The sequence below is a fragment of the Haliotis rubra genome, unplaced genomic scaffold, assembly GCF_003918875.1.
Source record: "Haliotis rubra isolate DU_JTF1 unplaced genomic scaffold, ASM391887v1 Scf1718, whole genome shotgun sequence".
Classification (NCBI taxonomy): Eukaryota; Metazoa; Mollusca; class Gastropoda; order Lepetellida; family Haliotidae; genus Haliotis; species Haliotis rubra.
Window position 1 is genome coordinate 44803 of NW_025765690.1, and position 72089 is coordinate 116891.

General features: G+C 40.6%; 1 protein-coding gene and 1 non-coding gene across 2 annotated transcripts; one reads left to right on the forward strand and one right to left on the reverse strand.

Moving 5' to 3' along the window:
* Positions 1-13820: 13820 nt before the first annotated feature.
* On the reverse strand, positions 13821-19066 carry LOC124272679. Its single transcript, XM_046707863.1, is given in 6 exon segments — positions 13821-14217; positions 14546-14704; positions 15786-15857; positions 16845-17001; positions 18720-18815; positions 18817-19066. Coding segments are annotated over 6 exon segments (669 nt in total). The 5' UTR covers positions 18946-19066; the 3' UTR covers positions 13821-14161.
* Positions 19067-28241: 9175 nt separating this feature from the next.
* On the forward strand, positions 28242-28313 carry Trnam-cau. The gene has a single exon. It is a non-coding gene; the product is annotated as a tRNA-Met (tRNA).
* Positions 28314-72089: the final 43776 nt, after the last annotated feature.

The following is a 72089-nucleotide window of genomic DNA, read 5'->3' on the forward strand; positions in this document are numbered from 1 at the left end:
AATTAGTCACTATAACAACTTCATGAAAAACTGATATCAATGATCATTAACATGTTTGTTTATAAATTCAATACTACCAGTAATTATCCGATTTCAAAGCATACTGCAAATGACGCTGTGAATTGCAATTTCGTACTGATTAGATGGCGACATTTTCAATTAAGCCTATTTTGAACGGTCATTTTCAGCATTTAAGCTTTGTCTAAAATAATGGTGGATGGTATCAAGAAACAGGAAATTTCCTGCAGAATTGTAAACTGTGAAGTGTATTTGTGTGCCTGGGATATTTTGAATTTTATTTGACTTCAAAGTGAGGGTTAAAGGGGAAGAGTATACATTCTAGTCCGGGCGTAAGTAAAATGTGTGCCCGGATGTAACGTTAAACCGGTATTTACGCCACGTACCCGGCAGGCGTAGCCCTGTGAGGCGGATGCCGAGTATTTTTTCAAGCACACAAGGTTGGAAAAGTGAAAGTTGTGCGAGAATTGCACTCTTGTTGTCCTGGATCTGCGTACAGCTATAAAATTTCACAGAAATGTAGAATATTTAATTTCCCATCCGTTGGTATAAATATAAGTGCGACTACCTCGGCGGTTTGAGAAATAGACACTGCTAAATGGTGTCCAAAATTTTGTTACGCGTTAAAAACTCAAATTCTCCGTTTTTTATCGTGCACCGATAAAAGCACTCTGTTACGATTTTTTTAATTTGGCATCTTTACAGAAAGTGTGAGCGAAGAAAATACAGCCCGATACCTGAAGTGTATATGAAATGGGTTTATGTGCTAAAGTTTTGAAACTGGAATAACGTAAGCCAAAAAAAATTGTGCAGTAAATGTCACGAGCAGGCGCGGACCTAAGAGAAGACAGCTAATTTGCAGTGAACTATTTTCACGCCCGTTTTTTTCCGGCATGTTAACTTTTCTGTAATTCCTAGCAAATTCTTCAAAAAATAACACATATGCATAGTTAAAGGGCCACTCATGCAGAGCGATTATTGTTTCCCGCCAACAGTCTAATTATGAAACCTAGCTGCAAAAGGGTCAGCCCCTACTCCCTCGACTGTGACGGACACGGGGACTTGGCTACTGTCCACCTTGGAAGAAGTTCTACAACCTAATCAGTGGGACATTAGGAAGGGTGGATGCCCATCAGATGCCGTTATTTGAAAATATCCCCAGTAGTTCTTGTCTGATTGTAATAAAGTATCCCAGCAGTGTAGGCATTTTCAGATTTACAAATGTTTGGATGGTATAGCGACTGATCCAATTTGATACTATTTCTGTGTTTTTTTACTTCGATATTTAATCATGTAAAAATATGATGTCTATTACGTATGCTTTGATATCAAATACACACATTTGATATATTTGAATCCATAAACTAAACAACCCCACTTTGCCATTGCTAACAAAAATCTGAAATTGAACTTAGGTATATACTAAGGCTGTAACGATTCACTCGCATATTCGGTGAATCAAACCGTAGCCCTTCATGAATTCAATTCGTTATTCGGGGTCACCAGAACCAAATTTTAACGAATACTTACGAATTTTTTTAGGGAATATGTTTTACTTGAACCCTCATGTCCTTTTTCAAAGTGAGATATGGAGTTATGGAATATGTACTAGCCTTGCAGTAGCACAAGTCATGTTAGTTTGCCAAGGCCACACATGGTACTGTCAAGTATAACTATTACATACCAAATTTGAGTGTCATGAGATGACTGGTTATTGCTGTGACAAATTAACACTGCCAACATGGGCATTCCATATTGTACATCAATCACTTAAATACAATATTGTATTCGTGAATAATTATTCGTATTTGTTACCCAATATTCATGATATGTATCATATTCGCCTCATAGTGTATTCGTTGCAGCCCTAGTATATACAGTTTCTAAATAAGTACACAGCAAATGTTTATATATATTTCTTATGTAACAATGATGTTTGATCCGTTCGTCAAAACAGTGTCGGCCTATAAGGGTTTTTTCAGACAATCAAACTTGCATGCAATACAGCGATAACTACTCTTTTGCTGTAACCCTTGTTTGGTGGTAAATCTACACGTTATTTGTCATCATTCACTTGATGGTCAGTTAATGAATTTATAAAAGGTGTAATTAGTAATAACACCACTCAGATTACCCGACAAAGGTTCCCATTTGTCATTTCTTGTGTCTGAAGTAAATACTCATCATTATAAATTGAGGTCTGGCCCCGATTTCTCGAAAAAACTTAAGTTTTTACTCAAATTTCAAACTGAGTTTAACAATTTGAAACAGCTGATTTTTTTAATTGAACTGCATTTTTTAAATAAAAAAGCCCAAACAACTTCAGTAGCCTAACTACCCAATTCAAATTGTCAACTATGCGTGAGTGTAATGTCGATTTCAGTTCATTCTGGGAAATGCATTTACCTGCTTTTTCTCAAATTTGAAAAAACTCAGACTTAAGTTTGTTTCGAGAAATCGGGGCCTGATGTGGCAAATGTATTACATCTTATGTAATATGCGCATGGAAGTGCACCAAGAGGAATTATGAGCTGAGTTTCAAAACAAACATTGATCAAAGGATTAACCGATAACACGCTGATTGATTAATTGCTTTTATCCTGTACAGCGGATTTGTCAAAAGGTAGTGTTTATATATGTAGATTCACTAATCTATACTGAATACACCCTGTCGTAAGGTTTCTTTGTAAAAACAACATCCATCCTTCAAAGGATTACCGCAAAAAACCTTGATTGGTAGCTCATTATTGGCTAACTAATGGCGGACATCATTCAATTACTTGCCAGGTGTGCTATCTTGGGTGACCAATGGCATACACCAACCTGAAAAACCTGAAACGATAGATCACTTTTTCACATATTACACTGTTAAAAGACACTTGACATGGAACAGGATACTTTGTCAGCTGCAGATGAATGGCATCTCATTACTTTATGTGGATATTGATGGACACATTCCCCTAACAAGGTAATAGCTTGATATTGTTTCTATAACTTTAGTCTGTTTTAATTTTAATATTTGCATTTTGTTTTAATCTATTTGTTCTGGCATTCAACAGAATCATTTTTTTGCTGTGAAAGGTAATGAGACAGACAACATACACTAGATCGCACTGAGGGTGAGTGTGTGAAATATGATAAACGTCCAGGTATTATAGTCATGTTATAAATTCACTAAGTATAAGCAGATCGTGTGCATTTTATTAAGTTTCAAAATGCATACAAATATGATAATAAACTATTTAGGATTATAAAACAAAATATAAAGACGTACATTGACTTCGTTATTTCAGTTATCATAATAATTCATACGAAAAATAATTATTAATTATAACCACTACAAGCGATATATTAGGATTCAGATATTAGGAAAATATAAATATAGATTAAAGTTGCGGGCAACCTTGAGGGCTCCTTGGCTTGGATAATTTCTAAACATTTGGTACCTGATGTCGAAAGCAGTAACGGTTATAGTTTATGGTGTTTATTTTCGGGTGAGTGTAGATACAATTTCCAGCTAAAAGCACCTCTACTGCAGTGTATTTTAATGTTGTGTAGCGCTAGCTCTCGTCATTGTCAGTTGAAATTGACATCATCTCCCCTATCCGCACGTGGACCACGCTTTGCAGTGGTAGTCTCTTTATGGCAGATATCGTCCCTGCGCTTTCCTTCAGACTGTCGCATGTTTTGCAGGGGCAATCTGCCGTGTAAAGTAAATCTCGAGAAAGTTATGACACATTCCAGACATCACAAAGTCGGCGAGCGAGTGAGTGAGTGGATGTGTAGGATTTTGACGGCTGCCTCTAACCACGAAACGGTGATATTTTTAACATGTACCTTAGAATAAAAAATGATCAGCAAACCATATACATATACACTGACAATTTTCATAGCCCACAGTAGAGAACCAATCAAGATTAGCAACTGTAGCGAGGAAAATAGAATATCATTTGTCCCTCCGTTGTCTTTGAAGCTATGTTGCTGCAACTGGTACACACAACGTGCACTGGCGGCATAAATGCATATCCCAATTTTGGTCGAAATCGGAAGGTTGGTGTCCGAGTTACGGGCGTTTAAAGCTGCAAAACATGAGCTGTGAGGACTGGAAAACTTGACCCCTGGTCGGGTGGCGGGGTGATGTACCTTTTAAGAAGTTCCGGAGAAGAGATAGTTCGCTCTTTGACAGGCCGTAGCTCCGTTGTCCTTGGGTCTACGTTCAAAACAATTAGTGTTCTGGAATCGTCAGAACTTCAGCTATCAGACGCTCCGTTTCAAGTGTCCAAACGGTGCAATTTTAGCGACTTGAGCCGTCCAGGCGAAATGGTAGGCATTTTGATTGAGCATCTGCTCCCGAACTATATGGCCGACAAACGATCAAACTTTTGATATGCATGTAAGAACACGAAATGTTAAGCATCTTATGTTGATGCATACTGCCAAGTTTTACTGCCTTCTGTGCGGAATCTGAGCAGCATCTAGATATCCGTAACTAATCAAGATATCGCAACATAGCTTATGGGCATTGATAGTTGAGGTATATATTGTATATCTGCACATTTACAGCGTTCTGCAGTTGATACATTCAGAGTTATGGATTGCGAAAAATGCCTACCCTACAAAATCTGCACATTTCCGATAAACATCTTCAATCCAATATGGCCGCCGCATCACGTGACTTTTGACATGTGACCAAGAACAGAAAATGTTTAACAACCAAAGGCAAGTTCAGAACAAGCGTTTAAAGTGTTGTATGTGCTAAGTTTGGTTTGGCACAAAATGGCAAAGAAGCCCGTGAAAGTTTTTGAAGACAACTTTTGCCCAAAAGTAGCGTCCAATATGGCGGTTATCATATAAACATAGCCACATTTGACGATGCTACTGTGTAGGAACATGCATAGACACAAAGTATGCAACGTTTGAATGCCGTAGCTCTTGTAGTTTTAGTGCAGCACATTTTGGGAGGTATGCAGTCAGGATTTTGCTGAAAAACATCAACAAAAACTTCAATCCCAAATAGCGTCCAAACGGTGCATTTTAGCGACTTGAGCCGTCCAGGCGAAATTGTAGGCATTTTGATTGAGCATCTGCTCCGGAACTTTTGCAAACATTGGAGCATTAGTTTTGGAGATATTTGCATTTGCGTTTGAAATTTTGGAATTAATTTTGAATTATCTGCCCTTTGCTATTGGGCCTACAGCCTACAGATTTTAAAGCGTGATATGTACCCCTCGGTGGGCATCTGGGTGATTTTTGTCAAGGCATTCTGTCCAGCGGTGCTCTCTGTAGCTCTGGTACAAAATACGGCGGAAGAATAAATAATAATAATAATAATAATAATAATAATAAATGTGGAGGTTCTTCATGACAGAATTTTATTGTGTACTTTTGCACATATTTATTTATCTGATGATCCTTTGGTGATGCATGTGAAGACTCATGATGAAAGCAAGGAATTCCACAGCTATTTTAAGCGTGCCAAGGTTGTTGGACAGAATTTGAAATTTGAGGTTGACTTTGTTGAAGGCAATGTACTGCTGGACGGTACAGCGATGGGAGTAAACCAGGTGAAGTCCTTTACCAAGTCTGCCCAGAGTCGGTCTTTTGTGGAGAAGCTTTCTGAGAAGCCATTGCATCGTGTGTACATGCAGTGTGTTGAACAGAATAGCAATCCACCGACTCCTTAGCCTGGATGAAGTCGGCTGGTCTTAAATGTGAAACTGAGGGCTTCCTTTTGCTGCTCAGGACCAGTCACTTCCCACTTTCATGTCGCCTAAATGTGATTCTTAAAGAGAATATTAACATGAAATGTCGACTTTGCAATGAATTTACAGAGACTGTCAACACCTTGTCAGTGGATGCCCTTCCTTGTCACAAACAGCATATCTTAAGCGACATGATGGCATGGCTCGTTGCTTTTACTACCGTCTCCGACATGCCTGTGGCTTTGACTCCGAGGTCCATCCATGAGTGCGACCCTGAACATGTCCAGAGGCGTCATGGAAAATGATGCTTTCAAACTTCTGTGGAATAGGCCCATATACAGCCTCAGAAGAATTCCAGCTAACAAACCTGATCTTGTCCTTTTTGATAAAGCCAATGAATTTATTTATATCATTGAATTTTCTGTCCTTTTGACACCAATGTGATTGGCAAGATTAAGGAAAAGCATGATAAATATCGCGGACCTGCGCCTTTGAAATGTCTCGCTTGCATCCCAAGTACACTGTCGTCAGGCTCCCCATTGTTCTCGGTGCCCTTGGTTTGGTACCTCCTGATCTCTTGGCGCAGATCAAGAGAGTGCCCGGGTTCTCCACCGGGAGCACAGCTCTTCTGACACTCTGGGTAATGCAGAAGGCTGCAGTGTTGGGGAGCCTTCATATTCTCCGGAAAGTTCTTGGTGGGTTCGACTAGGCAGCGTTTCCTGGGAGAAGTCCCATTCGCTGTCTGGGCTGCGTGTAGAGGGGGCAAGGGCCCTGAGCTGATGATGAGCCTTACCAGCCTGACTGTGCCAGGATCACCCGAACCCTCTTTGCTGCATACTATCTTTAATCTGTAAAACATAAACATAATAATAAAAACACGAACGATTACAATAGGTCTCCTGCCTAAAGGCAAAGGAGCCCTAAATATCAGTTTCATCATGTATCTGTAATAGCTTAGAGAAAAGTCAAAAGAAGTAAAACTCATCTCACAGACATACTATTGAAAAAGGTATAAGTAACAATATCAAAGATGTTCAAGATAAATCCTAGCCTAAGGTTTCAAGGACTCAAACCTTTCAGTAAGACAAAGTAATGTCTAGACGATTTAATGAACTGCTTTGATAAAGTAAACATGTCATCACCTCCATTAAAATATATTGTGCAAACACTTTAAATTAGGGTCATTAAGCCATCTATTGTAACACCTCATAACCATCCAAGCAACATGTCAGCACAATTAGTGCCAGTTAAATTAGGAAGCTTCCGGGACATGTGTCAACACAGTAAGTGCCATATGAAATAGGATTAGCAGGATTAAGTAATCCCCCTGTCTGGTCATTTCATTTGTAGGACACACCCCATACCGTATATTCTGTATTTCATTGGTTAGTATAGGGAATACCCATTTTGTATCATTCAATGAATCATAATCTTTTTATTGTTTCAATTTTAGATAAATAGTCACCAACTCCATTTGTTCGTCAGTAGGGTTTAGACTCCCAACACAGGTTATCCCTAGCCCTCAGCCCAGAGGGTTGTACCTGTGGTCACCCCACGTTATTTTCGTTCTTGTTAATAAAATTGTAATTAGCTTCTTGTGACTTTGGACTCTTTGCTGAGCTAATTCCCCCCAAGCAGACCAGCATGCCAGTTAGATAAGGGGTTTCACCAGAACCCTCACTTGTACCCTAGACCCTTATCATAATACAGTCCTAACATTTTTTACCACTGGCAGATGGTTAAACTTAAAATGTTTTCATTTGTTATCAAAATAATGCCATTTAATACAACATTAGGATTTTGACTAGCAGTGAACCCAAGCTTACTACTCTCCCCAAGACTCCCCATGTTCTTAGTTACTCTTACCTTCAAACAATGCTGTATTTTTCTGTGTCTTTTTACCGTTGCCATTTTTTGACATGTACATTCACGTGACACATAAATAAACTATTTTGTCTGTCTGTGTGCTATTATATCAGGATTCTCACTAAATTCAAGGTCAAACTATTTCTTAAATCAAATTTTACCTCCATTTACGTGAACATTTTTATAAAGTCAACATTACTATGGAATCAAAATTTTACATCAAAATCATCATTTTTATCAAAGTTAATATTCTTTTAGAAATAACCAAATTATTCATCACAGTCTACATAATTTTACAACATCAAGATTATTGAGTAAATAAGATTTCATCTTTGTTGATCAGTCAATACATTTTCTATCAATTGCGCATGGTCGTGGCGCAGCAGAGGTAATGAACCAGTCATGAATTCTGGGATATCATCCGGGTACTCACGGGAGAAAAACAATACCAAAAGCAACAACCAGTCCAGGAAAATTGCTCTGAATCAGTGGCCCTTTAAACAATAATTTAAATTGATATTGTCTGCTGAAATGATGTCACCATGTCAAATCAGTGTAAGACGGACACTGTTCAGATCCAGATCTTCATTTCGACCAAATTTTCAACATTCACGAAATAAAAAATCACAATTAAATCCAATAGACCGATCCAGTCTGTCAATCAAAACTGGCGCATGCGTCAATTTTGGCCAATCAGCAGGCTGGGCGCGCTGTGTGGATTTGTCAGACTTATTTCCGGGGTCAAACGATGCATCCGAAGCAATGTGCTTCGAATTATGCCATTTACACTCGCTATACTTATTACATATTGCTGCGATTTGATGTGTACCTTAACAAAACCATTACGGTCAAGACAACAAAACTGGAGGTGGATCAAGAAACGCGATAGGCCTAACGATCAGTTAAAATGTCTGCACCATCGTTCAGGAAACCTACGTCTGCCTGCTGATGAGAATTTGCACGCAATTTCCACACTTTTGCACATGTGCAAAATCATTACCAATTGATGACAACAAATAGCACTTTAAGACTTTGCAAGTGTTATAAACCACGGACAATTCTTGTAACTACAAAATTGTTTTTGCTTGCGTTTTTAGTCACTACTAGGCATTGAGTTGGTGCGCCATAAAGCTCAAAAGAGACGAAGCGAGAAAGCCGTGACACAATGTAAACAAATCTTCATTTCAGTTAGGGTCAGCGAAATAGCAAAACATGTTACATGAAAGAACAATGTGGCGGATATTGTCCCCTTTCGCTCTTAGATATTCTTCAATTTGTCACACATTTTAGGATGTTTTAAGTTTCATAAGCACAATCTGAAGGCCTACAGTATCTTGTTAACAGAGCAAAATATTCGGGGAGTAATATTTTTTTATTCAAAGCGAAATATTGTCAGTGTCAGCAGTTGCCTATCATGCAATATCCAAGTATCAAAATTAGTTCATATGAGTGCCTATAAAACCATGCTTTAAATATTTCAGATTTTTATAAAGAGTTGCATGGGACTTTGAACTGAATTACCTTCCTCCAGGTTGATCGAATCCCGAAAACTATGTGAGAAGAATAGTGACTTTCTGGAGTATTGGACGGAGTGAAATAAAGTGTATATCTTAATTATTAGAACATTATTTGAAGTTTTGTTACCACATAAATTATTCACATATAATGGTACACTTTAGGAGTAATATTACAACTGTAATTTTGATTAATTCACTGGAAATGATATCAAGGTATGCTTTAAGAATCTTGCTTTTTTTAGTAAATGTGGAAGGGTAATAAAATTAATAATAATCTAATCAATAATAAATAATTATTTAATTGATTGACATATCAGATGTTTTTAGATTTTAAGGCAGAAGTAGGCTAACAAACACCATACATATCATGGCAGGACAATCACTTGGTATTAACTTAGTTTCTTGGCTCCTGCTTTTAGATGTTGTTTTTTTAAATACTACATTTACTAATAAAATAATTATGAAAGTGATTGCTAGTATCATAACTCATTAAAGTTATTTCAACACACAGAAAATTTGAAAAGCAAAGGCTACGTTTTGGTCAAACCCTGGTCAGGCATTATCTAGTCCTGGAACAGAATAACTTACAAAAATCTCAGGTGACTTTTCATGCTTGAATAAAGATTGAAACATATATTTAACCCATATTTGATGTAATTCTTCTGATAAATCATAAGTTTTTTAGGAGGTTACTACTATTTGAAGACTGAGCCAAAGCTAGTGTTTATTAAGATGGTGTATTTGGACAAATTGTTCAAGGTTTGTTGATGGGTATTTGCAAAATGAGCTTCATATTAAATTGCACACTGGTTTGTAGGAGGTGAGCAGCTTCAGGACATTTTCATGTCTGTTTTCCTAAACCTTTGTTATGACTTTTACCAAATTTTGAATCAACTTTACTTTAATTTTTATGACACCAGTAAGTATCTCAGAAAAGGAAATAGATCAACATCAGTGTTATGTCCTCTAGGGATATGGCCTCAGATCTAATAAAACAAAGATTATCATTGTTTAATTAAGAAGCAATAATTGTATTGACAGAAGGCTTTGAACATAGGATATATTCTTTGCACCTGATTTACTCTAGTAGTTAGCAGTTTAACATCTCTGATGAAAAAACAATAGATCTACATTTGTATTTTGTGTAACATTCTATTTCAATGCTAGTTAATTGTTCGAATAACTGTGGATTCTCTGTTCCAAAATTTTGCATCACATTTTTCCTATTTCTGGAAGATGGGTCAGCTAGTGTATAGGTGCAGACTGTATCTTGGATCTTCTTTGTGTTCTGGTGCTGTGACATACCTGTACATAAACGCTGGCAGTTCATGAAGTCCAGTATTGTGGAAGTTTGTATGTAAATTCGGATTCCACAACAAAGTACATATAGAAAATTGTACATTCAAATAAGGTGCATGAAGTAGTAGACGGGAAATATTTTCTGCTTTTTATTTAATAATAAATAATAATAATAGTGCATTTATATAGAGCTAATTCCAAACATAAGGATGCTCAAAGCGCACAAACATGGTTTGATATTAGGGAAAGTCAGGGAAAGCTTGGCGAATTTACCATTCTCTTAATTCATTAAAAGATAGAAACCCATGTTTTCAGATTATTGAACTAAATTTGAACAACGCAAACGGACAAGTAAAGGCGCCACGCGCAGTGTTGATAATCTATTTATAGTTACCGAAACGATCTGCAACATGACCATGTGGTTGTGTTCACGAGTTTTAAAATTATAAACCCAAACAACAAAATTCAGTTATCCTTTCCTGCTAATATCTGTGACGCCGGTGAATTGCCAGATAGATTAATTGATTCGAAAGAAATTACGCTTCCTACAGCCTCAGCAGCTAGTCGAGACGCTTTTTCGTCGGGAATGCAACTCATTTTCACTCATCAGTTGTAATCTGCCAGCTAAAATATATTAAAAATCACATACGCATAACTTGCCTCTTTAAATAACATTCACAAACGACGGATACCAAAGTATCACAAGCAGAATTCATCAACAACGTTCGCAATCACGTAACGTTTCGCCGGCGGTGACGCCATTGTGATTTGCCAGTGGCTGTCCCCCCTAACGTCAAAAACGAAGTGGGCGGGGCTTATCGGCCGAAACTGGATCGGTCTATTGATTGCACACATCAAGTAATACACTGACATTGCGATGTAAGCCTTTCTTACTGCATGATGGCAACACAAAGTGATGGGAATATTGAAATCGGGAAACATTACCTGAGCATAACCTCTAGAACGTTGAGGTCACTGCGTTTATCGTGTACAAAGTACGACAGTATGGCAGATTCCATGCAATACCCAGCCAAATCCCTCACATTTTGCCCACGATTACAACATAAGGTTCTGGCACTTACCTTCTCGGTTGCTGTCGAACAAAATATAAAACTACAGGACCACATAAAGTAAATCCGAATTCAGACACAGCGCTGAACATTGTCGGCGACATTTTTAAACATGCAAACCTGTAGACATCACAATAGCTCTTTCGAAGTAATTCTGCTTCAAGTATTTTTCTATATGTTGTGACATTTCTATTTCTATTTACCATAATGGTTTTAAATGAAAATGAAAATATAAACACGTCTTTCACTATACATGTAGATACAAGACTAACTCTTTCATTCGTCTGTATGCAAATTTTGTCGACGTGTCCGCCATCTCACAGTAGGAGTGATTTAAGCGAACGACTTGACAGGAGACGTAATATATGCTTTTGGGTGCCAGGAAGTAAAAGAAAAACTATTCATGGGGGCATGATTGTTTAAACATTTTCTGACATACCTTTTCTAAATATTAAAGTGAATAATGGCCTCTAATAACGTAGATTTACTGCACCGGAAAAAATCCAGCAGTGTGTTTACTTTCGATTTTGAGTTGTTGATTCGTTTTCCTTTCTTGAAAAACATCAATTCTGATCTTACAGTTTATGTTTTACGTCAAACTATATATGAGAACGCAGTATATTAACTACAGATTTCAGGTATAACATTTCATTCATATATCACAAACCGTTTTTCCATTCATAAGTGTTTTCAGACAAGATATATTTATAGGAAAACGTTGCAGTGTAACCAACGGATCGCCAGTGGAGAGTTAACCACGCCCCTAAAAGAAAGGGAGATAACTCTCAAAAGGTCCGACAACATCGCTGTCAAAACCGTCAAAATGGCAGTCATGATTTCGTTTAGAGACATTCCCGATGATATTGGCCCGAAATATTTGCCTTATGAACCTACTTTGTGGCAAAAACAACATGGAGTGGCTTTTAGTTCGGCCTCATACCTTCATTCCGTTACTTTCCATTCATGTTGTGATAATATCGTGTCGATTTGCGGGAGGATTTATAGAAGTCAACGGAAAACCGAAGCTCCTCATGTTATCAACTTGTCCCTTGACAAAATTCACAAATCGTTCACTGCGCCCATTGTAGCTGCAAATGTGGGTGAGTAGTACCGCGAAATAACCCGGTACTTTTCAATTTATGGCATAAATCTGTTGGGGTTTTATAAGCGGCATATAAAGATATCAAATCAATTACACGTCTGTGTGCTGGCCATTTCAGTTGTTGACAATGAAACCCATGTTATCCCATATAATTACGTTAAATTTATATCATCGTGAAAGAAACAGATTCTGTAATAAATGTAAGAGGTAAATGTAATATCTGTTGTTAGGCATTGCGGGAATAAAACCATGTAAATGTATTTTCCTCTCAATTATATTATATATTATATATTCCTGCTGTCAATCACAGTTCTGTAAAAAATGTATTCACCCTGTTCTCTTCAGTGCAAGTGGAAAGTGTTCCCATGTACTGGCACTTGTCCTGATACTGGAAGGCTGGAAGATCAGGCTATCAAGCCATTCCTTCACAGCCCTCTTCCACTAGCCTGCCTCAGCAGTGGGATAAACCAAGGGGACCAAAGATTGAATCTGAAGCAGTGTCACAGATAATTATTGCCAGGCCTGGAAATCTCAATAGGAAAAGGAGACCTGTGATGGCCACATTCAATGACAACAGGTGATGTTATTATATACTTTAAGTTTTATTTCAGATTCTGAACTTGTTTTATGAAAATGATGTATCATAATTCAAGCATTACCTATATGACATTTTTACTCCATGATCATCAGATATTTCCAAGGTAGAAAATACTCATCACAGTTTAGAAAGCAATATCAGATGACTATTGAGCAGTTGTTTGCATAAATGTTACAGTTCAGTTAAGTGAACAAGGAACAAGAGCACGTACAAAATATTCATTGACATTGCAAGTTCTTAATATACACAAATACAATATTTGTGACTAATACTTTTTGTACTTGCAGGAAAGTTCAAATACAGGAGTCTACATGTCTCTGCTGCACAGTATGAAGAGATTCCCTATTTCATACCTGACAGATACATGTACCAACACCAGTCAGAGAGTTGACACACCCATAGGTCCTCAGGTTGTTGGATCAACTCTTGGACATCAAGTAATTAATCCTTATCTTGAATTAAATATGGCATAAAATTGGTCAAGAAACAGCACACAAACCAAATTTGACTTACTGAGGAAAACAAACTTAAATGCAATTTTTTACCAACAATTTTGAATTTTTATATCCTTCCAATGGCATTTTCGACCACCACTCTGTGTGTTGCAATTTTCACTGTTTCTGCCACATCAGACACACACATCTGACATATACATCTGACCTATACCTGGTGCAAAAGGGGGAATGTTGAGGCGTAATCCAGTGGCCCTTATTTCCTTTTCAATATTAAAGCCCTTGTCTGCCATCAGACCATCTCCTACTCTAAGTTTCCCACACTTAACCATTTCTCTGAGGAGGGACAGATAACCACTTTTTTCAGTTAATTCTTTGTCTGATATCGCCCCAGAAAACAGCATTGATATGAATGTAATTGAACCTCTTGGGTCCACACCAATGAGACCTTTCAGGGTAGTACTTGATTTGTAATCTGAATATGCTTGACTTTGTCTTGTCAGTGAAGAGGGTCTCTGAATTTTTATTTCTGTTCCATCAATGATACTGAAAGTGTTTGGGAATTCCTGGCGAAATTTTGAAGGCAAATGTTGCTTCAAAACATCACGGTGAGGCCAAATTGACAGATCCAAACCTGTAATATAAGTAATTTATCCAATTTGAAAAAGCAGTACTGCAATCTTGGGGTGATATCAGAAACAATTTTGAGAGATGTTTAAAATCAAAATTCTGTCTAAGTTTAATCAGAACAAGCAAAAGCTGGTCTTCAAGACCCATACACTTCAAACTGCTAACTGTTCTGGTAAATTGAAAAGGTTCATCATCAGCATTGCCAGGGACAACAAAATTTAAATATTTTCTGAAACTGTTCGTAGGGAAATCCTGCGTAATACTTGTAATCTTTTTTCTCTATATTTTTACAAAAAGAATACACATCATGCTTAACATTTTTAGCACTAATTTTGGTGTTGATCTGCTGGGCACGCATAAGCTCCTCCTTTTCTAGGATCAGTTTGGCCATATCCTCTTTGAGTTGCTTGTTCTCTGCAGCTAGAGCCAGCATATCCAGTGGCAGAAGACCTGTAAAAGCAATTACAACTGTTTCAAGCAATAATACATTTTATGATCTGGCTAGTTTAGGGCACCAAACTCATTATTAGGCCTGAAACAGACTTACCTATTATCAATCTGACTTGTTGTAATGTTTAAAAAATGCTTTGCACACAAAAGAATAAGTTAAGAATGAACACATAGCACCCACAACATACTTGTATCAATTTGAGATTTAAGAAGAAAAACAGCCTTATTACCTCCCTTGTATAAAACTAAGTGTGAATAAACTGGCTTCTTCTCTTTACAGGCATCCTTAATTAGACCAATAGTGGTTCCAAAGATGGAGGACAGGTCTTGGAGATGTCACATTTCAAAGATGACAACTTGCGAACTGGATTCAATTGCAACTTTAAAACATCAGTGGAAAGATTTAGAACTTTCAGTTGATAAGTCCCATAATTTAGAAAAAAATACAAGATCTCAAAGCAAGTCTGATTTGTGGTACAAAGCAAGGAAAGGGCAAATTACTGCTTCAAACTTTGGTCTGCTTATGACTCGCAAAAAACAAATCAATGACACATTTATCAGAAACACCTTTGACAAAGAGAAATTTTCCTCCAATCCAACAACTTATGGGAATTCTAATGAGAAAATAGCTAAACAAATGTACATGAAAAAAACTCAAAATCATCTTCATGACATTGGCTTTGTTTGTTGTAAACCCATCTATTCCATTTATAGGAGCCACCCCTGATGCTATAGTGTGTGACACTTCTGTTTCTGGTATTGTGGAAATTAAGTGTCCTTATGCTGTAAGGGACTTGACCATTAATGAAGCCTCCTGTATGACTGGTTTCTTTTTGAAAAAAGAAGGAAAATATTACAACTTGAAGAGAGGTGATAGGCATTGGTATCAGGTACAGGGCCAACTACTTGTAACTGGGGCACCATTTTGTGACTTTGTAACCTACACCAGACAAGACTTTAACATTGAACGGATATATCCAGATAGGAATACCTTAAGGACTCTGCTTGAAACTCTGTCACAAACATATGTCAATCACTTCAAATCATACTTTGCAGGGAAACAAACTTCATAAAAAATTACCCATGGTGTCACTTTGTTGGACAAGAATATCAGATTCCTGCTGCATGGTTGTAGGCTCTGGATGTTCCATATCTGTATCATGATTACGTCTGAAAAAGAAGATGAAGACCAAATTATCTTATACCTGAACCTCAAATGTATTACAGCCTTTAAATGGTTACCATCTTTGTCTATTTCCTATAACTTCTTGATTACCTATCAGGACTATTTATGCCTGGATTAACTTTTCTAATATATGTGTTTATTGCTATTACAATTGAGCGATAAATAACTTTTGGCTTCACTTGTTAAGTGCCCACGGTTGACATCATATGACTGTTGTTCTTTCACATATAATATTGGTATCTGCTTCCTAGTTTTATTCGTCTCCCAGCTGAAGAGGGAGTAAGAATATATTCTGAAACACTGTGCCCGTCAGAGAAATGACAAGTATGAATGGACTTGTATGTGGATATTGGACCATCTGATTCATATGATACATTATCTCTATATTTGAGAAGTTATCTTTTCTGTATGAAATATTAGCAATCTCTGGATAGAGGACTAATGGCTGTGTCTGGCCATGCCATGTAAAAAAAAAACATCTATAAATATGTAAATTAATGTTGTATTTAAACATATTTAAAAGAACCACTGTCGTGGCTGATCTGAGTGGTTACAGCAAATGTCCATGTTGATGTATTAATATTTATGATGGATTGTAATGAATACTTTGGATCCTTCAGAGTTATTATTGTGTCTTATCACTCAATATTATGGGACCTGGGTGAAACACAGTTTTGTCTGGAGCAATTAGATTTTTATGTCAATATGCACCTGTTACAGGTGATATCAGTCCCTTCATCAGGCTTATATGAATAGAACTTGAGTATGATTGTCATCTTGTGATGCATGTGATACTTCTGTCTTTTCGTAACTACAAAGGATCTAAATGTGTGACATTACCTTTACTAGCTTTCTGTGATACTCTCAGAATAAACAAGGATTTGTTTGATTATTATGTTTCAATGTTTTTGTTGTGTTTTGTGAGCAGTAAGTATAAAGGCAACAATGTTTTACCTGTGTGTTTCAAGAAGAACTTCCTTTTTCTGTCGCCCATAAATGGCAAGCGTGGTTTGGGTCGTGGTCTTACTGTCTTTGGATTTTCATTTTGTTCATGAGGTAGTGCAGACGCAGGGTCCGGAAATGTCTTGGAGGGTTTTCCATCAACAAAGTGCTGAAAATAAGCTCGCATTTATTAGTCGATAGAAACGCCGAAAAACAACATGGACGTATCTGAATCGTATGCTCAAACACAGACATCATCTGTCCTTGACATACCACGCGGTGAAACGTTAGTAACTTAATCAGTGAAAATCGGTGTAAACTGGTTATATAACAACTAAAAAGCATAACTTGTTTGAGTGGCATTTTAGAAGTTGAGACGTACAATATATAACAAGTTTTATGGATAACAACTTCTTTATTTTCGTGAGTGCGACGTTTCGATACAGATTCTTGTACCGTTGTCAAGCAAGAGTGATGCATGAAGTGTAGGAGCTGCATATATATACTGTATATAACAATGAAACAACATAATAGACAAAGGAAACAACATAATTGCCATGATTGGCTAAGCAGTAAGCTGATGAAGCCAGTAAGTACATAAAGGATAGTGAATGGAAGCCAGAGATGTAGTTACAATGAGATGTTTATACAATGGATGCGATGTTTATACAATGGGCTGGGCTTGGTGGAGGAGTGGATCATAAGCAGATGGAATGAAGTATCCTTGGTCACGGTTGATGGTAGGCTTGTGGCGTTTGATGTGAATGGCTTCTGTGAGCTTGCGTTTAGTGAAGTCCGTTTGGTTGTTGGCGAGAATGGTGATGTCGGACCACTCTATTTGATGATTGGGGTTGGCTTTGATGTGGTGTTGGCTTTGACGTGGTGAGAGATAGCTGATTTGGTGTCGGAATTAGCAACACTGTAGAACGCAACCACTACCCACCTGAAATAGTCAACAGAACCATCGAAGCAACGCTTTCACCTCCTGCCAAAAGATCTAAACCAGAATCAGCCCCCATCAAGATATCCATTCCCTACATTGGTAAACCATCACACCAAATCAGCCGACTCCTGAAACAACAGGCAGGAATAGACACTACCTTCTCAGCGTCCTCCAGCCTCAACAACCTCCTCCATGCCAACGGAAGGAAACAACCCACCGTCAACAACAACAACCCGAAATGTGTTATTTACAAAATAGACTGTGATTGTGGACAATGCTACATAGGTGAAACATCCCGACCCATCAACACCCGAGTCAAAGAACATCGCACCTCTGTTGCTAATTCCGACACCAAATCAGCTACCACATCAAAGCCAACCCCAATCATCAAATAGAGTGGTCCGACATCACCATTCTCGCCAACAACCAAACGGACTTCACTAAACGCAAGCTCACAGAAGCCATTCACATCAAAAGCCACAAGCCTACCATCAACCGTGACCAAGGATACTTCATTCCATCTGCTTATGATCCACTCCTCCACCAAGCCCAGCCCATTGTATAAACATCGCATCCATTGTATAAACATCTCATTGTAACTACATCTCTGGCTTCCATTCACTATCCTTTATGTACTTACTGGCTTCATCAGCTTACTGCTTAGCCAATCATGGCAATTATGTTGTTTCCTTTGTCTATTATGTTGTTTCATTGTTATATACAGTATATATATGCAGCTCCTACACTTCATGCATCACTCTTGCTTGACAACGGTACAAGAATCTGTATCGAAACGTCGCACTCACGAAAATAAAGAAGTTGTTATCCATAAAACTTGTTATATATTGAACTAAAAAGTACTGAAAGTTTACCAAGTCAAAGATTTCTAAATTTACATTAATTTCAACACTGGTTAAGATGTTATTCAATTTTAGTTTCCATACCTTTGTACATACGAAGAAATGTTTTCCTCGGCTGTGGTCACGAAGTATGTCCATGTTCAGTTGATACTTGGGGCGACCACACAAACGTATCCAGGTCTATCCATCGTTGACACTTTTGAAAATTTCTGGCAGGCTTGGGAAATGGAATAAAGGTGATACCACCAGCAAGTCGTTCCGGGTACCGCGTGTCCGAGTTGCAGGTACCCCAGCTACACCTTTTCACCATGATCAAAACGATGACTGTAAACGTCGATTTATTTTTGAAAAGTCCGCCAGACCGCTGATGTCGGACAAAATGGTGGTCAGCTGTCAGCTGACGGCAACGCGATGCGGATTGAATAATTGGACGTTTCTCATTGGTCATATCATTTGTTTGATTGACAGGTGGCGATACGTAAATTACAGGCCAAACGGCATCATACAAATTTTAATGAATTTGTCATCGACGATTTCGCTGGCTTCATTTCCGCTAGATATTTCACTTTCAACATGGTAATGGTGAATGAACGAGCTTCCATAAGATTTTTTCGTTTTGTTTATTACTGAATATTTACAACCTAACGAGACACACGAATGACCCGATGCGCAATGCACAAACAATGGCAGCAGTGGAAATTCCGTAAAATTCACATATTCTACGTTTTTGACTAGCTATTTCTTACATATCATGAAGCCAATGCCATGAAATATTTACATTGACAAACGGGAAATGATTGAACTTTTGCAGTGTGGATTTTGAACATTGTGAGTAACTCTGATGCTGTTTTACGTACATTTTAGACGAATGTATGCAGTTTTCATAACGTCTCCCTCAAATAAACTCCGCACTGTGACAACACATGTGTTATTTCTACTGGCTAACAAACAGGTATCGCCGCCTAACAGTTACCGCCAATACATCAGTATCACGTGTGCGCAGTGCCGGTCAATTACAATTCAGGGGCGGTGTTCTAAAAAAGTCTCAGATTTTCTTAAGTTTTGAAAAATGGACTTAGCTAAGTCAGAACTTAAGTTCGTATTCATAAAGTGACTTAGTCAAAACTTAGCTTAGTCGGAGGTTAAGTCGATCAGAAACTTAAGTTCATAGCCGATGTGCATGGGTATTATTGCTGATGGGAAAATACCAGCAACGGAAAACTTCCGGTGGAACTCTTTACAAGAAAATAAAAGTGACGTCAAGCGGGAATTCCCTTCTGTCGTCGTACCGCAGATGACAACACAACGATCAAAATGCATTCAACCAAAGTGCATTCAATGTGGATCAGAACGTCGAGTTAGGCTTGGTCCGAGAACAATTATTGGGGTTTATTAATAAGTACCTCATAAGACTTCCGCCCGTATCCCCCTAAATTTTAAGGATGAGGAAGAATTTCTTTGAGAGGCATTTTCAGAAGTTGGATATGCCTTTCAGTATGTTCAGATACAGTTGAAGAAACGTGTTAAAACTCATCCTTATCAGATTAGGAATACATATATTCAGGTGATATGATTTGACTAGAATGAAAATTAAAGGGGGATACGGACAGAAGTCTTAAAATATGGTACTTGGTTCCTGCCTGGCGCTCGGCATTAATGGGTACATCAAGGACTGGTCGGCTTGGAGTCAGTATAATGTGTCTGAGTGTCTGTTATCTCAGTGGGTTAGCACTACTGTACGAGTTGCGTCCCCTGATCTGACGAGACGTGTTCCTGTGGGCTTTGAAATTCTGAAGTCAAATCCGCAAATATATCAGCAATCCTACGTGCCAGGTACAAGTTGCTACTGCTATTTGTAATCACTTTTGACAGTCCCAACCAATATTGTGGTGAAGTTTTGCTCAAAAATATATATTTGAAAATTTTGAGTGTGACAAGTCGAAAATGGGAGACAACGCATTGATGGACTCATCTGAATATGTACAGGCAGTGCTGATGCCTAACACCAGTGAAAGCAATAAGAGTGCCTTTTGTAAACCGTCAGCAGCTAAAAACAGAAAATAAATGATGACGCTTTTGAAACAGCTTCTGAAAATAAGGACACTCAGGACAGTAACACTGCAGTTTCTAGCTTTGAGCTTATGAACGTTATTAAAACCATGCATAATAGTTTCACGGATCTTTGTCAAGAGCTCAAGGACAGCAAAAAGAGAGTGACCGAAAAAATGACTGACATTCTGAGGCAAGAAACGTTGAGGATAAGAAATGACTTTGAGGTGCAGATAAAGATGCTAACAGAGAAATTAAATCGGCTGGAAATCACATCAGAAGGTAAATCAAATCAGCTGGCTTCAGTTGAGCATCGGGTGGAGAAGCTGGAGGCCGGAGCTATCCCTGAAAGTGAAGTACAGCGAAGTGTCATTGTTCGGAATCTGCCTATAGACCGATCCAGTCTGTCAATCAAAACTGGCGCATGCGTCAATTTTGGCCAATCAGCAGGCTGGGCGCGCTGTGTGGATTTGTCAGACTTATTTCCGGGGTCAAACGATGCATCCGAAGCAATGTGCTTCGAATTATGCCATTTACACTCGCTATACTTATTACATATTGCTGCGATTTGATGTGTACCTTAACAAAACCATTACGGTCAAGACAACAAAACTGGAGGTGGATCAAGAAACGCGATAGGCCTAACGATCAGTTAAAATGTCTGCACCATCGTTCAGGAAACCTACGTCTGCCTGCTGATGAGAATTTGCACGAATTTCCACACTTTTGCACATGTGCAAAATCATTACCAATTGATGACAACAAATAGCACTTTAAGACTTTGCAAGTGTCATAAACATGGACAATTCTTGTAACTACAAAATTGTTTTTGCTTAACGTTTTAGTCACTACTAGGCATTGAGTTGGTACGCCATAAAGCTCAAATGAGACAGGCGAGAAAGCCGTGACACAATGTAAACAACTCTTCATGTCGGTTAGGGTCAACCGAAATAGCAGAACTTGTTACATGAAAGAACAATGTGGCGGATATTGTCCCCTTCGTTCTTAGATATTTTTTCAATTTGTCACACATTTTAGGATGTTTTAAGTTTCATAAGCACAATCTGAAGGCCTACAGTATCTTGTTAACAGAGCAAAATATTCGAGGAGTAATATTTTTTATTCAAATGGAAATATTGTCAGTGTCAGCAGTTGCCTTTCATGCAATATCCAAGTATCAAAATTAGTTCATATGAGTGCCTATAAAACCATGCTTTAAATATTTCAGATTTTTTATAAAGAGTTGCATGGGACTTTGAACTGAATTACCTTCCTCCATGTTGATCGAATACGAAAACTGTGAGAAGAATAGTGACTTTCTGGAGTAAGTGAACGGAGTGAAATAAAGTGTATATCTTAATTATGAGAACATTATTTGAAGTTTTGTTACCACATAAATTATTCACATATAATGGTACATTTTAGGAGTAATATTACAACTGTAATTTTGATTAATTCACAGGAAATGATAGCAAGGTATGTTTTAAGAATCTTGCTTTTTTAGTAAACGTGGAAGGGTAATAAAATTAATAATAATCTAATCAATAATAAATAATTATTTAATTGATTGACATATCAGATTTTTTAGATTTTAAGGCAGAACTAGGCAAACAAACACCATACATATCATGGCAGGACAATCACTTGGTATTAACCTAGTTTCTTGGCTCCTGCTTTTATATGTTTTTTTAAATACTACATTTACTAATAAGATAATTCTGAAAGTGATTGCTAGTATCATAACTCATTAAAGCTATTTCAACATCCAGAAAATTTGAAAAAGCAAAGGCTACGTTTTGGTCAAACCCTGGTCAGGCATTATCCAGTCCTGGAACAGAAAAACTTACAAAAATCTCAGGTGACTTTTCATGTAACGGATTGAAACATATATTTAACCCATATTTGATGTAATTCTTCTGATAAATCATACGTTTTTCAGGAGGTTACTAATATTTGAAGACTGAGCCAAAGCTAGTGTTTATTAAGATGGTGTATTTGGACAAATTGTTCAAGGTTTGTTGAGCTTCATATTAAATTGCACACTGGTTTGTAGGAGGTGAACGCTTCAGGATATTTTCATGTCTGTTTTCCTAAACCTTTGTTATGACTTTTACCAAATTTTGAATCAACTTTACTATAATTTTTATGACACCAGTAAGTATCTCAGAAAAGGAAATACATCAAAATTAGTGTTATGTCCTCTAGGGATATGGTCTCAGATCTAATAAAACAAAGATTGTCATTGTGTAATTAAGAAGCAATAATGTCAATATGTAATTGTATTGACAGAATGCTTTGAACCTAGGATATATTCTTTGCACCTTATTTACACTAGTAGTTAGCAGTTAAGCATCTCTGATGAAAAAACAATAGATCTACATTTGTATTTTGTGTAACATTCTATTTCAATGCTAGTTAATTGTTCGGATAACTGTGGATTCTCTGTTCCAAAATTTTGCATCACCAGTCTAAGTAAACTTAGGCTCAGTATTATTCGTTACACTGCTATACTGATGCTATACCAGTATAGCAGTGTAACGAATAATACTGAGTCTAAGTTTACTTAGACTGTTGCATCACATTCTTCCTATTTCTGGAAGATGGGTCAGCTAGTGTATAGGTGCAGACTGTATCTTGGATCTTCTTTGTGTTCTGGTGCTGTGACATACCTGTACATAAACGCTGGCAGTTCATGAAGTCCAGTATTGTGGAAGTTTGTATGTAAATTAGGATTCCACAACAAAGTACATATAGAAAAATTAAATGGAAATGATGATTAAAAAAATGATTTCCTTATATTCAGTGTCAATTTATCATTGTGTACAGATTTTGAAGAGAGAAATTTTACTGAGAGTTGCTGCAGATCAGCTGTTTTATATTTGCTTCTGGGTATGTCCAGATACGTCCTTGGAAACATATTGTTTACAAGCCCAATTACCTTTCCAGATTTCCAAATAAGATCAAATAGGTTATGCTGTGATTGATTTGTTTACATTAATTGTACAGACAAATAAGGTGCATGAAGTAGTAGACGGGAAATATTTTCTGCTTTTTATTTACCATTCTTTTAATTCATTAAAAGATAGAAGCCCATGTTTTCAGATTATTGAACTAAATTTGAACAACTCAAACGGACAAGTAAAGGCGCCACGCGCAGTGTTGATAATCTATTTATAGTTACCGAAACGATCTGCAACATGACCATGTGGTTGTGTTCACGAGTTTTAAAAAAATATAAACTCAAACAACAAAATCCAGTTATCCTTCCCCTGCTAATATCTGTGACGGAGGTGAATTGCCAGATAGATTAATTGAGTCGAAAGAAATTACGCTTCCTACAGTCTCAGCAGCTATAGTCGAGACGCTTTTTCATCGGGCATGTAACTAATTTTCACTCGCCAGCTGTAATCTGCCAGCTAAAATATATTAAAAATCACATACGTATAACTTGCCTCTTTAAATAACATTCACAAACGACGGATACCAAAGTATCACAAGCAGAATTCATCAACAACGTTCGCAATCACGTAACGTTTCGCCGGCGGTGACGCCATTGTGATTTGCCAGTGGTTGTCCCCCCTAACGTCAAAAACGAAATGGGCGGGGCTTATCGGCCGGGACTGGATCGGTCTATTGGTAGACGAGAAGCAGATGACCCCAAGGTGCTCTGTAATAGAGTAAATCAGATAATAAGGGACGGACTAAAACTGAAAGACGTTCAGGTTGTGAGTGCGACTCGTAAGACTCGTACTGACACGAAGCCAGGTGTGGTTGTTTGTGTGCTGAACAACTACGAAGAGAGAAAAAAACTCTTAAAGCATAAAAAGAATCTGAAGAATACCAAAGATTTATTCCATGGAAACCGGTTGGTTGCTAACAAAAACAAAGCCTAGGATCCTTTGCGGCTTGGACTCTGGAATGTAGGTGGCTGGGCACAAGAAGATCTGGATAATAGTCAGTTCCGTGAACATGTAGTTGGCCATTTAAATTATGATGTGTTCGGTGTTTGTGAGACATTTCTACAGGGCTCTGCAAGTATTGCACTAGATGGGTATACCTGGTTTGGAAATAACAGGTTAAAAATCAGTAAACGTGCTAGGAGAGGCTCTGGTGGAGTTGGGTTTTAATAAGAAATTCTCTACTACAGTCATTTAGAGTGGAAGTATTGGATCGTGAAGACGACGGCATCATGTGGCTAAAGTTGATTCCATTCAATGATAACAGTTTTAATATTGTGCTGTGTGTTTGCTATTTACCACCCCTGGGATGAACCCGGGCAAATGATGCGGAATTATTCTTTAATACGCTACTCGAAAAGTTGTACCTATTCCAGAATGACGGAATATTGTGTATCTGTGGTGATTTTAATGCCAGGATAAGTAATCACCTGGACTATGTTCAGGGTGTGGATGGAGTACCAGAGAGAGAGGTAATTGATCACAAAGATAATTCCTATGGTCAGCTGTTCCTGGATTTCCTAGTGGAAGCTAATTTGTGTGTATTGAACGGTAAACTGGGCAGTCAGGATTACACATGCATCAGGAACGGATCATCGGTGGTAGATTGTCGTGACTGCGCATGAGCATTTGCAGTTTTTTAAAGATTTTAATGTGATAAAAATGTCGGATATCATTTATGGATCCAACGTCCCCGTAAGTATTCCCGATCATTCTGTTCTTATGTGGGAAATGTTGCTTCCTCCCAGCAAGGATAAATGTGACGTTATCTCGAGTAACAAGTCTGACCGGTACAACGCCAATAAGATTTCCAACCAGTTTCTGCAGGAAAATGAACTATTGGGAAGGATAAACTCTGTAATTAGAAATATTGAAACAAAACTTGCCACAGCAAGAAACATCAATCATGCTTACAGGGATTTTTTAAATTTCATGTACTCAGAACTGGACAAGGTTGCCAAACCTAAAGCGTTTACTCGATCTAGCTCCAAGTCCAAGTATAAACCATACTGGTGCGAGGAGCTGCAGCTTCAATGGGATAAGGCATGCGAGTGTGAGAAGAACTTTTTATCTTGTAAATGTACCAGAAGGCGTAAATACCTCAGGGAATTGTATGTTGTGGAGAGAAAATGTTTTGACAAACTATTACGAAAACATAAGCATGCACATCAGTTATCTGAACAACAGAAACTACTAGATAAGTGTAATGACAATGATTCCCGGAGTTTCTGGAGAAAGATCGGTAAACTTGGTATCGCCAACGGCAGGACCACTGTGATTCCCTGGGAGGTTGAGCAAAATGGCAATCTGTGTACGGATAAAACAGTTGTTCTGGACAAATGGAAACAAGACTATTCCTCTCTTTTTGCCGACTCACCATCGCCGAATCACGATGACATTCACTATCAAAACATCCGGGATGAAATCAACAATGGTCATGTGACATGTGATGTAACGTATGACACAACTGTTCTCAATTCGCCGAGCACTTTCCAAGAAGTCGAGTGCGCGGTGGCCTGCGCTAAATGTGGAATGTCTGCTGGTAGTGACCTGCTCCCAGCTGAGTCTCTTAAAATAATACGAGCATACAACTTCTTTTTACCTTGATGACCTATTGTTTTGAAAATGGTGTGTGTCCCGAACTCTGGCAAAACAGCATCATCTATCCAATCAAGAAAACGGACGGTGATGCACGTGATCCTCTGGGATATAGAGGCATTTCGCTGTTATGTGTGCCTTGCAAAATTTATTCAGACATTTTAAATATGTGCCTTAGCAAGTGGCTAGAAGCTAATGGTTTATTGGCTGAAGTCCAAAATGGATTCCGTTCTTCGCGCAGTACACATGAACATTTATATAGCCTCTTCTCCATTGTTAATAACAGAAAGTTATCTAAACAATCTACGTTTGTTTGTTTTATTGATGCCATGAAAGCTTTTGATAAGGTTAATCGTAATTGTTTATGGTATAAATTGTTGAAATTGGGTATTAATGGTAAGTTTCTCCATGCAGTCCAGTCGTGGTACGAGGGCACTTTGTCACGAGTTCGTATTAATGATAGCTTCACTGAAGTGTTTGATGTAAACTCGGGTGTGTTTTGTCGCGGACACCTTTTTCATTTATATTAATGATCTAGCCAGTGAAATAGACAGTTTACATTGTGGTATAAATATTGATGGAGATGTGTAGAGTTCATTGTTTTATGCTGACAACGTTGCTTTGACAGCACCTGATGAGCAGTCCTTACAGCGTATGCTAGACTGTGTTGCTGGATGGTGTTCACGTCGGAGGATCTTGGTTAATTTCAATAAGACTAAAGTTGTACATTACCGTCCTTGTTCTGTTAAACGCTCAGAGCTTGTATTTTCATTGGGTGGTGAGGTCATTACCTACTGTTGTGCTTACAAGTACTTGGGACTGTGGCTGCATGAGAATCTTGATTTAAATGTTACTGCTAAGGAAATAGCTAAGTCTGCTAATAGAGCTTTGGGTGTGATTTTTTTTAAGTTTAAGGCAGTTGGCGGTATGGATTATAAAGTTTATAATAAGTTATATGATAATCTTGTTCAGCCCATTCTTTCATATGGAGCCGCTACTTGGGGAACACGGCAGTATAGCTGTATCAATGCAGTTCAACATCGTGCAGCCAGATTCTTCTTAGCCGTCGCTAGAAAAAACTCCAAATTTAGCAGTTCGTGGCGAAATGGGCTTGGTTTCTCAGTATACCAAACCAAAAATTGAGGTTCTTCGTCTTTGGCGTAAACTTCAGTTACTTGAATTTAGCAGAATACCCAGCGTTATTAGCAGATGGTCATTTAATTGGAGGAGATCTTGGTATAGTGGAGCTCATAAATTATTAATTAGTTTCCATTTACCTATAAATGATCTGTTTAGTATTTCACATGAGGAGTTTGTTGCGGCTAAAGAACACCTTAAGGCACTAGACAGTTCTGATTGGTTTTCTGGGCTCTGGAATGATAAAGAGCAGGACAACGGAAATACATTACGTACTTATCGTCTTTTTAAAGAATTTTTACAAGTTGAACATTATGTTGAAACAATTCTACCTAGGTCACATCATAGTATCTTGAGCAAATCCCGTTGTGGCACTTTGCCATTAGAGGTAGAATTAGGTAGGTATTCTCGTCCGAAGTCTCCCCTTCATGAAAGGGTGTGTACTCGCTGTAGTGGCAATGCCGTTGAAGATGAATTACATTTTCTGGTTAACTTTGATTATTATTCAGACCTCAGATATAATCTTTGGAAGGAAATAACCAGTGTCCATCCTACATTCTCATCTATGTCAGCAGTAGATAAAATGGTATTCTTACTTACTGTTGTAGAGGGGTTGGAATAGACGAATATACGCCATTTGATTTTATGACATCATCATCGAACACCTGGCTGACCTCATTTCACAGGGGTGTCAATGACCTTGTACTGAGTTGACCTTAGATTAAACAACTTTTCCAAGAGGTATTTTAGATCAGGAGCATAGCAACCCAAAAAGAATGACATCAGGGTATTCATGTACATCAATTTTGGTTGTCATTGGTTGATGTGGTGTATAAAAGTCCTAACAAAAGGTAGGTGAAGGGAGAGCAGAGTGGCACAGTGGAAGCGCACTGGGCTCATAACCCAGAGGACCGTGGATCGAAACCACGCTCTGCTAACAACATGTTTTTAGAATTACGGCTAGCATACATCTATATAAAGGACAGAAACGGTGATTAAGCTTCATTTATCACGGGACCCGTGATAGTGACACTTCATCTGAAACCTCTGTGTGAGAGTCAGTATTTGTTCTGAACAAGACAATGAACAGAAGATACTGGAGACCCTATTTGGACGACCCTAAGAAATGGACCAAATATTATTATTTGCAGGCTAAAGGCTATCCCAATCCCTTTACTAACGTGGATGATTATGTGATCTATTATGAGAAACAAGGCGTCAAGATGGACCTACCCCATTCTACAGACAACTTTGCTCTCACGTCTCCAACCCAACAAGTCGTTCAACAGGCCAAAGCTCGTATTCAGATGCAGGAGAACGGGAAAACTGAAGCCAAAATAATGACTTCCTCCCAGAGTCGCACAAAGAAACGGAAGACGTGTTTTTAGATAAAAGCAGCTAATAGACAGGTTCTTTGCCATTTAGACTCGGACCACCATGCAGCCAGCAACGTGTCCCGTGTGCTATATGACTTTTTCCAGGACAGACAATATGTTGAGACATAGAAGACAGAAACATCAACAACCCTCTCCTCCTCCACCTCCACCACCACCACCACCTATGATGCAACCAGTGCAACCACATGTGGGTGCTTTGGAAGAATGTAGACTGATACACCCTTTCACCATGATTGTCTCAGGGCCCACCTCCTGTGGGAAAACGTACTTAGTGAAACAGATTCTAGAACGCATGAACATTAAACCTTATCCTGAACGTATTATTTGGCTCTACAAACGATGGCAGCCCTTGTATAATGCCATTCAAACCCATGTTTATCCCTATGTGGAATTTCATCAAGGCATTCCTTCTGATGTCGAAAAGGATGCGTTTCTGGACCCCCATGTGGTGAACGTGGTTATCCTCGATGACTTAATGTCTACTGCCAGCATGGACCCACGCATTACAGATCTGTTTACGGAAGGAAGTCATCATCGTAATCTCTCAGTGATCGCCTTGAACCAGAATTTGTTTTTCAGTAAGGATCCCACACAACGAAGAAACTGCCATTATCTGCTTCTGTTCAACAACCCTATCGATCAACAACCCATCATGACTTTGGCGAGGCAAATGTATCCAGATAACACAGACCATTTCATGGAGCCGTTTCAAAGAGCTATCCAGAAACCATATGGTTACTTGTTGGTTGATCTAAAACCCCAAACACCTCCCCATTTGCGACTTTGCCCCAATGCATTCAGCTTAAAATGAGACATCCAAGCTAGGACCATTCAGTCCGAGTTAGACTTTCGGCGTGAGCAGACGTGTGAAGAAAACCTCCCAACCATGCCATCTTGTGATGACTGTGGACTCATGTTTCAAGACATGCATGATTTGCAAAAACACAGAAGAAACTGGTGTCCCGTTCAGTGTGTCCACCGGGAATACCCCAAGTGAAAAGGAAGTGGGAGGAAGGCGACAACTTCTCTCCTGTGAAGGCACCACGTACACTGTCAGATTGTGACTATTGTGGTCAAGTGTTTAGCAATAACCACAACTTACAAAGACATTTACACGATAAACAATGTCCTGAAATGGAAAATGATGATGATGAATCATTAAACGATGTCACACAAAACAACAGGGAAAAAAAGATGGCTGATCTCGAAGAGCAAGGTATAAGACAAATGTATTCACGTACACGTGAGCTGAATAAAGACTTTTTGGATGAGAAACGACAGATGTACATGAAAAGAGGTTTAAACGAAGACACGATTCAAGCCAAACTGAACAAATACATATGGAGCACGTTTAAAGAGACGTATGCCTGGTTTATTACTTATCTGTACCATATGCAGTATGGTCCACCACACAAGGAATACTGAAACAAGTAGGAGACACAAATAATCTGTATCATGATGTGTTTTCCAATCTGTACCAATATAAGTCTTGGGTCGAAGGCTTGACCGAAGATGATAATGCAGACATAACATCTGATGAAGAGAGTGAAGGCTATGACGATTAGGAGCGGTGATAAGACAACAGATGTAAAGTAAACATCTGGGGCTCCTATCCCGTAGTTGTACTTTCGTTTGAAACGGAGCTAATAAAAAAATGAAATCAGCTTATCTTGTTTTTTTGTGATGTATACCTCGTTAGTAGCCACATTAACTTAGTGCGCCTAGTGGCAGCAAGATGAACCCCGGGGAGTTGAGAATGGTAATATGGCTGTGATTGACATCCAAGGAAAAAGTTACCAGCCCTTTGAGCATGCATGCGGTATGGACTATAGTGCTATATAAATAATACCAATATAAAAATAATATACACCTGTGAGTTGTCATTTATGATTACTCTTTCATGCTAACACTATACAATTACACCCCATTCCTGATGGAATTTTAGAAAGTTGAAAGTTGCATTCCTAAATATGATGTACAAAAAGCCCATGACCAGAACGCACATTTCAAAGCTGACACACCCTAGCTAGCGTTCATTCTAACGAGCATTTTTATTTATGGGTGTTTTACGCTCGCGAGAAATGTCGTCAGGCTATAACTGTCGACAGAAACCTCCCTCCCTCTGCCAAGGCAATTAATGGCGTGATGTCATGGAGTGATGCTATGATGTGTTTCCCACGGGGCTCGCGGTCATTGACCCCTCGGTCAGGGTGAGTCACACCGGAGTGAGTTGGCTGTATGCTGATTGGTCCAACATAGTGGCGTGATGTCATTCTCTTTCGGTTGCTATGCTCCTGGTCTAAAAATAGTGGCATGATGTCATGGTGTGATGTGACGCCGGATCCCACGGTCATTGACACCCCTGTGAAATGAGGTCAGCCAGGTGTTCGATGATGATGTCATAAAATCAAAATGGCGGATATTCGTCTATTCCAACCCCTCTACAACAACTTACAAATAACCAGTTCGTAAAGCCCCTTGCCGCACTCGTCCATACTATGTTTAGGCGCCGGAATATTTCTGTAGAATAGGTAACTCTACAATGTACTTATAATAATAAGGTCAACTTGTTTTTATTTATGTAATTTATGCATTTTAGTTAAGTGTGTGTGTGTGTGTGTGTGTGTGTGTGTGTGTGTGTGTCGTGGGTGTGTGGTGTGTGTGTGTGCACGTGCGTGCGTGTGGGTGTGTGAAGGTGTATGCATTTTGTGTTTGTGCATACAGTTCGGCCTGCGTGGGTGTATGTGTGGGTGTGATTTTATTACTAATGTTTTATACAACTGTGACATTTGTGTCTCAGGCCTTATGGCCGGATGCTGCTTTTAAATTTTCGCAATAATGTACCGTCCTTTTTAATGTTCTGCAGCATGTGACACATTAATAAACTATATTTCTTCTTCTTCTTCACTATAAAACCAGTTTAAGTCTGGGCTAGTACAAGCAGCCGCGCATACACATACACACGCATGCACGTCATATGAGTGAAATATTTTCAAGCACGACGTAAAACCCAATTTCACCTCACCTCACCTCAGGGATCTGTGAACATATTTGTCTTTCAGTTGTCAACATAAGTTTAAAATGAAAGGATGTATTTTGTTAGGAAGACTATAGAGACTTAACAACAAAAATCCTCCGTCCTCTACATCACAATCTTCACGTGGTCTGTAAATAATTGAGTCTTGACCCGACATTCCAGTGATCAACAGCATGAGCATCGATCTGCACAATTAGGAATTGATGACTGGTGTCAACCAAGTCAGTGAGCCTGACCACCCGATCCCATTAGTCACCTCTTCCGACAAGCATTAATGCCTTTTGTGGCAAACATTTATTGGAACAACAACATTTTACATGGAATGATGTTGTTGAGTTATACTGAAACAGGCATTAAATTAGTGCTGCCAGGTTGATAGGGTTTGTCTATATCACAGTAAGATAATTGTTATTTTCACTTGTATTAAATCTGTGCAAGTGATAATGTTTATTATGTCAACAATTTCAAGTGTTTTTTTTAACCAAGGGAAAATCCAAAGAGACATAGATCTATATTTCAAATTTTTAAACAACTTATCCTATCTCACGACTTGCACCTCTCTCTCTTCATTCGACCATGAGTAGAAACGAATTAAACTTTGCTCCAGGCCTACGTTGTCCCTGTCCCCGTACTGTGCATGCCTTCCTGCCTTTGCCATGATCACTAGTTCCGTGACAGCACGTGGCATGCACAGTCCTCACCCACGTGATCACCTTACATACTCATTCTCGATCTTGGAGCCATAAGAGGACAAAACCGGAACGATGGTAATCTAAGTAGAGGGGTAGGTAGGGTGGGACTTTATCGCGTGAGATAGGATAATCATATAAATATACAATTTATAGTTAAAATTTCCAAATTTTGAAACTTATCCTATCTCACAACTTGCACTTATCCCACGGTAGGAAGGTGGGTCATAGATTACCCGAAGTTCAAGCGATAACAGCCAAGCGTTATGCCGAAACAACCGTAGGAAGCAACTACAAGGCAGGCCAATAACTACCAAAGTTACTACATGCGAGAGTTAGTTTGAACCTATTGACTTACTAAGCACAAGTGCTCCCAGGGACAGGGATTCCCAAGCAATGTGGTGTTCAGTCACTACTTTCATGAAAGTGAAAGGACTCAGCTTAGCGAGTGTAATCAGTCGCATCGCCACGATTTCCAAAGTACCCCTGTAAAAAGAAAAAGTATCGGGCCAGCCCCTGCTTCGAAACAACACCCACGGACACCGTCCCGTGGAGGGTGAAAGGGTAATTGAATCGAAAAAACTCACAATTTTAACGTTCAGTACCACAACATCATCTTATGACTTCCACTACTTACCACAGTAAGATCACATAGATGTGTATAGGTACTTAGGAGCATGAACGCTACGAAGTGTAACACTTCGGGAATGACTCACTTCACTGACGTAATTACTCCGTGGAGCAGAGGACAGTAAGTGAGGTGGCGACTCTCCAGAGTCTCAAATTAAATTGAGAGGAGAAATCGAAGTCCAAGAAGAATCGAAGACACAAATCAGAAACAAGAAAAAATTGTGTCCAGAGACACGGATGCCCCCGCTGACATTCATAAGACATATAAAGATCAATAATTGAACAAAATTCACGAACAAGTTCAATAAACATCTATGCAACTATGACATGCACACCTTTCGAGTCTCAATGAAACACATGTATAAGCTTAATCAATTCTGTTGAGCAGTTTTTGTGGAGAAGTTGATAGACTTCATCCCCTACAACACTATATTCAGAGAGAAATTCAACAAAATTTATGCAAGTTTAAACTGCATTAAAATTGGAAAAATAAATAAAATACAAAATCAAAATATGAGATGCACGACTTTAGAGTCCCTATAAAGAACATGTGTAATCCAAATGAATTCCATAGAGTAGTTTTTGAGGAGAAGTGGATAACACACAACCCCTGTTGTATGGGACAAACTGGATGAATAGAACCAAATTCAACTAAGTTCAAACATCTGTAGAAGTGACAAAATTAAGAAATTGGATGAACAAGGTATGAGATGCACAACTTAAGAGTTCAAATGAAACACACGTAGAAGCTCAATCAATTCTGTTGAGCAGCTTTTGTGGAGAAGTGGATAGACTTCACCCCCTATAACACTATATTCAGAGAGAAATTCAACAAAATTGATCTAAGTTCAAACGGCATTAAAATTGGAAAAATGAATAAAATACAAAATCAAAATATGAGATGCACGCCTTTAGTGTCCCTATAAAGAACGTGTGTAATCTAAAAGAATTCCATAAAGTAGTTTTTCAGGAGAAGTGGATAACGTACACCCCCTGTTGGATGGAACGAACACTGGCTGAATAGAACAAAATTCAACTAAGTTCAAACATCTGTAAAAGTGACAAAAGTAAGAAATGGCATAAAAAATTATGAAATGCACACCTTTAGAGTCCCTACAAAAGACATGTAGAAGTTCATTCAATTCTGTTGAGCAGTTTTTGTGGAGAAGTGGATAGACTTCATCTCGTATTACACTATCATCATAGAGAAATTCAGCAAAATGTACCTAAGTTCAAATGTCTCTAAACTTACCAAAAAAACACAATAAAATAAGAAAACAAAATATGAGATGCACACCATTAGAGTCCCAAGAAAGCCCATGTATAAGTTCATTGAATTCCACAGAGCGGTTATGGTGGAGAAGTGGATAGAATACATTCCCTGTTTCGTACGTACGGACGGACGGACGGACGGACGGACACCGAGGGTAACCCTATATGCCCCTGCCATATTTATGGCGGGGGCATAAAAAAATTCAGAATTTTATTTAGATTGTACACAAAGCAGAAACGATCGCAACTGGTGATCATCTGCACTGAAGCTGATGGTTGTCCCGAGTGCCAAACAGGTCTACATCTGGTCGTGATAACAGGTAGATCTTTGATTGGAAGATCAGAGGCAGTTGTTTCCACTCCGTGAGTGACAGGGTATCGGCAATGACATTCCACATCCTGGCAATGTGTCGGGCTCTGGCCACTGTGTGTAGTGATGATGATAAATTCGAAACATCAACTGAAGCAGAGCTGCTGATCCTGTCGACCCCTGATGGTTTATGTACAAAATTACCATCGAAATGTCTGATTGAATCAGCATATGAGTGAACCTAAGTTCAACTGCCCAATGCCGTACGGCGAGAATGACAGTGCTGAATTCCAATTCGTTGTGATGAAGGGCCCTTTCTCCTGTTGACCACTGCTAGGCCACTTGATGGAGAAAGTGAGCGCCCCAGCTTGAAAAATGTTTCAACAAACAGGTGTTGAGTCGGAATGAAGGGCACCATAGAGACTCCAACACAAACAGTCCACTTGTTTAGCCACCAACTGAATGTAGTTGTGCGGAAAGACGAATCAACTCCCTTGGGTTGTCGTCCCGAATGTATGGGCACAGAAACATCTAAAGAGGGTGAAGCTGCAGCTGGCCCCTGTAAGTCAGTTCTTGTGCCAATGTCAACCACCAAGTAACTTCTGCCACTGGCGAAAATTTGTGGGTTGGACCAGCACTAGTGGTGCGTTGCACTGAATCTTGTCCCACCTCTTCTGGGGCACAAACATCATGACCTGTCGTGTTGAATATTGTCCCAATAAAAAGAAATCATTGAGTCGGTGTTACCTCCGATTTCTCCGAATTTAGCATCCATCCTAATTGCGTGAGCAACTTGATGATGAACTGTCTGTGGAGAGGAAGAACGACTAGATCCTGCTGGGCTTGAACAAAGTCGTCGATACAGTTCTCAAATGTCACGCCCGACAATGCAGGTAGCTTGTTATCGGATTGGGTATCTGAGTAAAAAGCCACGGAGCCGCACATATGCCCATACAGCAGGACCCTCCATTGGTATCAATGACGCCCCTTGAAAGTAAATCGAAGATACTTCCGATAGTCTGGATGTATCCGGATGTGAAGGTAGGCATCTCGCAGGTCAAGGGAAATGAGAGGTCTAACCACTCTTGCCTCTGACAAAAAGATATCTCCTGATATAAGAACGTTCAATAAGTCAAGCAACTATGTCAGTTCTAACGGAGTGCTGAATGAAGTATGTTCGGCGCATGAAGATTGCCAGTCAATCTACAGGAATGTTCACATTGTAAACGAATTAAAGAAATTCGTACGATCACTGACCTCAGGAATGTTTCGGTTGGCCGAACAAAATGATGGTTCGCCAGATGGAGTGATAAAGTAGATCGCTGCATGGTGACATTCCATGCATAACTGCAGTGACCTCTGAACTCAGAGCTTGAGCTAGTCAAACCGTTCACGGGTGTTTCTGTCTGTCACCCTCGATAAGCAGTCTCTCTCGACTGGCTGTCGAAATCCCGACACAATCACTCTTACCGGGAATGGCGCGTTCATTGTTACTAGCATTTAAAAGCTGGACTTGGTATCCGATTCGTGGGACCAAGATAAGTCTGCAAGGGCACTTCATAGTCACTCTATCATCAAAATTCCGGTAAACAAACAGTAGCCCACCATTTGCAAACGTTACACACGAGTGACAAAAAACTGGACAACACAGTCTTCGGTTAACCGGGCGAGTCTCAACCCATAAATTCAGGGCTGAGCTATGCTGGCTATTTGACAAAACATCACTGCTGGTACCATGCGCAAAAAACTTCACGCATCTGTTATCTGTCCAGAAACTTGCTTATCATGTAAAACAAGAAGACAAAGTCATCAATATCCCCCGCAATGGCAAAATACTCTTCATGATTATGTCTAAGAGTTATGATTATGTCAAATATTTAGGTGTGTGTAAAGAAAAGTGGAAGGAGAGTATTGAAAGTTTTTTAAAGTTCTGCTCCAGAAAGGAGCACTATCACCAATTTCAGTCTATGTCAAACTTGTTGCCAAGGAAATGCCAAAAATATTTTATTCAAGATTCCAAAACTACCAAAAGGCACCAGTATACCACCAGATCTATCTATGTGCCAAGTATGGTGAAGAAACATTGAACGGCTTCAAAGTTCAGCTCCGGAAAAGAGCACTATCACCAATTTCAGTCTATGTCAAACTTGTTGCCAAGGAAATGCCAAAAATATTTTATTCAAGATTCCCAAACTACCAAAAGGCACCAGTACACCACCAGATCTATCAATGGGCCAAGTTTGGTGAAGAAATAGTGAACGGTTTTAGAGTTCTGCTCTGGAAAAGTGCACTACCACTAATTTCTGTTTTAGTCAAACTTGTTGCCACGGAAAAGCCAAAAATATTTTATTCAGAATTCCAAAACTACCAAAAGGCACAAGAACACCACCAGATCTATCTATGTGCCAATTTTGGTGAATAAATAGTGAACGGTTTTAGAGTTCTGCTCTGGAAAAGTGCACTACCACTAATTTCTGTTTTAGTCAAACTTGTTGCCACGGAAAAGCCAAAAATATTTTATTCAGAATTCCAAAACTACCAAAAGGCACCAGTACACCACCAGATCTATCTATGTGCCAAGTATGGTGAAGAAATAGTGAACGGTTTTAGAGTTCTGCTCCGGAAAAGAGCACTACAACCAATTTCAGTCTAAGTCAAACTTGTTGCCATGGAAAAGCCAAAACTATTTTATTCAAAATTCCAAAACTACCAAAGGCACCAGTACACCACCAGATCTATCAATGTGCCAAGTTTGGTGAAGAAATAGTGAACGGTTTTAGAGTTCTGCTCTGGAAAAGTGCACTACCACTAATTTCTGTTTTAGTCAAACTTGTTGCCACGAAAAAGCCAAAAATATTTTATTCAGATTTCCAAAACTACCAAAAGGCACCAGTACACCACCAGATCTATCTATGTACCAAGTTTGGTGAAGAAATAGTGAACAGTTTTAGAGTTCTGCTCCGGAAAAGACAAATGTGCACGCACGGACGGACTCGCACGCACGCACGCGATGGAGTCCTTTTAATACCCCCGCAAATCGTTTTGGCGGGGAGGTATTAAAAGGACTCCGTGCGTGCAAAGGGAGCTGAAGATGACGAACCATCTGCAACAATTGCAACCAGCGATACACAAACACGCTGTTACCAGTAGTCTGTAGTAACAAGAGTCAGTGCAGCTTCGTAAAGTATTCATGGCTAGCAAGCTTATCTAGTTATGCCCTATCGGGTGGTTGTAGAACTGATATCTACACCGAAGGGTAGATTCATTGAACCGAATCATTCATCAAAGGAGAAGATCAGATGGTAGATTAAATCTGGAATGAAATGAGCCCCGGTCACAGAGGACTCTTGAGAACTGGGATCGTAAGACCGTCAAGTGCCGAGCGTGATATGTCTAGATGACTGGGAACTAGTCAAATGGGCCGAGAAGTACGAAGTCAAATGGGCCGTGACAAAAAGTCAAAAGGGCCTTATTCCTAGTCAAATGGGCCAAACTGAAAAAAAAAGTTTGGAAAGGTTATACATTATTTATTGACACATATAGCATGGGAACATAATACCCCCATAACATCAATAAAATGGTAATGGCATGGTAATAGCCAAGCATGTGCTCAAGTTTTCATTTAATGGCAATACATATAGTTAAGAATTTACTTAATTAACACAAGTTCACATAATAAGTGAGTGAGTGAGTGAGTTTAGTTTTACGCCGCACTCAGCAATATCCCAGCTATATGACGGCGGTCTGTAAATAATCGAGTCTGGACCAGACATTCCAGTGATCAACAGCATGAGTATCGATCTGCGCAATTGGGAACCGATGACATGTGTCAACCAAGTCAGCGAAACTGACCACCCGATCCCGTTAGTCGCCTTTTACGACAAGCATAGTCGACTTTTATGGCAAGCACATGGGTTGCTGAAGACCTATTCTACCCCGGATCTTCACAGGTCAGTTCACATAATAAACAAAAATAATTTACACAAGTACATTCGTTCATAATTTATACAAGTTCACATACACTCTGGAACGGTTCGCTCGCAGGAAGGCGACTTTTTCGGGCGTGTATAAACATTTGCCGTTTTTCGTTTTCGCCTTCATGCGAAAAGGGTGGACATTTGCAACAATGGGTTCCTCTGTTTATAATCCCAGAAGAGGGCAACAACCACAATACGCTCAAGTTCATATGTATTCATTAAATCATTATTTGAAATATGTACAAAGTATCATCTAACATGCTAATCATCGTATCATTTTATACTATATTTCACTTATAATATGTAAAAAGTCTCATCTAACATGTTAATCATCTTATCATTTATACTATATTTCACTTAAAGTTCACTCAAGATGCTAGTTCAATTTAAGAACATACGATGCACTGTCATCTGGTTGGAATCCAACTTAATGGTTCCAGGTTATCATTGGGAGATTGCCCTCTATCCACGTTGAGGCGACATAGTCTGCCAGACTATGACGTCGACACTGAATCGAGATACTTTACAATAAAAACGCTAGACTCCCATGTGGACTAAAAACTTACAACAACAGAAACAAACATCACTTACAGATTAGTCATGACACTGAGTCAATACACTTCACAATGAAAACATTTGAGTCTCATGTTCAAATTCCATTAAAAATAACAACAACAACAAACTAAACACTATTTACACTATTTTACTATGTAATTTAAGATTTTAAAACAATTTCAGACCTTTTTTCGGCCTTTTTGACTTTTCATTTCGGCCCATTTGACCTTTAACCTCGGCCCTTTTGTCCTTCGGCCCTTTTAACTACAACCCTAGATGACTACGCTACTGACATCACATGTAAATCAATTCGGTATGGTGAAGCATATAGCTACTACCTCTGTACAACCATCCAAAAAAGGGGTACAAGGTGGGATAAGTTCTGTGACTAAAAACATTAAGCACCTCACAAGCCATAAGGTAAACCGGATAAACAAATCAAATTGTCGAGCTTAGAGCTTGCCACTTCGTAATGAGGAATTCAGCGCCTCATAGATGCCCTGAAAACTATGATCGTGTTGAAAACTAACAAAGTTCGACAAATTTGGCCCTATCTAGATGCAAGTTCACGAACCTCATTGAGGAAGTGGAAAACCAGTGTTGACAAGTCCCGATCCTTCATGTTAAATGTAATCAATAGAACATCTGGTATCTTGCTCTAGGTAGCTGTAGGTGGTCGGCGAACCATGCGATCATGAGTGTCAAATCATCCTAGACACATTTGGCATAGGCTCTGATAGGATGGTAAGATGCGCCGTGGTGAATCGCCGAATAAGCTCAATTGCTGGCAAGGTCCGAGGAACGGATTATTGATGAATGCTGACAGTTCGATGAATGCTGACAATTCAGTGATCTTGAACGGCCAGGCGAACTGGTTCTTCGATAGGAAGAGGTTCAGCCTGGTGAAACGGTACGAGTCGGGCTGGTAAATCAGTTCAGGGTGGTGAGCCGGAATGTTGGTGTGATCTGAATCAGTCCGTGATCTGGATCGGCGTTGTTCTGGATCGGTTCGGTAATCCAAAACGTTTAAATGATCTCAGCTGATGGAGAGATCTAGAACGCTCAGATGAACCGGTGAGGCGAGGTGAAATGTTCCGGCCGAGGTGAATCGTTTCGGTGAAGAAAGACGTAATGGCGATAAGAAACAGTCTTAATACTATGGCGAACTGAGTCGATTTCATAATCCACATACGCCATGGTGAAACGGGTTCGGTCTGGTGAATCCATTCGGTATGGCGAACCAATTCGGAGTGGTGAATCGGTTCGGCGTTTTGACGATGTAGATCATCTGTGTGAGTCAGCTGGCAACACAGAGCGGTTTGATGAGGCAGAACAACGAGTAGACATCTGATGATGCGCCAATAAAATCATCACTGTCCGACATAGGAATCTCCGGACGACGAGCAGTTAATACCGGTTGTTAAAATCGGGGGTTTGTCGGGTGATCAACTGTTGAAATGTAATGAGCTCTGTCTGCCAGCCAACGTGAGCAAGCATGTCTACATGCTCTAAAAACATCCTTGATAAGGGAGCAAATTCCCGACAACATTTGCCCCAGGAACATGACGATTGGGGATCCAAGGAAGTAAATATTGTTACAGAGTGCGCAAAAATATGCTGCTTAGGGTCAACAGCACGAAGCATGGTGTCTAAACCCGGCGCTGGAGAGGAATCAAGCGCAGGATTCCAAGACTCGGCAATAACCTGTGACTGAGGCAAAGTAGAAGTGGCATGGCATGAAGGTGAACGCCGATCCACTGAACCATAACGCAGACTAGCAGGTGAAACCACCCACACAGAACAATGTTGATGTTGACTACGAGAATCACTCTGACGAAAACATACCGTACGGTTAGGTGAACCGGATCGAAAATGGTGAACCACTTCGACTAGGTGAGACTGAACAACTACGTGAATCAAAACACTGTGGTGAATTGATCCGACTATGAGATGGTGAGTCGAACTGAAACATATGTTGAGGTGAATTGAGTCGGGAATGTGAACCGGTTCGTCCTGGTGAATCCATTCGAATACGTGAATCAGTTCGGTCTGGTGAGCTGGCTTGGCTGAGTGAACTAGTTCGACCTTTCGCAATGACACGGCTAGGTGAATGGTTCCGTTCTAGTGAACTAACACTGGCATTGGACCCAATTCTGATTGGTGAAATGAATCGAGGTGGTGAATCGGTTCTGACTGGTAAATTGGAAGGACGACGAGAGCTCGAGCGTGAACGAGATCTAGAACGACACTTCCCAGCAGTAGAAGAACGAATCGAACCTCCGAACCAGATGGTAATTCAACTTGTGTGGGTGAATTGTTTCGTTGGATGAAACTATACGAAGAGGAGAACGGTTATGTTCCAACCACGCTGATCCACGCTTTGATGATGAATGCTTGGATTTAGAAGTCATAAGTCATTACCACCCTTGCATGCCCATGAGAACTTGAGCTAGGTGAGGAAAGCATCCCAAAAGCCTTTACACATTCTCAGACAAATAGGAATCAGACGAAGCGTCCATAAAATCTTTGTTAGGAGAGACGGGAGATTTAGAACAGCGAGCAGGTAGGGTGGGGCGATGTAAACATTGTGTTTTAGCGGGAGATGGACCAGATCCTGCAGAAGCATTCCTGGCCCTATCTGCCAAACGTCTGGCACAAGCACGTTTGTAAGATTTAAAAGCCTCGTTAGACAGTCCTGAACACTTAGGACAACGTTTGTCCAAAGTCACAACAACCCACATAATTAACACATGATGTGTGTGGGTCCTAAGCTGAAAAAAACTTTATTACACTGAGCGCAAAACTTTGTTTCTGGCCTGAACAGGCTTAACTATGTTGAGCAATTATCAGATGAAAAAAATTCACGTCCATTCTGTCGAGCAACAAGAAAGAGAATGAGGATGTAAGGTGATCACATGGGTGAGGACTGTGCATGCCACGTGCTGTCACGGACTAGTGATCATGGCAAAGGCAGGAAGGTATGCACAGCACGGGGACAGGGACAACGTAGGCCTGGAGCAAAGTTTAATTCGTTTCCACTCATGGTCGAATGAAGAGAGAGAGGTGCAAGTCGTGAGATAGGATAAGTTGTTTAAAAATGTGAAATATAGATCTATATGTATCCTATGTCTCTTTGGATTTTCCCTTGGTTAAAAGAACCACTTGAAATTGTTGACATAATAAACATTATCACTTGCACAGATTTAATACAAGTGAAAATAACAATTATCTTACTGTGATATAGACAAACCCTATCAACCTGGCAGCACTAATTTAATGCCTGTTTCAGTATAACTTAACAACATCATTCCATGTAAAATGTTGTTGTTCCAATAAATGTTTGCCACAAAAGGCATTTATGCTTGTCGTAAGAGGTGACTAACGGGATCGGGTGGTCAGGCTCGCTGACTTGGTTGACACCAGTCATCAATTCCTAATTGTGCAGATCGATGCTCATGCTGTTGATCACTGGAATGTCTGGTCCAGACTCGATTATTTACAGACCATGTGAAGATTGTGATGTAGAGGACGGAGGATTTTTGTTGTTAAGTCTCTATAGTCTTCCTAACAAAATACATCCTTTCATTTTAAACTTATGTTGACAACTGAAAGACAAATATGTTCACAGATCCCTGAGGTGAGGTGAGGTGAAATTGGGTTTTACGTCGTGCTCATATGACGACGTGCATGCGTGTGTATGTGTATGCGCGGCTGCTTGCACTAGCCCAGACTTAAGCTGGTTTTATAGTGCTAGCCCACTGAGATACCAGACACTCAGACACATTATACTGACTCCGAACCGACCAGTCCATGTTGTACCCATTAATGCTGAGCGCCAGGCAGGAACCAACAAGTACCATATTTTAACGTCTTTTGGTATGACGCGGTCGGGGATAGAACCCGTGACCTTCCGCTCTCTGGGCGGACGCTCTAACCATTACAACACAGAGGCGATCCACAGATCCTTGAACATGTGGTCATGCTAGGTCATTTGTAAAGGCTATGGTCATTTACACATCAACCAAATAATTTATTACCTGCTGCTATAAGATTTCTTAAAGAAAAGCAACCTATTTATTGAATGTTATATATTTCACAATGATTAAACTGAATTGATCATTTGTTACCTTCAATTTGTGACTGCTTTTGCTCAATGATTTTCAAAACCTTGGCAAGAAATTAATTTATGGTGTTGACGATTATTTGTTATAAAATGTAATAAATATTATGACAAGGGGTTCTACAAAGAATATGAGTTTAATAGAATGAAGTTTTTTTCAGAGTATCACTGACAGCCTAAATGCTGGGGGCTCAGTGAAAAGGACCAACGAAGAAATCGAAAAGAAGTGGAAAAATATGAAAACCAGCAGAAAGAAGAGTTACTCAACCTTCCACAACAACTACTGGTATGTATCGAACACTTATTACATATTTTTCATCACAATATCATCCAATTAAAATGTAACGTATAGATTATTATAGAACCTATTTGATTAATAGAATTTGTTTTTCAGGCGGCGGTCCTCCACCAACACCACTCAGTCCTGTTACTGACAATGTGATTGACGTAATTGGGAGAGAAAATGAAATCCTAACAGGGATTAATCAGACCATGGACTCCACAATGCTGCAAATCTTGAAAATGCAAACAGACCAACAAAGGTGTGTGACATAGGATATTAAATGTGTCAATACAGATATGTAAAAGTAATATTTTCTGATTAAGAAAAGCCAAAATGAAATGAATCAATTGGGATTAAGGATATCAAAAAAGTATACACAAATGTATAATGTAATGAAGTAACAATTAACACTGTAACAAATATCAATATTCACTATTATAATTTCATTATTGATTCGGGATGGGATTGGGTGGTTAGCGTGAACAGCTACGGATCAAGAGGTAAGTGGATCAAATCCTGGTTATAGTTGTATCGCACATATAATGCCACATCTCTAATGATAAAATTAAAAGAATTCACAGCTCCTTTTTGTCTCTTTATTTGATAGTTTAAATATTATTCGGAGTATTCTGATATTCAAAAGCATGTAAAACAATAATTAGACCCAAAAAAATCACAAAATTTATATTTGATAAAAGTGTCTAAAACATTTTTTTAATTTATAACAGTGTCTTAAAGAATGTCCGTTATTATAATCTATTTCATTGTTTCCAGTTCCATTTGTCAAATAATTTACACTTCAATCAAAATCATAACATTCAGGAGTTTGTTGGACTGAATAGAGAGAAAAAAACATATTTCACTTCATTATTTTATTAATTCTGTATTTCAATTTCACATTCTTTATCCATTGCAGATTTTGTGAACATGTTTGTGAACCAGCACAGGTATTTCATATTCCAATTTCATCACCTCAGCTTTATCAACAGGTCCCACCACAACCTCAGCTGCCTCAGCTGGCTCAGCCACTTCATCCACTTCATGCTCTGATGAGAGAAAAACTGAAGTTAGAGGTTGAATGTCTTCAGTTAAAGAAGCGCTACATCAAGCAGAAACTTAATAATGGAAGGGTTATTCACAATTGGCTTTGATTAAACTTTGAAACTGAACAGATTGTATGTTTTCATTTTAAATGAACTTATTTGTTGCTCAATTTAGAAGAAAGATTTAAGAATGTCATGCAGTCTGTGAATTTAGGATCAGCATGTTCATGCCTACAAGTTCCTTCAAATGATCTTGTAATTTCATTTCAGTGGAAATTTACAAGGATTCGCTATTGTATATATTTGAAATGAAATCATTTGGTCATTTCTTGAGAAAAAGGGGGATGATATTCTGGAAAACAGCCCATTTTGCATATCATCATGATATATTGCAGTAATGAAACGTTTTGTATATGTTTGATTAACTGGAAGAAAGACACTAACTAAGACATTTTTGAAATACTCACAAGGAAAGTTTCTGCAGGCAGAACTAGTTGTCCATTTTGTGGGGGAGGGCTGACCCTGTGGTTGCCATCAAGATTAGAAAGAGCAATATTCCTGGTTTTGCAAATATTATGCAATACAGCACATGCAATGATGACCTAAATGGAAACCCAGTTTTATAAAGTTATATATATGAATTTCTTGCTCATAAAATTTTCAGATCTTCAATTCACAATTAATGATGGTATCATTCTTCTTACAAATCATCCATGGTCATTACTTACATATATCTTTTAAAAATATAGTTGCTAATAAAGGCAACGATGAAAGTCTCCTTGGCTTTAGCTGACCAAATCTCTTCTATCTATTGTATCTGAGATATGTGCTGACAAATCATCGTCCAAAACGGAGCCAGAGCACGCTTTTTAGTTTTGACAGGGGATATCGAGCGGATCTCCCAAATACAGCCGGGGTCGCAGGGGTCATGTACCTTTTAAGAAGTTCCGGAGAAGAAATAGTTCCCTCTTTAAAAGGCTGTATCTCAGTTGTTCTTGGGTCTACGGTCAAACAATTAGTGTTCTGGAATCACCAAGACATCATCTACCATACTGGCACTTTTTGTGCAGAATTTGCACATTTTGGGAGCAAACTACTCAGAAAACTGCTGAAAAACATGGCCAAAAACTGAAAACAAAAATAACTGCCAAACGGTACGTATTAATGACTTGACCAATCCCGGCAAAATTGTTTGGAATTCGATTGTGCATCTGTACAAGAAATTTGGAAGTGTTGGAACAATTAGTTCTTGAGATATTTGCTGTCAAACGTTGAAATTTTAGAATTAATTTTGAATTATCTCCCCTTTGCTATTGAGCCAAGAGCCTAGAGATTTTTAAGGGGAATATCTACACCTCAGTGCGCATCTGTGTGATTTTTTTTGTAAGCGATTCGGGCATTGGTTTAGGAGTTATGTTTGGTACAAAAATCGGCGGAATAATACATAATAATAATAATAGTAACTAGGATTGCCTCCTGGGCAATACTGGCGGTCTTCAGATTTCCCCATAAAGTCCCCGCGGCTACCTTTACTTGTACCGTTTCTTTGGACGCCAGCTGGAGCGTCCATTTCAACTCTCGGAGTTACGGGTGTTTGAAGTGTATGTAAGGGCATATTTACGCAGTTATACATAATGGGGTTGTGTTTTTTTTCCTATCATCTGCGAAGCGTCGTGCGTTTGGGTAACGCTTGTGTATTTCACTTTTAGTGCCTATCCGGTAAAACACAGTTGAAAAGAAATTTGAGTTCTAATGACGCTGTAGAATTGAGGGCAGCATTGTTTGTGATGGCAAATCACATCAAGTCACGCACGCACATCCCCCTCCCCCCTCCCTCTGGAACGCGCACATGGCCGTGGCCACTGACTCGGCAGAAAATGTTACGTAATAAAGCGCAAGTGAGCTGAATTTGACCTGGCATCCAGTTGGGCTTGGGTTTGGGTGGGTTGGGGGTTGTGGGTGTCCTATAATCTGTGAAGCGGTGTGCGTTTGGGTAACGCTGGTGTATTTCACATTTATTGCCTATCCAGTAAAACACAGTTGAAAAGAAATTCGAGTTCTAATGACGGTGTAGAATTGAGGGCAGCATTGTTTGTGGTGGCAAACCACATCAAGTCACGCACGCACATCCCCCATCCCTCTCCCTCCCTCTGGAACATGCACATGGCCGTGGCCACTGACTCGGAAGAAAATGTTACGTAATAAAGCGCAAGTGAGCTGAATTTAATCTGGCTGCCAGGGGGTTGGGTGGGGAGGATAGGGTGAGGGAGGGTTCCTGTCATCCGCGAGGCGGTGTGTGTTTGAGCGAACGCTCGTGTACTTCTGTGAACTTGAGTTGATTCTTGCTGAATGTTCACGGAATTCGCCCAAACACACACCGCTTCGCGGATATATTTGCGGTGCAAATAATTACGACTGAGTCCATTCGCGCCGTCATTTCCATTAATGAGCTAGCATGGTCTGCTCAGAGAGAACTTGTTGGAAAGTTGTATCCCATAACCCCTACATGCCACTACCCCTACAGCCAAGTACCCCTACAATTAGTTAAAACAACACACGGCATTTACCTGTCTGGCATAATGAACTGACCCAAAGAGAGATTAGTGCATAGAGTATACAGATGAGATCAAGGGAGGGATTAAACTGTTCTTTAGTGTTTTGTGTCAAGGAAATTTGGGATTAGCTAAAAGTTGTTTTAGTGTCATGATGAAAGATAAACCTCTAGTGAGTAGAACAATTTTACAAATTGGATAATGTGTAGACTGTTAAATGTTGAAATTAAGTTGTTTTAGTGCCATGACACAGTGGAGGGAAATGAGAAGGTGAGACGAGAAAGTAAATTGAGATAGTTCGGTATAGTATATAGCTGTTGACATCAAACTAACATGGCATCAACATGGTTGTTCTGTGTAATGTTGAGTTTGTTATGTCACGAAGAGGTAGCCCCCAAGTCCTATTTGACGAATATCTTCACACTAAGAATGTCGGAAGACAGTCTTGTGTACACTGGAAGTGTGTTCACACATGCAGAGGAAGAGTCACAACTGTTGGCAATGTTGTAAGGAATACGACAGAACATAATCACCCACCAGAGGATAGTCAGAAGGTCCGGTTTGTCAGCAACCTGAGGAAGAGAGCAAGGGAGGAGTGCGATGTGCAGCTGTCATTGCCTGTAGTGTATTGGCTAGTGTATTAGTACTTTTGCAGCTGGTTAGCTCGGAGTATTATGTTACGTCCGTGTTGTAGTTGCTTTTCTGTGGTGTAGTTCAAACTGGGTGTGTACCAGTTATCATCGGCACAGTACTTATCACTTGGCTAGTGTTTTATTACGTTTCTAGCTTGTTAGCTGGGAGTATTTAATTACGTTCACCTTGTAGTGTTTCGCTCGCTTAGTAGTTCATTCTAGCGGTGTTGCACTCGTGGGCTATTGTTTATTGTTTACTGTTCAACTGTACTTAGTTATATTGGCCAGTGTTTTATTACGTTTCTAGCTTGTGAGCAGGGAGTATGTAGTTAATTGAATCACAACTCATTTAATTGTTGTGAGTGTTGGATTGAGTTGAATTTTCTACTCACTAACATAATTTTTATCTACCTCCCGAGGCTGAGGAGCGGGTAAAGTTATTTAGGTTCAGCTTGTTGGTACCTTGCTTGTTTCACGTAGTATTAGTTTGGAGTGTGATTATTTAGCCATAGAAATTATATTGTATTGCTATGACAGAAATCGTTCAAACTGCAACGTGTAGCAGTTATTATTGTCTTTCACATTGTGATAGCGAAGGAATTGTGAGTGCATCTTTATAGATCGCATTCAGATTGACTGATGCATTAATTTGAATTTGTTAACAGTGTTAGCAAAGAAAGGATTGGGTGAATTATTTTGTTTGATTTGTTGGCCATGACACGCCATATGTAAAGTTGCTGAAATATTTGTACAGAGTGACATTGAAAGAATTACTCGAAGTGATTTGTCAAATAGTACTGGAGCGTGGTTTAGTAAGAATTTTATTTTATTAACCACCACAGTGTGTTTAGCAAAATTTAACCTAAATTGGCAACACGCCAATGTGAACACTGAATTCACTTCAAATTCAGTTTGAAGTAAAAGGTCAGGCGATTTTCTATACAGAGGGTGGCATGCTACAGTTGTGTCATTAATGTCTATCAATGAATACTTGTTGAATATGTTGTAGTGATGTAGCAATAGTTTGTTGATCAAGTTAATCCTACTTCAAATGACACAGTAATAGAAGATCTGTGTGACATAAACAGTTCTGAAGATGGTGACTTGTTATGTTACAGCCGTGGATGCTGATAATACTGGAGAAAATCAGAATTTCCATCAGTTAAAATTGACAGGTCGTTTTCATCAAGGGGATGAGCGCTTTATGCCAAACTCTGGCCGTCAGTGCACGTGCTGTGCACTGATGTTTCTGTATAATGTACAGATTAAATCATTATTCAACTGGACAGTGAATGATCTAGACACAGTCCTTGTTGACGGGAATGAGCTGTATGGGCACATTCAAAGCTCTTCTACTATATTGGCAATATATCTGTTAATCAATGAACTGCCGGAATATATCTCTGCTTTTGATAGGACTTTCAGACTTATCAAGCATGAACCCAAATCTGGATTGTTATGGCCTGCACAAGGCATGGGAGATTTTGGAGGGGTTTGTTGGTCTTGAAGTTGCATTGGAAAGGGGGCTAGTAGATCATAGCTCATGTTTTGTCAATTTTTGTGAGGCAGTATTTGCCGTTGTACAAACACAAGGCTCATACTTTATTTGGATTCGCATTCTAGGAATGAGGAAGGTACATTAGCATGTGATGATACAAGTGTCCTCATTTCCTACAACACTGTTCAAGAGGTTTATGAACATTGTCTTCGTTTGGCATCGTCCATGAATGCTAATGTAAATACCATGTTTGAAGTAACTCCTGTGTCCATTCATCTTGATTATGAAATGGAAAGTCAAATGCCAATAATGATTGACAACCAGTCAAACACAAATGAAATTGAATGTGGTGAAATGCTTTTCTCAGACAATGAAAACTGTGAAACATCAGACACAGAAAGTATTACTGATGAAAATGTGTTCAGTCTGAAACAAAGACAAAGTAAACAATATGTCAAGAAAATTCAGAAGTGTAGCTTCAGAAAAGAAATGAGAAAGAAAACCCAAAGTGAGACACAAAATGCACCTCAAACAACAATGGAACGAAGAAGTGAAAAGGCAAAAGAGAAATACAAAGCAAATGAAGAATATCGCTTGAAATTGAGAAGAAGTATGGACAAGTATGTTCAGAATGAGGAATTCAGGTACCGTTTAAAAGATTTCAGTGTAAAAAAGTACAGAACCAAGGAAAATTTTAGGGAATCTGTGAAAGGTGCAAGTACTGAAAAATATGGGCAAAATAAACAGTTCAAAGAAGCAGTGAAATGTGCAAGTACTGCAAAATACCGGGCAAATGAACAGTTCAGAGAAGCAAGTACTGCAAGTACTGCAAAATATGGGGCAAATGAACAGTTCAGAGAAGCCACAAAGTCTGCAAGTACAGCAAAATACCGGGCAAATGAACAGTTTAGGGAAGCTGTGAAAAAAGCACAAACTGTCCAATACAAGACTAATGCAACGTTTAGACAACAGTTGAGAAAACAAAACATGCTGAAAAGAAATATGAAAACTGCTTTTAAGAGGAAAATGGTAAATGTTCTGGCAGGTTTCAGGAAACGTATTGCAGAAGGCCCAGAATATGTATGTTCAGTGTGCCATCGCAGACTTTTTGAAAATCAAGTTGTTCCATGTTTGAAACCTAATTATGGTAAATCTCAACAACTGGCTGGTCACTGTATCACAGAAACATTTCTTCATAAATGAATCTGACACATGTATGCAACCATGTGTGTTTGTGACAGGCCCAAGTGGGAAGTTATGGATATGCCATACCTGTCACAGAAAGTTAAAGTCTGGCAGGAAACCAGCTGAAGCTGTCGTGAACAATCTTCAGTTACATGATATCCCAAAACAACTGAGTTGTTTGAACAGTTTGGAACAACATCTTGTTGCTGTCAACATTCCGTTTATGAAACTGATGTCTTTGCCAAAAGGACAACAGAATTCTGTGCATGGACCAAACATCAAGCAGACAACAAATGTTCTGCCTCGAGTTGAAACATCTGATCAGATGATCCGAGTAAAGTTGAAGCGGAAATTGACTTACAAGGGTCATTACCAATATCAACAAAGAAAGCATTAGAGCAGCCCTGTCCTATTTGAAAGAAAACAACATTTATTACAGGGACATAGACTTCAACAATGTCTGGATTAATCCTCAGGATATTGTTATAGAAGATGATGAATCAATCAATGCTGACAATGATGCTTCAGATCAAAATGTTGAAAATGTTGAAAGGACATTTGTTTCAGAGCCAAGTTCTGCTTCAACTTCGAAGGATATATCTGATGTCGAGGGTGATGAAAATGGATTTATATTAGATACATGTCTTCAACCAGTTGACATTGGGCAAGACATTTTGGACAACAATTATGAAAGTATCATCAACATTTCGCCATGTGAAAAGAACACCCCAGTTGCAATTTAGCATGATGAGGGGTACAATTTTTTGAGTTGGCAGTCAGTTGGGCTTTACGTCACATCGGCATTATTCTCAGATCATATTGCAGTGACGAGAACAAGTCTGCATTAATATACATTGTAAAGCTACAAAGTGGTTTCATGCTTTTCAGGGAAGTAATCACACATTCATTACATTGTCATTTTGGAACAGAGAATGTCATAGCACTAAATTGAAAGCAGGTAAATTCGTTAGTGACATTACACACAGTTACAATTTATGATATAGATCAACTTCCCTCAGGTAGTTCAGTACCAGATGAGCGCTCACACTGGAGAACAGATCTTTCAGATTGGTTGCGTGGTAATGCGAGTCCCTTGCAGATGTAAAGTCCACACAGTCAAGCAGAATATGCTTGACGGTGAAAGCCTCATCGCAGGAGAGACATATGGGGGGTCCATCCCCATCCGTTTTTAGCAGATAGTCATGTGTAAATCGACTGTGGCCAATACGACATCGTCGGAAAATTACTTCATCACGTCTTGACTGGCATCCCAAGTAGGTATAACCGATCGTTGGCTTCAAATCATGGAGTTTGTTTCTTCCTACTTGAGTGTCCCACCTTTTTTGCATCAGGTCCCAAGTATAGCTTTTGATAGTGGGTTTGAAATCACTGTACGGGATTAGCAGTGGAGATTGGGGCTTTTCAAGAGCTGCTTTTGCTGCAGCATCGGCCTTCGTGTTACCTGCTATGCCGACGTGACCCGGCAGCCAGCAGAGGACGATGTCATATTGGCCAGTAGAAAGGTCGTTGTACAGTTCTAGTATGTCCAGGATGATTGGGTGACTTGAAGCCACGTTTAGAAGTGCTTGAAGGCAGGATAATGAATCTGTAAAAACGATGAAGTTTTTGGACTGATTTTGCTGTTGAATGTAGGTCAAAGCTGAGAAGATAGCTTTGGCTTCACCAGTGAAAATGGAACTGTTGTCGGGGATCCTAGAGGAGACAGTCTTGGCTCCAATGACTGTATTAAAAGATTAGAATCTGTAAGTGATAGATAGAGAGCAGAGTATGATCCAGTGGCAGGATGGAGGTAGGTGTTTGATCCATCGTTGAAGATGCATACATCATTATTGGAGAGAAACTCTTCAAGGACCTTTCCCTTACTATTTGTATCAGTACTCCCCCATAGGGGGGGCTCCAATCGGAAAAGTCATTGATTACTTTTATCGAGTGGAATTCCAGCAAAGAGGTTCACCACACACTCATTGCCTTTTCTGAATAGAAAATGCTCCAAAAATCGAATCTGACTCTGATGAAGCTGTCATCAACTTTGTTGACAGATATGTTTCATGTGAACTGCCAGAGGATGACAAAGAACTTTGCAGCATTGTTGACAGTGTTCAAACCCACAGCAAACCCCATTCAAAGGCCTGTCGGAAAAGAGGTAAAACCTGTCGGTTCAATTTTCCAAGACCTCCATCATGCAAAACGTTCATTTCTCATCCTGATTCAAACAATGAAACAAAAACTGTGGACGATTTGCCTAAGGATGCCAATGGCAATCCAGATATGCTATTCCTTGGTGAAATCCTACAGCCAAAAATGTCATCAAAAACAGCAAGAGAGATACTGAACCAAATTTGGAGAGAGATAAATGATGAGAATCAATACAATTCAACTGACTCACTGCTTGAGGAAACAGATGTTATTCAAGAAGACATAGAAAGTGCATGTGCTGCACTGGGCAAAAGAACAAGTATTGTACTGCAAAGGCGACCACACTTATCTCACTCACAGAGAAGTAAGTGCACAAGAAGCTGTGTACAGAGTATGCAATATGCATCTAAAAGAGAGCTCTCGTTTAGGGCAATTTGTACCTGTAGGCATGAACGTAGCACGGTTAAGTTTGCCTCTTGAAACCATAAAGCAAAAATGTTCTTCTGGAGATTTTGAAGAAAATGACATGTGGGCTACAAGTATAGTTGATCGTTACACTCACAGACCATCTGGCGAAGATATGGATCAGCTGTGTTTAACCCAATTTTGCTCAGAGTATAGAATTGTAGCAAAAACAGAAATGTCTCGTGTCAGCAAGGAGAAACACAGAACTCCTGTACTCACTCTTCAGAAAGGCCTTGGGTTCATGCAGAAAAGAACTAACAGCAAACCAGCAGTCATTCGTTATCCAAAATTCTCACAAATGAAAGATTCAGAGAGGTACTATTACTCGCTGTTGCAACTATTTCTGCCATACAGAGTCAATGCACAGCTCAAACCACCTGCGTTTGAATCACATGAATGTTTTTATCATGAGGGCAATGTAAAAATTGTGACTACTATACAGTTAGTGAAAACCATCGTTGATGAAAACAAGAAACTGTTTGAAAGGGATGCGAAGAGCTGAAGAAATTCTAGGGAGTGCTGGTTCTTTAGAAGATGCATGGTCCCAAATTTGTCCTGAAACTGAAATGGAAAGACAAGAGTGTGAAGACCGATGACAAACAGTTGATGACGAAGAAGATTATGACTCCACTATCCCAGACTTACAGGGCCATGAGCATAGATCCCATGAACGTATTACTGTTTCTTCTTCACTGTCCAGAACAGATGCTCAAAAGATTTTGCAGTCACTCAACTCAGAACAAAGTGCCATCTTCTATATGGTACATCAATGGGCTCTTGAAAAAAAGAAATGGCCTGGAACCAAAACCCTTCCATCTCTGTGTTCATGGCCCTGGTGGTACAGGCAAGTCTCTGCTCATCAAAGCCATTAACTATGAATGTAACAGACTTCTGGGTAAATGCAGAGATAATCCAGATGACATTTCTGTCTTACTTACAGCACCAACTGGGGTAGCTGCATTCAACATTGATGCCCAGACAATCCACAGTGCATTCTCAATTGGCATTAATGCATACTGGCCATACATTCCTCTTAGTGAAGAGAAGATCAATACCCTTCGTCACAAGTATAAGAGCGTTCAACTCTTGATTATTGATGAAATATCAATGGTGGACCACAAATTGTTGTCATACATTCATGGCCGACTCAAACAAATAAAACAAACTCAAAATGACGTGCCATTTGGCAATGTGTCCATTCTTGCTGTTGGTGATTTCTACCAGTTACCACCTGTTAAAGGTAGATCACTATTGGCAGAAAACGTTGGAGTTGATTATTGGAATGACATTTTTGTGAAACCTGATCTGACACAAATCATGCGTCAAAGAAACCTAATGTTTGCTGAAATGTTGAACAGACTTCGAGTTCATGATCGTGAAAGTCCATTGCAGCCAGAAGACATTGAAACTGTAAAGTGTCTAGAAACTGGAGAAAATAAAGATTGTATACACATCTTTCCCAGAAATAACCAGGTTGACCAGTTCAATGAAGGAATGCTGAATGCCAAATGTCCTGACATTATTACCATCGAGGCTGAAGATGTTTTGAAACAACGTCAGACAAATGTTAAGCTGACAAAGAAAATCTGTGGTTCATTTGCTTTGCCCAAAAAAATCTCAAATTGGTATTGGTGCAGAGTAATGCTGACAAGAAATATTGACACAGCTGATGGTCTAGTCAATGGCGTGTTTGGTACTGTTTCCCATCTGCTAATGAGAGAAAATGCAGAAAAGCCAATCAAAATTTTCATTGAATTTGATAATTGTAAGGTTGGTGCAGAATTGAGGAAATAACACATTTCCCAATGGACGTTTCAGTCCATAGTACGCCAACTGAGATGCAGGAAGAAACAGCAAGAAATGGTGCTGGCGTTAGACGGCAATCTTCGTTGAAACTTGCATGGGCGTGTACTGTACACAAAACGCAGGGTCTGACGTTTGATGAGATTTCAGTATCCTTCGATGGAATCAGAACTCCAGGACAGGCATATGTTGCCCTCAGCCGTGTAACCTCATTAGAAGGTTTGATCGTGCAAAAGTTTGATCCCAAAAAAATATACTGCAATGATCAAGTGACAAATGCATTGACAAAAATGAAAAGCTTTGATGCAGAGGTTTGCACTAACCCAAACAACTTTGATTTCACTGTAATGTTGCACAATATACAAGGTCTGGATGCTCATTTTCACTGTTTGAAAAATGACAAACGATTTATGACAGGAGATGTCATATGCCTTACAGAAACATGGATAGCATCTCCAAATGTGTCCAAAGATGTTTTACCATCTTACAAGTTTTACCATCAAAACAGGGAGTCGTCATATGACCAATCGAACACAATGTTTTCGGAATTAAAATCACAGACTCATGGTGGTGTAGGCGTGTTTGTGAAAGAAAGTCTGAATGTTGAACTACTGAAACAAAACTGCAATTTAGAACATCTGTGCATGTACTTGCCTGCCATAGATATTGTTCTTGTTTTGGTATACAGGCCCCCCAGACTATCAAATGGCAGCGTTCAAGAATAGTGTGAGGTATTTGGTGGAAAGACTAAGTGAAACTTTCAGTTGTGGGATGATGACAACATCAGAACGTTGTCATCTATTGAAAATTTCCTTAGAAATTTTGGTTTTGTTCAGAATGTAATAGAGGCCACAACTGAAGACAATACCATAATAGACCATGTATACACGAGAGACACCCATGATATTTCAGTTATGATCCTGCCAACGTACTTCAGTTTCCACAAAGGGCTGGAAATAAAGGTTTCCAAAGTTTGCTGAAGTGAATGGATCTTTGGGCTGTCACTCGACTGTCTCCGTGTTCTGCTGCGCTCCTTTGGAATATATGCTAACTGTTGAAGTCAGAAAATGATTTGACCATGGGTCCCTGGATTCTGTGTTTTGCAGGAAATAGCTGTGAGGGTAATCTATGTCAATGACGTAAATATTTATTAACCCTATCATTTGTGTGGCATATAGTCAAGATATATATCTTTTGTGCACCCATGTTTTGAAATCCTTGTGCACCCATGTTTTGAATTCAAGATGAACTGCCAATCTGCCTGTCTTGGCTTCAGTGTTATGCTTATATATTTCAGTGCAAAAACAGTGAAAGATCTCTTTAGCAGACTTTTGTCTTTCAATGTGTGGGAAATTGTGCCTTTATTTGTTGGATTCCTCCAATAAAAATGACAGTTACAAATGTTTGCAATCACATTTTTATGAAATCAGAATGGAAACAGATTTATGTGTATATATTGCATTTGTGAAAAAGCCATAGACTTAAGTGCATATATTGCATTTGTAAAACAGCCATAGATTTATGTGCATATAATGCATTTGTGAAACAGACTTATGCGTATATATTGCATTTGTAAAACAGCCATAGATTTATGTGTATATAGTGCATTAGTGAAACACCCATTCAAAACTTAAGTGCAGTTAAGATGATTTGAAAGTATGACTGCCATAGCCGCAGTGGCACCCTTGAAGAGCAACCTCCTCGTGGTGGGTGCTGGGTAACTCTAATGGCCCTTAACCCCCGTGTGGACCCGGGGTCGAATAGGTGGAGGTTTTAAAGATGATTTGACTGCCATGGCCGCAGTTTTGCGTGTGAAGTTTTCTTTTGTTTTATTTTGTTCCACATTTCATTATCTACAGTTTGGTACCTTCGAAAAGGAAATCCATTGTGTTTTCGCAGAGATGTGAACACTATAAAAATGCATTTTGCCAAAAATTGACCAACTTCAAAGGGCAATAACTCCGACACTATTCAAGATATCTACATGCCTTGAGCAAACTAAGTAGTCCGGAGTGTGGGCTTTAAAATGATATATATAGAACACTATTGTACTATTTGCTGTTCAGGAGAAGAAGATTGTTAAACACAGGCACCGTCAAAACGTGCAGAAATGTGCAAACCGCCAAGTTTGTGCTTGTGTCGTAATGGTGACGTAAGTATTGATTTTTACACAACCATAATGTGACCAAAAATGTTTCCCATTCAAGTACCTACAGGTTGGTACTGAGGGAATGGAATCCATAGATTTTTCGCAGAGTTGTGACCTTTTTTTTAACCCTATGAAAATGTGTCTTAGAAAAATTCACCGACTTCAAAGGGCGATAACTCCAAACAGTTCAAGATATCAACATGCCTTGAACAAATTAAGGTATACAGAGTATAGGCTTTCCAACGATGTATCAAACGCGATTGTACTATATGCCGTTCTGGAGAAGAATATTTTTTTAAAGACAGGCACTGTCAAAACGTGCGGAAATGTGAAAAATCATAAAGTTTATCCTTTATTTTACATAATAATAATGTGAAGCAAAAATGTTTCTTATTCAAATATCTACAGTTTGGTATCTTGCACAATGAAATCCATTGTGTTTCCGCAGAGCCGTGACATTTTTATGAACCCTATGAAAATGTGTCTTGGAAAAATTCACCAACATCCAAGGGCGATAACTCAAAAGCTGCCTTTAAGTTGTCCGGAGTGTGGACTTTCCAAAGGCGTATTTGAACACGATTGTACTATATGCCGTTCTGGAGAAGAAGAATTTTAAACACAGGAAAATCTGTCATAGCTGCCAACTTCCGCTATGCGCTGAATCAATGAAGAAGGATGTTGTCGACATTGAGTGAAAATTTATACAAACCTGTAGAGGTTATGAATTCTTTGAAGAAAAGTCTTCCTTGGGGTACATATAAGCATTAAAATGTCCATTTTAAAACCCTACGACAGTTGTAACAATATTTCAATAAAATATTTTACCAAACAAAAAACTTATGTTTAGTGAGACCACCCCTACAGGGCCCCGTGCAGGGCCCCCTAAAGCCAAGAGCAGGTAACTCTGGCTGTGTACCTCGTACCTCACTTTTCATGCTGAACGTGTCAGACAGAATGAGGGGAGGTGGGCTGCCGTACCCCAAGGACGACTTTTCTTCAAAGAATTCATAACCTCTACAGGTTTGTATAATTCTTTTTCAGAAGAAGTCCTCCTTGGGGTACATATAAGCATAAGACAGACTCCCAACGATGTTGAGTCGGGAGCGGTATTCTGTCTGCCTAACATACCCCCTAGTTCAGTCAAAGGCACAGCCGAAGCTACGACAGAGAGAGAAAACACACTTACCTAGTCACCTGACCGCCCGACGGTATTGTCAGATAGCCCCGGAATATTTCGTATTTCAGCTCATTTCGTGTGAGTGTGTGTGTTTTGTAAGACAAGATGACGGATGTAATAAATGGAGCGTGTGGTGGAAGAAAACCGAAACTGTTGTGTGGTAAATAAGATTGCAGACTTAACTGAATTGTAATACTGCAAAACAACATTGGCGGCGAGGATCATAAACTCACAAGGAAGCCGTAAAGGGTAAATTGCAACTTTGTTCAGTGACAAAATGGCAGAATTTAGCGATGTTCGCGCGATGCCATCATTCGACCCTCTCTGGTGATCGAGCACAGTGAGTATCCGTTGGAAAGCTTGGATAGAGGAGTTTGAGGCATACGCTGACAGCAAAGCATTATTTGTTGAGGAAGGAAAAGCAGATAATCAGGCACAAAGGCGTGCACTACTGTTGTATATAGCGGAGCTGGACTTAGAGGTGTGTTTAAGGCGTTGCAAGATCGGGGGTCGTCTCAAGAATATTTCAAGGTAAAAAAGGCTTTGAATGACCATCTAACTGTCAAACCTAATGTAACGTACCAACGCCATATTTTCAGGAAAATGAAGCAGAGTGATGAAACTGTGTCACAGTATGTAACAAGGTTAAGTGAGGCATCTGAAGGCTGTGAATATACGGATGTTGAAAACCAGATTCGTGATCAGGTGGTTGAAAATTGTAAGTCGGACCATTTGAGACGCAAGTTTCTGGAAAAAGGAGATGAACTTTCATTGAAATCAATGTTGAAAATGGCTGCAACATTTGAAGCTGTCGAGGAACAGATGAAAGATATGAACTTAAAAGGGGGACAGTCAGATAGGGTCCAAAGAATACGAGAACAGAAAACATTCAACAGGAATAGTAATCAGACAGGGAAAGTTGACAACTCCTGCTTCCGCTGTGGACAAGTTGGTCACTACGGCAGAGATTCTACATGTCCCGCAAGAGGTCAACAATGTCAAAGGTGTAAAGGGTTTGACCATTTTGCTTCTAAATGCTATTCAGACTTATCTAGAAAGTCATCTAGATCAAAAGAAAAGAGAGATAGAAGTGGTTACAGAGGCAAGAAAACTAACAGGAAATCACATGGCCGTGGTGATGTGAAGCATTTAGAAACTGAGAAAACAGGCAGAGATAACAGTGATGATGAAGATAATGAAGGCCAAGGTTATGCTTTCCTTATGAGAAGCAATGTGCACAGCGTGAACAGAGGCAATGGTTATAGCAGTGAAGTCATTCCAGTGTCTGTGGGTGGTGTTGATATTGACATTACTGTTGACTCTGGCAGTGATAGTAACATTATTGATGCTGACTTGTGGGACTATTTGAAGTCTAAGAACATCAGGTGTGTGTCACAGAAGGGTGGCAAAAAGTTGTTTCCATATGCAAGTAGGACACCATTGAAAACTCTAGGCACTTTCACAGCAGAAGTAGTAGCTGGGGATCACAGGACAGATGCCATGTTCACTGTGATTGATGGTAGGGCAGAACCGCTCCTCAGCAAAGAAACCGCTATGAAGATTGGCGTGCTGAAGATTGGACTTAATATCAATTCAGTGCATTCTTCATCAGTGATTCCTGAGTGCCTCAACAAGTACCCTGAAGTATTTCTTGGACTTGGGAAAATGAAAAATAAGCAGATCAAGCTGAAAATTGATCCAGAAGTTAAGCCTATTGCCCAGCCAATGCGACGTGTTCCATTTGGACTCTGCGCTGGAAAACTTGAGTCCAAAGTTCAGGAACTCATTGCGAAGGATATTATTGAGCCAGTGGAAGAACCGACCCCATGGGTGAATCCTGTTGTCATTGTACCAAAGGCCTCAGGTGATATAAGGCTATGCTTGGATATGAGACGTGCCAATGAAGCTATCTTGAGAGAAAGGCACCCTATACCTACAATAGATGAAGTGTTACAGGACATGAGTGAAAGTAGAGTCTTCTGAAAGTTAGACTTGAAGTGGGGTTTCCATCAACTGGAGTTACATCCTGAGTCGCGTAACATTACAACTTTTGTGACTCATTGTGGACTGTATAGGTATAAGCGGCTGCTGTTTGGGATAAATGCTGCACCTGAGATATATCAGCATGAAATCCAGAAAACCCTTCAAGGAATCCCAGGGGTTGCCAATATATCAGATGACATTGTTGTCCATGGTCCTTCCACAGATGAGCATGATAAACGACTTGAGCAAGTCGTTCAGAGACTTTCATCAGCAAATTTAACCTTAAACGTTGATAAGTGTGAGTTCAAGAAGTCAAGCATAACGTTTATGGGGCATCCTTTGTCAGATCAGGGATTGATATCACCAAAGACAAAGTTGAAGCTGTTGTGAGTGCAAGACAGCCAGAAAATGCGAGTGAGGTCCGAAGTTTCTTGGGACTTGTAAACTTCTGCTCTCGTTTCATCCCTGATTACTCCACATTAGCAGAGCCGTTGAGACAACTAACAAGGAAAAACCAGCCGTTTGTGTTTGGAAAGGATCAAGTTGAATCATTTCAGTCACTCAAAGCTGCCCTTGCAAGTAGTAAAACCCTAGGCTACTATAGTCTAGCTGCCAAAACAAGAGTTATCGCGGACGCCAGTCCTGTTGGACTTAGGTCAGTCCTTGCTCAGCAACAGATGGATACATCATGGCGGATCATCTCATATGCAAGTCGTTAAGCTCAGTGATGTGGAACGCAGGTACATCGCAAACTGAAAAAAGAGGCTCTTGCCTTAGTTTGAAGCGTGCGAGAAGTTTCACCTGTACATATATGGGATATCATTTGAGTTGGTCACAGACCACAAAGCCCTAGAAGCAATATATTCACCAAAGTCCAAACCCTGTGCTCGAATAGAACGCTGGGTTTTGCGCCTCCAACAATACAACTTCAAGGTTGTGTATGCACCAGGAAGGAGCAATATAGCTGATCCGTTGTCCAGGTTGTCAAGAGAACAGTTTGTGAAACATCAAGCTGTGTCAAGTAGTGCTGAAGAATATGTGAGATTTGTAGCAGTGAATGCAACTCCTATGGGTGTAACACCTCGAGAAGTCGAGAGAGCTTCTGCAACGGATGATGAGTTGGAAATGGTGCGTCAGTGTATTGATTCTAGTGATTGGAATCATTGTGAATTGAAGCAATATGTGATTGTGAGTTCTGAATTGTGCAGAATAGGGAAGTTGGTGTTGCGAGGTAATCGAATAGTGATTCCCATGTGTTTGCGACCCAGAGTTTTGTCACTTGCACATGAAGGGCACCTTGGTGTTGTTGGTACAAAGCAGAACTTGAGATCCAAGGTGTGGTGGCCAAATATGGATAAGGATGCAGAAAGGCTCTGCAAAACATGTCACGGTTGTCAGCTGGTCAGCAAGCCGAGTCCTCCAGAACCTATTCAGACAACAGAGCTGCCATCAAAACCTTGAGGAAAAGCTTGCAATGGATTTCCTTGGTCCATTACCATTACCATCTGGTGAATCGATTCTTGTGGTGATTGACTATTATATCAGTCTCTAGTGAAGAGATTAAAGATTGCTCATGCCACAAAAAGCAGAACTGGAGAAAGAGGCACTGCAGGTATATGTCACTCAGTACCGTGCAACACTCCACACAGTAACTGGGAAAAGCCCAGCTGAACTGTTGTTTGGAAGGAAGATGAGAACTAAGTTACCTGTTTTGATTCCTGAATCCATTGACTATGAGGTTCGTGACAGAGACGCCGAAAAGAAAGGTTCATCGAAATTGTACGCCAATGAAAAACGCCATGCCGCAGAGTCCAAGATTGTTCCTGGAGACAAGGTGTTGCTTAAAAGGGAACACATGAGTAAGGTAGACACACCTTATTTCCCAACACCAGTTGAAGTTATTTCTAAGGCCAGAAGCATGGTGACTGTGCAAAGTGAGGATGGTGCTCAGTATAGGCGTAATACTTCGCATGTGAAGCCATATCGGTCACAGCTGAACAATCTGACAGAACCAACCGGTGCACGAGTTGATGACAATAAAGCTAGCCATTCAGAGACTGTGGATATTGATCAGTGTCTTAGGAGGTCTGACAGACAGAAGTCTGTTCCAAAGAAGTTTGATGACTTTGTTATGCTTGACTGATTGGGGATCTGATTGCTTAACCATCAGCATAGACTGAGAGTTCAGTTCAGTTTCATGGACATAAGTATTCATGTTATTTTGACTTGGTTCAGTAGTTTGCAACATTTAATTTCAGTTCTGACTATTTTGATAATGACTGAGACACAAGAGCTGGAGTTCATGAAGTAGTGTATTGAGGGTATGCTTAGTTATTTGGCTCAAGTTGTCCAGACTTTCTGATTCTGCAGAAATGTCAGTTTATGTTAATATTTCTTTTAAGCTATAAGGTTACAGTAATTACTGCATTTCTCTGATAGGGGAGGGATGTCGTGTCGGTATTGTCAGATTCAGAATATTTCGTTTAAGCTCATGTGTGTGTGTTTTGTAAGACAGAGATGACGGATGTAATAAATGGAACGTGTGGTAGAAGCATTGCCCGAAACTGTTGTGTGGTAAATAAGATTGCAGACTTAACTGAATTGTAATACTGCAAAATAAGGTACAACAGGCCCATCTATCCTCATATTAAACATTTGTCGAATCCCTCCGCGAAGCCAGAATTGTGTCTGCAACTGGTGCAGGAATTCCGGACAGAGGCCAGGCCACCCACTGAATCCTGGGATTCGGGTGCGGCGCTCCGTTCTGGGATAGTAAGTCCGGTCGATGGGGTAATCGCCGTCTGGATGTCCATCTCAAGACGAACCATACGGCCTCGAACCTGCTCCCGAAGTCGTTCGAACACCAACCTGACTGCTCTCAATTCTAGCACAATGATGTGCAGTCGCGCCTCGCTCCGTGACTCACAGGCCTGAGACCGACAGGGCCTTAAACACGCCCCCACCCTGTGGCGAGGCGTCTGTCTGAATCGAGAGATCTGGCGATGGGATGTCCAAAGGGAGCCCCATGGATAAATTCCCTGCCAGTGTCCACTACCTTAAATGAGGAATCAGCCACCTGGGTGTGGAGAATCACCTCGTAACTCCCCGGTGTGGACCCACATTCGAGGAAGAGCTAGAGCCTGCTGAATGGGTCACATCCTCAACCAGCTTGCCAAGCGATGTCCACCGTTGCCGCCCATTGCCTTGCAACTGGAGCCAAGTCCGAGCTGAGGCCCTGGGGACTCGAGGTGTAACACAACTCTCTGGACTTTGATGACGCGGTCCGGAGACAGGGAGACTACCCCTCGGGCTGTCTCGAATCTCGCTCCCAAGAACACGAGATCCTGGGCGGGAACCAGTTCTGATTTCTTGAGGTTGATAATCCAGCCCAACTTGGTGAGTATACTCATCACAGAAAGTGTCGCAACTTCGACTCAAGTGAGTGGCAGCACCTGCCCTGTGACCTGACTACCTGGGCTGGAATTAGCATGAGTTTGGTGAACACCCTTGGCTGTGGAGATGCGAGAAGGAGTACAGGAAACTGATATCACCTCCCGTCGAAGGAAAACCTTAGGTATTTCCTGAACTCGGGGTGCATAGGGACATGGAAGTACGCGTCTTTGAGGTCGACGGACGTCAGCCAATCTCCCTTCTCCACAGATGAAATCACCGAACGCAGTGTTTCCATCTTGAAGGACGGAACCTCTAACATGTCGTTCAGACCTTTGAGGTTGAGAATAGGTCTGAACCCTCTGTCCTTTTTGGTGACAAGGAAATAAGGTTGAGTAATAACCCACCATTTCCTGTCCCACTGGAACCACCTCTATGGCTGCCTTGTCCAGTAATGACCGGACCTCGGCACGGAGCACCTCCGCCTTCTCTAGGGCAGCCGGCACTGGAGTGCAACGGATCCCGGAGAAGGGGGATGGGTCTCGCTTCCACTGTGGCATGTGGCCTTCCCTGAGCGTGGACAGGACCCAGGGATTGGAAGTGACTTTTTCCCATTCCGACAGGAAGAGAAAGATGCCCCCACTAGGGATATGTGGCATGAGACAATGGGTACCTGGCGCCGGCAGTACTCCAACTGCTTGGTCTGGCACCAACAAGGGCTCGGAGGAATTATAACTGGGAAGCCGGGCTGACTTCCCTTCCTCTGAAAAGGCTGGTGGGGCCGTGTGCCTTGCTCCCTTGCCCTCTGCCCTTACCCTTCGCGACAGCAAAGGCTGAGCCCATTTAACAGATTCCTTCGCCTTGGCAGAAGGGGTGCGGAGAGTAGGAACTGGGTCGGCTTAGCAGAACAAGTGAGGCTGTTCCAACAAGGGCGTCCTTGAAGGTGGAGACAGCCTCCACGGCCTCCCGGACCACTGTAGCTGCCCCGGGGAACAGGGTAGAACCCATCCGGAACGGCAGCGCCAGTAGAGCCTGTTGCGTGGCAGGAGAATACCTGGCCACGGAAAGCCACAGGCGACTGAGACCCATAACCGCCGACATCATTTGGCAAGCCGACGACCTAATAGAATCCCCAATGGCAAGCAAAATGATCCCGACACCGAATGGCCCGGCAAAGCAGGCGCAAGCGGTGGGACCAAATGCGATGGTGTAGCAGATACTACAGGGACTGAGCCTGTGAAACCGGTACGAACTACTGAACCAGTCCCAGAGCCAAGGGTTGGGCTGGTGGTAGTTACTACAGCGGAGGGGTGGCCAGCAACCGAGACGAGACTCGGAGCCAACACACCCCGGACAAAACCCCCACACCAGAGCCTAAGCTAAGGTTGGGGGTACTGCCCGCCATAGATACGGAACACCCCCCCGTACCTGGCCGGACACCAATCTCCTGACGGAGACCAGCCATTGCATCAGACACAAGAGAGTGGACCGAAACCATTTGCTGCAGCAATAAATCAGATATTAATTCAAATGTAAGCGTGTTAGAAACAGGGACAGGGGGGGAAGGTGCCTGTGATGTGGAGGGGATGGATGGAGAAGGGACCGAAGGTCCCGAACCCTTCGCCCATTTAGGAGCAGTATCCCCCGAAACAGAGGAAGCAGAAGCCTTCTTTTTCTTAGGAGGCTCCTGACCCCAAATGTCACCCCCCCACCCACCTGAAGCAAAGACATGTACAACATCATATCTCTGCGTCTGGACTTGCTAGTACGCAGGGAGAAAGCCTGACACATGGAACAGCCTTGTTCGTCATGGGCTTCCTCCGCCAAACAACGCAAGCATACCAGTTGACGATCCTGAGGCGACAATGTAGCGCTACAGGTAACACACCCCTTGGGCTGCAAAAAACAGAACCACGCTATGACTAATGGCAAGGACTGTTGGAGATAATGTAATATGCACACAATAAATAAAGCGGAAAATATACAATGCACGGTGATATTTAACTGCTACCGCAAAGCTATTAAATACTAGCATAAAGCCACAATAGCCGAAGAGTAATTGTACATAGATGACAAAGAGCAACATATGTGCGCGGTCTGTTAATTTAGCAATCGCACCCCAAAATCACTCAAGCAAAACTTACCTAAAGCCGCTGAAAAAAAGAGGAATTTAGGCAAGCATAATCTACACAATGAGATATCAGCACCCTTACAACCCGACTAAAAGGCTTTATTGAAGCCAGCAGAAGGGAAAGCAAAAGGGACCCAGCGGTCCGCCAACTAGCCTGCTACATGGCTGGAGACAGAGAACACGCCGGCAAGGTTACAACAAATCATGAATGAAAAAGTCATACTAAGATTCCAGCTAAGCCCCGTCATGAAGAAGAAGGAACCATACATACAGGATTTGACTCTTTCTCACTCATCTTAATCGAAGTACTTAAGCGAAGGCGTGTCTTCTGGAGCACGCCAGTCAACGCACAGCATGAAAAGTGAGAGGTACGAGGTACACAGCCAGAGTTACCTGCTCTTGGCTATAGGGGGCCCTGCACGGGGGCCCTGTTGGGGTGTTCTCACTAAACATAACGAAGTTTTTGTTTGGTAAAATATTTTATTGAAATATTGTTACAACTGTCGTAGGGTTTAAAATGGACAGTTTAATGCTTACATGTACCCCAAGGAGGACTTCTTCTGAAAAAGAATTGGTCCATTTATCTCTTATAGTTTTGAGATATTGAGGTTTAAAGATTTTGACATTTTGGGTTGTCTGCCCTTACGGAACCCGGAAGTCTGGATTTTTTACTATATATCAATTTCAGCACACGGGCTATCATCCCTGAAAGTTTCAGGAAAATCGACCCAGTAGTTAGTTCAGGAGAGCTGTCACATAAATTGTTCAAATAATAATAATAAGAAGAAGAAGAATATTAGGATAATAAAAGTAGGTCTTCCAGACTTTCGGTCTGAAGACCTAATAATATTCGGATAATAACAGTAGGTCTTCCAGACTTTAGGTCTGAAGACCCAATAATCTGAACGATTACAATAGGTCTCCTGCCTAGAGGAAAGGAGCCCCAATAATAAAATATAATTTGAAAACAATATAATTAATTCTATTTATCTAAGTCATATGATTATTTGTAAACTGTTTAATGTGAAAATGATTAATTAGTCTTGTTATTATTACATCCTAAGCATCTACATTTTCCACCACAACCTTATTTTAGACACACCCCATTTCAGCTTTGAAGAAGGGGATAACTCTAATTAGATAAGATTTGGCTGACTGTTCAGTGTTTACTGTTGCTGTTACCTGTTGTAATTTGTCTGGTTGTGGTCTGAGGTAGGGTGTCAGGAGCCACTTTTATTATCGAGATATTCTTCTTATTCTTATTGTTGATGACTGAGTTTGTAGCGTGGCAGCTCCTGGAGCTAACTGCTGGGTGGGATTTTCCTGGAAGCTTTTCGGGATGATGGCCGATGTTAACAGTGATATGTAGTAAAGAATCCAAACTTCGGTTCGGTAGGGGCGAGACAACCCAAAATGTCAAAATACTTTCATTGCCTCAATGTCTCCAAGAAACTGTAAGAGATTTTCAGACCAAGTAACTTTCCTTGGGTCATCAGCAGAGATTGACGTGTAGGCGACTGTCATTTGGAAGCCCTGGGCGGTTTGTGACGATGTTTCAGTAGAATGTTTTACCCAGGCAAAAAGCTGGATTGTGTTTGGTGAGAACGCACTTTGGCGGGATGCAGGGCCCTTTCATAAGGCCAGGTAACGGTGGCGTCTTGCCTAAGTACATCACTTGGCATAAACGTGGATTGACTGGCGTTAGGAAGACGTCTGTTAGGCTAAGTAGCCGATTAAGATGAGTGAAAAGGGTCAAGTCATTGTGTATGGTTCGCTTCAATAAGCGCTTCGGTGGCTGGAATCTTAGTATGACTTTTTCATTTCGCGTGTTTTGTTGTGCTCTTACGGCGTGGATTATAAATGCTCCAGCCATGTAGCAGGCTGGTTAGTAGGACCGGCGGGTCCTTTGCCTTCTGCTGGCTTCAATGGCGCTTTTTTAATTAGAATTGTAGGGTGCTTTGATATCTCATTTGTGTCAAATCATGGCAGCACAAATTCACTCTTTTTCGGCTGACTTTTGGGTAAGTTTGGCTTATTGATTTGAAGTGCGTTGCTAGAATTAGCAGATAGCTTATATGTTGCTCTTTTGTCATCTATGTACCGCGATTATAGCAGCTGTGGCAGCTTTATACTGAAGTATTTAATAGCTTCGTTAGCAATTAAATATCACCGTGCATTATTATATATTTTCCGTTTATTTATTGTGTGCACATTACATTATCTCCAACAGTCACTTACTACCATTAGTCATAAGCGTAGTTCTATTTTACAGCCCAAAGGTGTATGTTACCTGTGGCGCTACATTATTGCGCCTCGGATAAATCAATGGTATGCTTAGTTGTTTGGCGGAGGAAGCCATGACGAACAAGGCTGTTCCATGTGTCGGGCTTTCTCCTCGTTACTAGTCCAGGCGTGCAGATATGATGTTGTGCATGTCTTTGCTTCAGGTGGGTGGGGGTGACATTGGGTCAGGGTACTCCTAAAGAAAGAAGGCTTCTGCTTCCTCTGTTTGGGATACTGCTCCTAAATAGGCGAAGGTTCGGGACCTTCGGTCCTTCTCCATCCATCCCCTCCACATCACAGGCACCTTCCCCCCTGTCTATGTTCCTAACAAGCTTACATTTGGAGTAATATCCCAGTTTATTGCTGCAGCTTAAATGGTTTGAGTCCCACTCTCTTGTGTCTGATGCAATGGCTGGTCTCCGTCAGGAGAATTGGTATCCGGCCAGATGCGGGGGTGTTCCATTATCTATGGCGGGCAGTACAACCTAACAGCTTGAAACTCTAGTGTAGAAGTTTTATCCCGAGTATGTTAGCTCGAGTCTAAATCTGATTACTGCCCTCCTTCGGCAGTTCCTACCACCAGCCAGCTCTAGAGATGGGACTGGTTCAGTAATTAAATTACCAATTTCGAGCTCCCTCCTAAGTATCTACTACACCACTCCATTTAGTCTACGCTTGCCTGCTGCAGCGAGTATTCGGTGTCGAGATCATTTTGCTTACCATTAGAGGATTCTAATAGGTAATCAGCTTGCCAAATGATATGTGATTATAGGTCTCGAAATAGCATATGGCTTTCCGTAGCCAAGTATTCTCCTACCCGCAACGAAACTCTGGCGCTACTGAACCTGCCGTTCGAGATGGATTCTACCCTATTCCCAAGGCAACTTCAGTGATCCAGGAGGAGCCGCAGAAGCTGTATCCACCTTCAAAGACGCCCACTTGTTGGGCAAAGCCTCGCACGATATCGTAGCGCGACCCCCAGTTCCTACCACCTCCGCATACCCTTCTGCGCGGCAGAGGAATCTGTTAAATGGGCTCCAGCCTTTGCTTGTCGGCGGAAGGGTAAGGGCAGAGGCAAGAGGGGCAAAGACCTGCCCACCAGCTTTTTCAGAGGAAGGGAGGTCAGCCCGACTTCCCAGTTATAATTGCTCGGAGCCTTGTTGGTGCCAGACCAAGCGGTTGGAGTACTGCTGACGTCAGGTACCCGGTGTCTCATACCGCATATCCCCTAGTAGGGGCGTCTTTCTCTCTTCCTGTCGGAATGGGAAAAGGTCGCTTCCAGTCCTGGGTCCTGTCGCTCTCGAGGGAAAGTACGTGCCACGGTGGAAGCAGGACCCGTCCCTTCTCCGGGATCCGTTGCATCCGAGTGCCGGCTGCCCTAGAGGTGGTGGTCGCTCCTGAGGGTCAGGTCATTGCTGGATAAGGGCGGCCATAGAAAGGGTGAGTTCCAGTGGGACGGGAGATGGTGGGTTATTGCTCAGCTTGTTCTCCTTGTCACCAAAAAAGGACAGAGGTTCAGACCTGTTCTGTATAGGGATCTGAGTCTGAGCATGTTAGAGGTTCCGTCATTCAAGATGGAAGCACACTGCGTTCAGTGATTTCATCTGTGGAGAGTGTGACGTCCGTCGACCTCAAATTGTACTTCCATGTCCCTATTGCTTGAGTTCAGGAAATACCCTAAGGTTTTCCTTCGGCGGAGGTGATATCCAGTTTCCTGTACTCCCCGGCATCTCCTGGCGCCAAAGGGTGTTCCGCAAACTCATGCTAATTCCAGCCCAGGTAGTCAGGTCACAGGGCTGGAGTGCTGCCACTCGCGAATTAGAAGTTCGACACTTTCTGTGATGAGTATACTCACCAAGTTGGGCTGGATTATCAGCTTCTCAAGAAATCAGAACTGGTTCCGCCAGGATCTCGTGTTCTTGGGGATTCGAGACAGCGGTAGTCTCCTGTCGGACGTCATCAAGGGTGAAGAGTTGTGTTTACTGTTTCGGTCCCCCAGACCTCAGCTGGACTTGGCTCAGTTGCCAAGGTAATATGGCTGACAGCGGTGGACATCGGTTGGCAAAGCTGGTTAGAGGATGTGACCATTCAGCGGGCTCATCACCGAATGTGGGTCACACGGAGTTCTGAGGTGATTCTCCACTCCAGGGTGGCTGATTCCTCATTAAGGTAGTGGACACTGGCAGGGGAATTTATCATAAGGGCTCCCTTTGGACATCCCATGTAAGATCTCACCGATTCAGACAGGCCTCACTCACAGAGGGTGGTGTTTGGCGATATAATAGGTCTCAGGCCTGTGAGTCGCGGGCCGTGACTGCACATCATTATTGCTAGAATTGAAACAGTCAGGTTGGTGTTGAGCGACGAGGGCAGGTTAGTGGTTAGGTCTTGAGATGGACATCCAGGCGGCGATTACCCCATCGACGGTTACTATCCCAGAGCGGGCGCCCGCGAATCCCAGGTTCAGTGGGTGGCTGGCCTCTGTCCGGGTTACCAGTTGCAGACACAATTCTGGCTTGACGGAGGGATTAAGCAAATGTTTAATATGAGGATAGATGGGCCTGTTATTTTCGCTGGTGTGTCAGCAGGCGAATTCTTGATCTCTTCAACTGTAGTTGAAGTGAGTGGGATTCTTACAGTCACCGGTTATTAGCTGGCTTAGCGTCTGTTATTTTGATATTATAATTCAGTTAAGTCTGCAATCTTATTTACCCACAGCAGTTTACGGTTTTCTTCCGCCACCGCGTTCCATTGTACATCCAGTCCCTCGTCTTACAAAACACACTCATGAAGCGGCTTGAAATATTCTGTATCTGACAATACCGACCGACATCCTCCCTATCGAAGGAAATGCAGTGGTCTGTATGGCTTACGAAGCAAATATTAACATAAACTGACATTTCTGCAGAATCATGAAGTCTGGACAACGGGCAAATAACTAAGCATACCCTCAATACACTACTTTATGAACTCAGCTCTTGTTTCTCAGTCATTATCCAAAATGGTAGAACTGAGGGTAAATGTTGCAAACTACTGAACATCAAAATAACATGAATACTTATGTCCATGAGCTGAACTCGGTGCAATAACGAAACAGTAAAACTATCAACTTAACAATGGTTGGCAATCCAGATCACAATCGGTCAGAAGCATGGCGAGTGTCCAGAGCTTCTTTGGAACAGACTGCTGTCTGTCAGACTATAAGACACTGAAGTCGTATCACGGTCTCTGAATGGCTGGCACGGCCAATCATCAACTTCGTCGCGATTCTGTCATTAATAACTTCACATCTTGTCGCCTATATGGCTGCCATCCTACTACCCAGTCTGCTCTGCTTAGAAAGCAACTTTCAACTGGTCGACCCGAAGTAAATTAATGATCTGCCATGTCGTTGCCTTTAACACCCGCGGTAATACTTGAACTCTTCGATGAACCGCCTGCTGCGCAATTCTCGCCAGTCAATAGTTCGAATCAAACAGGCTGGCAGTTCTCATCTTCCTTTCAACAACAGTTCAGCAATTCAACCCACTGAGTACGCCGACGCGTATTTATATACGTGCGTAACGAAACATCTTCATAGAACTGTTCTCTCCCGGCAACTGAAGTTACCGATGATGTTCCGAATGGTATCACCGAATGAACCATTATCTGATGGGTGACACAGGCAATCCATGTCCGTTAATACCTTTGAAGAACATCTACGACACTGCAATCAACGTGATCTGCTATTGACCATAGTACATCTACCGTCGAATGACAATAATGGGCGCGGAAGGACTTCGCTTTGCTGAAGTGACATGTTTTTGTTCTAAATCGCCTATTTGACACCACCACGAATCTCGAAGTTACTGCTTTTGACGCCAACTGGCTGCCAGGTTAACGCTTCATGTACTGGTGCTGGCACATTATCTGTACGCTTTCTACGCAGTCAGGGCTCTGATCGCATTGCTGAATTCAATCACTTGCGCACCGTCAACTTTCGTCATCGTTGCAAC